The following is a 72,089-nucleotide window of genomic DNA, read 5'->3' on the forward strand; positions in this document are numbered from 1 at the left end:
ACTTGTTGCTGTCATTAGTTTATTTTAGCAACTTGAAGATGATTCCAGCATTAATTTCATTGTGCTTTTGCTCATTTTGAAGATTTTGACAGTTTTACCTGAAGTGTACAATCGGGCTGAAAATGCATTTTAAAGCAATACAAAGTTCATTTTGGCTCTCACACCTTAACTAAATATTGTAGACTCAAACTTTTTGCTGTCATTAGTGTATTTTAGCAACTTGAAGATGATTCCAGCATTAATTTCATTGTGCTTTTGCTCATTTTGAAGATTTTGACAGTTTCACCTGAAGTGTACAATCAGGTGCTGAAAATGCATTTAAAGCCATAAAAAGTTAATTTAGGCTCTCACACCTTAACTAAATGTTGTAGACTCAAACTTGTTGCTGTCATTAGTGTATTTTAGCAACTTGAAGATGATTCCAGCATTAATTTCATTGTGCTTTTGCTCATTTTGAAGATTTTGACAGTTTCACCTGAATTGTACAATCAAGGGCTGAAAACGCGTTTAAAGCAATGGAAAGTTCATTTAGGCTCTCACACCTTAACTAAATGTTGTAGACTCAAACTTTTTGCTGTCATTAGTGTATTTTAGCAACTTGAAGATGATTCCAGCATTAATTTCATTGTGCTTTTGCTCATTTTGAAGATTTTGACAGTTTCACCTGAAGTGTACTATCGGGCTGAAAATGCATTTAAAGCAATACAAAGTTAATTTTGGCTCTCACACCTTAACTAAATGTTGTAGACTCAAACTTTTTGCTGTCATTAGTGTATTTTAGCAACTTGAAGATGATTCCAGCATTAATTTCATTGTGCTTTTGCTAATTTTGTAGATTTTGACAGTTTCACCTGAAGTGTACAATCAGGTGCTGAAAACGCGTTTACAGCAATACAAAGTTCATTTTGGCTCTCACTCCTTAACTAAATGTTGTAGACTAAAACTTTTTGCTGTCATTAGTGTATTTTAGCAACCTGAAGATGATTCCAGCATTAATTTCATTGTGCTTTTGCTCATTTTGAAGATTTTGACAGTTTCACCTGAAGTGTACTATCGGGCTGAAAATGCATTTAAAGCAATACAAAGTTAATTTTTGCTCTCACACCTTAACTAAATGTTGTAGACTCAAACTTTTTGCTGTCATTAGTGTATTTTAGCAACTTGAAGATGATTCCAGCATTAATTTCATTGTGCTTTTGCTCATTTTGAAGATTTTGACAGTTTCACCTGAAGTGTACATTCAGGTGCTGAAAACGCGTTTACAGCAATAAAAAGTTCATTTTGGCTCTCACACCTTAACTAAATGTTGTAGACACAAACTTTTTGCTGTCATTAGTGTATTTTAGCAACTTGAAGATGATTCCAGCATTTATTTCATTGTGCTTTTGCTCATTTTGAAGATTTTGACAGTTTCACCTGAAGTGTACAATCAGGGGCTGAAAACGCGTTTACAGCAATACAAAGTTAATTTAGAATCTCACAACTTAACTAAATGTTGTAGACTCAAACTTGTTGCTGTCATTAGTGTATTTTAGCAACTTGAAGATGATTCCAGCATTAATTTCATTGTGCTTTTGCTCATTTTGAAGATTTTGACAGTTTCACCTGAAGTGTACTATCGGGCTGAAAATGCATTTAAAGCAATACAAAGTTAATTTTTGCTCTCACACCTTAACTAAATGTTGTAGACTCAAACTTTTTGCTGTCATTAGTGTATTTTAGCAACTTGAAGATGATTCCAGCATTAATTTCATTGTGCTTTTGCTCATTTTGAAGATTTTGACAGTTTCACCTGAAGTGTACATTCAGGTGCTGAAAACGCGTTTACAGCAATAAAAAGTTCCTTTTGGCTCTCACACCTTAACTAAATGTTGTAGACACAAACTTTTTGCTGTCATTAGTGTATTTTAGCAACTTGAAGATGATTCCAGCATTAATTTCATTGTGCTTTTGCTCATTTTGAAGATTTTGACAGTTTCACCTGAAGTGTACAATCAGGGGCTGAAAACGCGTTTACAGCAATACAAAGTTAATTTAGAATCTCTTACCTTAACTAAATGTTGTAGACCCAAACTTTTTGCTGTCATTAGTGTATTTTAGCAACTTGAAGATGATTCCAGCATTAATTTCATTGTGCTTTTGCTCATTTTGAAGATTTTGACAGTTTCACCTGAAGTGTACATTCAGGTGCTGAAAACGCGTTTACAGCAATAAAAAGTTCCTTTTGGCTCTCACACCTTAACTAAATGTTGTAGACACAAACTTTTTGCTGTCATTAGTGTATTTTAGCAACTTGAAGATGATTCCAGCATTAATTTCATTGTGCTTTTGCTCATTTTGAAGATTTTGACAGTTTTACCTGAAGTGTACAATCGGGCTGAAAATGCATTTAAAGCAATACAAAGTTCATTTAGGCTCTCACACCTTAACTAAATGTTGTAGACTCAAACTTGTTGCTGTCATTAGTGTATTTTAGCAACTTGAAGATGATTCCAGCATTAATTTCATTGTGCTTTTGCTCATTTTGAAGATTTTGACAGTTTTACCTGAAGTGTACAATCGGGCTGAAAATGCATTTAAAGCAATACAAAGTTCATTTAGGCTCTCACACCTCAACTAAATGTTGTAGACTCAAACTTTTTGCTGTCATTAGTGTATTTTAGCAACTTGAAGATGATTCCAGCATTCATTTCATTGTGCTTTTGCTCATTTTGAAGATTTTGACAGTTTCACCTGAAGTGTACAATCGGCCTGATAATGCATTTAAAGCAATACAAAGTTCATTTTGGCTCTCACACCTTAACTAAATGTTGTAGACTCAAACTTTTTGCTGTCATTATTGTATTTTAGCATATTGAAGATGATTCCAGCATTAATTTCATTGTGCTTTTTCTCATTTTGAAGATTTTGACACTTTCACCTGAAGTGTCCAATCGGGCTGAAAATGCATTTAAAGCAATACAAAGTTAATTTTGGCTCTCACACCTTAACTAAATGTTGTAGACTCAAACTTTTTGCTGTCATTAGTGTATTTTAGCAACTTGAAGATGATTCCAGCATTAATTTCATTGTGCTTTTGCTCATTTTGAAGATTTTGACAGTTTCACCTGAAGTGTACAATCAGGTGCTGAAAACGCGTTTACAGCAATACAAAGTTCATTTTGGCTCTCACACCTTAACTAAATGTTGTAGACTAAAACTTTTTGCTCTCATTAGTGTATTTTAGCAACCTGAAGATGATTCCAGCATTAATTTCATTGTGCTTTTGCTCATTTTGAAGATTTTGACAGTTTCACCTGAAGTGTACTATCGGGCTGAAAATGCATTTAAAGCAATACAAAGTTAATTTTGGCTCTCACACCTTAACTAAATGTTGTAGACTCAAACTTTTTGCTGTCATTAGTGTATTTTAGCAACTTGAAGATGATTCCAGCATTAATTTCATTGTGCTTTTGCTAATTTTGTAGATTTTGACAGTTTCACCTGAAGTGTACAATCAGGTGCTGAAAACGCGTTTACAGCAATACAAAGTTCATTTTGGCTCTCACTCCTTAACTAAATGTTGTAGACTAAAACTTTTTGCTGTCATTAGTGTATTTTAGCAACCTGAAGATGATTCCAGCATTAATTTCATTGTGCTTTTGCTCATTTTGAAGATTTTGACATTTTCACCTGAAGTGTACTATCGGGCTGAAAATGCATTTAAAGCAATACAAAGTTAATTTTTGCTCTCACACCTTAACTAAATGTTGTAGACTCAAACTTTTTGCTGTCATTAGTGTATTTTAGCAACTTGAAGATGATTCCAGCATTAATTTCATTGTGCTTTTGCTCATTTTGAAGATTTTGACAGTTTCACCTGAAGTGTACATTCAGGTGCTGAAAACGCGTTTACAGCAATAAAAAGTTCATTTTGGCTCTCACACCTTAACTAAATGTTGTAGACACAAACTTTTTGCTGTCATTAGTGTATTTTAGCAACTTGAAGATGATTCGTGCATTAATTTCATTGTGCTTTTGCTCATTTTGAAGATTTTGACAGTTTTACCTGAAGTGTACAATCGGGCTGAAAATGCATTTAAAGCAATACAAAGTTCATTTAGGCTCTCACACCTTAACTAAATGTTGTAGACTCAAACTTGTTGCTGTCATTAGTGTATTTTAGCAACTTGAAGATGATTCCAGCATTAATTTCATTGTGCTTTTGCTCATTTTGAAGATTTTGACAGTTTTACCTGAAGTGTACAATCGGGCTGAAAATGCATTTAAAGCAATACAAAGTTCATTTAGGCTCTCACACCTCAACTAAATGTTGTAGACTCAAACTTTTTGCTGTCATTAGTGTATTTTAGCAACTTGAAGATGATTCCAGCATTAATTTCATTGTGCTTTTGCTCATTTTGAAGATTTTGACAGTTTCACCTGAAGTGTACTATCGGGCTGAAAATGCATTTAAAGCAATACAAAGTTAATTTTTGCTCTCACACCTTAACTAAATGTTGTAGACTCAAACTTTTTGCTGTCATTAGTGTATTTTAGCAACTTGAAGATGATTCCAGCATTAATTTCATTGTGCTTTTGCTCATTTTGAAGATTTTGACAGTTTCACCTGAAGTGTACATTCAGGTGCTGAAAACGCGTTTACAGCAATAAAAAGTTCCTTTTGGCTCTCACACCTTAACTAAATGTTGTAGACACAAACTTTTTGCTGTCATTAGTGTATTTTAGCAACTTGAAGATGATTCCAGCATTAATTTCATTGTGCTTTTGCTCATTTTGAAGATTTTGACAGTTTCACCTGAAGTGTACAATCAGGGGCTGAAAACGCGTTTACAGCAATACAAAGTTAATTTAGAATCTCACACCTTAACTAAATGTTGTAGACTCAAACTTGTTGCTGTCATTAGTGTGTTTTAGCAACTTGAAGATGATTCCAGCATTAATTTCATTGTGCTTTTGCTCATTTTGAAGATTTTGACAGTTTCACCTGAAGTGTACTATCGGGCTGAAAATGCATTTAAAGCAATACAAAGTTAATTTTTGCTCTCACACCTTAACTAAATGTTGTAGACTCAAACTTTTTGCTGTCATTAGTGTATTTTAGCAACTTGAAGATGATTCCAGCATTAATTTCATTGTGCTTTTGCTCATTTTGAAGATTTTGACAGTTTCACCTGAAGTGTACATTCAGGTGCTGAAAACGCGTTTACAGCAATAAAAAGTTCCTTTTGGCTCTCACACCTTAACTAAATGTTGTAGACACAAACTTTTTGCTGTCATTAGTGTATTTTAGCAACTTGAAGATGATTCCAGCATTAATTTCATTGTGCTTTTGCTCATTTTGAAGATTTTGACAGTTTTACCTGAAGTGTACAATCGGGCTGAAAATGCATTTAAAGCAATACAAAGTTCATTTAGGCTCTCACACCTCAACTAAATGTTGTAGACTCAAACTTTTTGCTGTCATTAGTGTATTTTAGCAACTTGAAGATGATTCCAACATTAATTTCATTGTGCTTTTGCTCATTTTGAAGATTTTGACAGTTTCACCTGAAGTGTACAATCGGGCTGAAAATGAATTTTAAAGCAATACAAAGTTCATTTTGGCTCTCACACCTTAACTAAATATTGTAGACTCAAACTTTTTGCTCTCATTAGTGTATTTTAGCAACTTGAAGATGATTCCAGCATTAATGTCATTGTGCTTTTGCTCATTTTGAAGATTTTGACAGTTTCACCTGAAGTGTACAATCAGGTGCTGAAAATGCATTTAAAGCCATAAAAAGTTAATTTAGGCTCTCACACCTTAACTAAATATTGTAGACTCAAACTTGTTGCTGTCATTAGTGTATTTTAGCAACTTGAAGATGATTCCAGCATTAATTTCATTGTGCTTTTGCTCATTTTGAAGATTTTGACAGTTTCACCTGAATTGTACAATCAAGGGCTGAAAACGCGTTTAAAGCAATGAAAAGTTCATTTAGGCTCTCACACCTTTACTAAATGTTGTAGACTCAAACTTTTTGCTGTCATTAGTGTATTTTAGCAACTTGAAGATGATTCCAGCATTCATTTCATTGTGCTTTTGCTCATTTTGAAGATTTTGACAGTTTCACCTGAAGTGTACAATCGGCCTGATAATGCATTTAAAGCAATACAAAGTTCATTTTGGCTCTCACACCTTAACTAAATGTTGTAGACTCAAACTTTTTGCTGTCATTATTGTATTTTAGCATATTGAAGATGATTCCAGCATTAATTTCATTGTGCTTTTTCTCATTTTGAAGATTTTGACACTTTCACCTGAAGTGTCCAATCGGGCTGAAAATGCATTTAAAGCAATACAAAGTTAATTTTGGCTCTCACACCTTAACTAAATGTTGTAGACTCAAACTTTTTGCTGTCATTAGTGTATTTTAGCAACTTGAAGATGATTCCAGCATTAATTTCATTGTGCTTTTGCTAATTTTGAAGATTTTGACAGTTTCACCTGAAGTGTACAATCAGGTGCTGAAAACGCGTTTACAGCAATACAAAGTTCATTTTGGCTCTCACACCTTAACTAAATGTTGTAGACTAAAACTTTTTGCTGTCATTAGTGTATTTTAGCAACCTGAAGATGATTCCAGCATTAATTTCATTGTGCTTTTGCTCATTTTGAAGATTTTGACAGTTTCACCTGAAGTGTACTATCGGGCTGAAACTGCATTTAAAGCAATACAAAGTTAATTTTGGCTCTCACACCTTAACTAAATGTTGTAGACTCAAACTTTTTGCTGTCATTAGTGTATTTTAGCAACTTGAAGATGATTCCAGCATTAATTTCATTGTGCTTTTGCTAATTTTGTAGATTTTGACAGTTTCACCTGAAGTGTACAATCAGGTGCTGAAAACGCGTTTACAGCAATAAAAAGTTCATTTTGGCTCTCACACCTTAACTAAATGTTGTAGACACAAACTTTTTGCTGTCATTAGTGTATTTTAGCAACTTGAAGATGATTCCAGCATTTATTTCATTGTGCTTTTGCTCATTTTGAAGATTTTGACAGTTTTACCTGAAGTGTACAATCGGGCTGAAAATGAATTTTAAAGCAATACAAAGTTAATTTTGGCTCTCACACCTTAACTAAATGTTGTAGACTCAAACTTTTTACTGTCATTAGTGTATTTTAGCAACTTGAAGATGATTCCAGCATTAATTTCATTGTGCTTTTGCTCATTTTGATGATTTTGACAGTTTCACCTGAAGTGTACAATCAGGGGCTGAAAACGCGTTTACAGCAATACAAAGTTAATTTAGAATCTCACACCTTAACTAAATGTTGTAGACTCAAACTTGTTGCTGTCATTAGTGTATTTTAGCAACTTGAAGATGATTCCAGCATTAATTTCATTGTGCTTTTGCTCATTTTGAAGATTTTGACAGTTTCACCTGAATTGTACAATCAAGGGCTGAAAACGCGTTTAAAGCAATGAAAAGTTCATTTAGGCTCTCACACCTTAACTAAATGTTGTAGACTCAAACTTTTTGCTTTCATTAGTGTATTTTAGCAACTTGAAGATGATTCCAGCATTCATTTCATTGTGCTTTTGCTCATTTTGAAGATTTTGACAGTTTCACCTGAAGTGTACAATCGGGCTGAAAATGAATTTTAAAGCAATAAAAAAGTTAATTTTGGCTCTCACACCTTAACTAAATGTTGTAGACTCAAACTTTTTGCTGTCATTAGTGTATTTTAGCAACTTGAAGATGATTCCAGCATTAATTTCATTGTCCTTTTGCTCATTTTGAAGATTTTCCACATTTTCACCTGAAGTGTACAATCAGGTGCTGAAAACGTGTTTACAGCAATACAAAGTTCATTTTGGCTCTCACACCTTAACTAAATGTTGTAGACTAAAACTTTTTGCTGTCATTAGTGTATTTTAGCAACCTGAAGATGATTCCAGCATTAATTTCATTGTGCTTTTGCTCATTTTGAAGATTTTGACAGTTTCACCTGAAGTGTACTATCGGGCTGAAAATGCATTTAAAGCAATACAAAGTTAATTTTTGCTCTCACACCTTAACTAAATGTTGTAGACTCAAACCTTTTGCTGTCATTAGTGTATTTTAGCAACTTGAAGATGATTCCAGCATTAATTTCATTGTGCTTTTGCTCATTTTGAAGATTTTGACAGTTTCACCTGAAGTGTACATTCAGGTGCTGAAAACGCGTTTACAGCAATAAAAAGTTCATTTTGGCTCTCACACCTTAACTAAATGTTGTAGACACAAACTTTTTGCTGTCATTAGTGTATTTTAGCAACTTGAAGATGATTCCAGCATTAATTTCATTGTGCTTTTGCTCATTTTGAAGATTTTGACAGTTTCACCTGAAGTGTACAATCGGGCTGAAAATGAATTTTAAAGCAATACAAAGTTCATTTTGGCTCTCACACCTTAACTAAATATTGTAGACTCAAACTTTTTGCTGTCATTAGTGTATTTTAGCAACTTGAAGATGATTCCAGCATTAATTTCATTGTGCTTTTGCTCATTTTGAAGATTTTGACAGTTTCACCTGAAGTGTACAATCAGGTGCTGAAAATGCATTTAAAGCCATAAAAAGTTAATTTAGGCTCTCACACCTTAACTAAATGTTGTAGACTCAAACTTGTTGCTGTCATTAGTGTATTTTAGCAACTTGAAGATGATTCCAGCATTAATTTCATTGTGCTTTTGCTCATTTTGAAGATTTTGACAGTTTTACCTGAATTGTACAATCAAGGGCTGAAAACGCGTTTAAAGCAATGAAAAGTTCATTTAGGCTCTCACACCTTTACTAAATGTTGTAGACTCAAACTTTTTGCTGTCATTAGTGTATTTTAGCAACTTGAAGATGATTCCAGCATTCATTTCATTGTGCTTTTGCTCATTTTGAAGATTTTGACAGTTTCACCTGAAGTGTACAATCGGCCTGATAATGCATTTAAAGCAATACGAAGTTCATTTTGGCTCTCACACCTTAACTAAATGTTGTAGACTCAAACTTTTTGCTGTCATTATTGTATTTTAGCATATTGAAGATGATTCCAGCATTAATTTCATTGTGCTTTTTCTCATTTTGAAGATTTTGACACTTTCACCTGAAGTGTCCAATCGGGCTGAAAATGCATTTAAAGCAATACAAAGTTAATTTTGGCTCTCACACCTTAACTAAATGTTGTAGACTCAAACTTTTTGCTGTCATTAGTGTATTTTAGCAACTTGAAGATGATTCCAGCATTAATTTCATTGTGCTTTTGCTAATTTTGAAGATTTTGACAGTTTCACCTGAAGTGTACAATCAGGTGCTGAAAACGCGTTTACAGCAATACAAAGTTCATTTTGGCTCTCACACCTTAACTAAATGTTGTACACTAAAACTTTTTGCTGTCATTAGTGTATTTTAGCAACCTGAAGATGATTCCAGCATTAATTTCATTGTGCTTTTGCTCATTTTGAAGATTTTGACAGTTTCACCTGAAGTGTACTATCGGGCTGAAAATGCATTTAAAGCAATACAAAGTTAATTTTGGCTCTCACACCTTAACTAAATGTTGTAGACTCAAACTTTTTGCTGTCATTAGTGTATTTTAGCAACTTGAAGATGATTCCAGCATTAATTTCATTGTGCTTTTGCTAATTTTGTAGATTTTGACAGTTTCACCTGAAGTGTACAATCAGGTGCTGAAAACGCGTTTACAGCAATACAAAGTTCATTTTGGCTCTCACTCCTTAACTAAATGTTGTAGACTAAAACTTTTTGCTGTCATTAGTGTATTTTAGCAACCTGAAGATGATTCCAGCATTAATTTCATTGTGCTTTTGCTCATTTTGAAGATTTTGACAGTTTCACCTGAAGTGTACTATCGGGCTGAAAATGCATTTAAAGCAATACAAAGTTAATTTTTGCTCTCACACCTTAACTAAATGTTGTAGACTCAAACTTTTTGCTGTCATTAGTGTATTTTAGCAACTTGAAGATGATTCCAGCATTAATTTCATTGTGCTTTTGCTCATTTTGAAGATTTTGACAGTTTCACCTGAAGTGTACATTCAGGTGCTGAAAACGCGTTTACAGCAATAAAAAGTTCATTTTGGCTCTCACACCTTAACTAAATGTTGTAGACACAAACTTTTTGCTGTCATTAGTGTATTTTAGCAACTTGAAGATGATTCCAGCATTTATTTCATTGTGCTTTTGCTCATTTTGAAGATTTTGACAGTTTTACCTGAAGTGTACAATCGGGCTGAAAATGCATTTAAAGCAATACAAAGTTCATTTAGGCTCTCACACCTTAACTAAATGTTGTAGACTCAAACTTGTTGCTGTCATTAGTGTATTTTAGCAACTTGAAGATGATTCCAGCATTAATTTCATTGTGCTTTTGCTCATTTTGAAGATTTTGACAGTTTCACCTGAAGTGTACAATCAGGGGCTGAAAACGCGTTTACAGCAATACAAAGTTCATTTAGAATCTCACAACTTAACTAAATGTTGTAGACTCAAACTTGTTGCTGTCATTAGTGTATTTTAGCAACTTGAAGATGATTCCAGCATTAATTTCATTGTGCTTTTGCTCATTTTGAAGATTTTGACAGTTTCACCTGAAGTGTACTATCGGGCTGAAAATGCATTTAAAGCAATACAAAGTTAATTTTTGCTCTCACACCTTAACTAAATGTTGTAGACTCAAACTTTTTGCTGTCATTAGTGTATTTTAGCAACTTGAAGATGATTCCAGCATTAATTTCATTGTGCTTTTGCTCATTTTGAAGATTTTGACAGTTTCACCTGAAGTGTACATTCAGGTGCTGAAAACGCGTTTACAGCAATAAAAAGTTCCTTTTGGCTCTCACACCTTAACTAAATGTTGTAGACACAAACTTTTTGCTGTCATTAGTGTATTTTAGCAACTTGAAGATGATTCCAGCATTAATTTCATTGTGCTTTTGCTCATTTTGAAGATTTTGACAGTTTCACCTGAAGTGTACAATCAGGGGCTGAAAACGCGTTTACAGCAATACAAAGTTAATTTAGAATCTCTTACCTTAACTAAATGTTGTAGACTCAAACTTTTTGCTGTCATTAGTGTATTTTAGCAACTTGAAGATGATTCCAGCATTAATTTCATTGTGCTTTTGCTCATTTTGAAGATTTTGACAGTTTCACCTGAAGTGTACATTCAGGTACTGAAAACGCGTTTACAGCAATAAAAAGTTCCTTTTGGCTCTCACACCTTAACTAAATGTTGTAGACACAAACTTTTTGCTGTCATTAGTGTATTTTAGCAACTTGAAGATGATTCCAGCATTAATTTCATTGTGCTTTTGCTCATTTTGAAGATTTTGACAGTTTTACCTGAAGTGTACAATCGGGCTGAAAATGCATTTAAAGCAATACAAAGTTCATTTAGGCTCTCACACCTTAACTAAATGTTGTAGACTCAAACTTGTTGCTGTCATTAGTGTATTTTAGCAACTTGAAGATGATTCCAGCATTAATTTCATTGTGCTTTTGCTCATTTTGAAGATTTTGACAGTTTTACCTGAAGTGTACAATCGGGCTGAAAATGCATTTAAAGCAATACAAAGTTCATTTAGGCTCTCACACCTCAACTAAATGTTGTAGACTCAAACTTTTTGCTGTCATTAGTGTATTTTAGCAACTTGAAGATGATTCCAGCATTCATTTCATTGTGCTTTTGCTCATTTTGAAGATTTTGACAGTTTCACCTGAAGTGTACAATCGGCCTGATAATGCATTTAAAGCAATACAAAGTTCATTTTGGCTCTCACACCTTAACTAAATGTTGTAGACTCAAACTTTTTGCTGTCATTATTGTATTTTAGCATATTGAAGATGATTCCAGCATTAATTTCATTGTGCTTTTTCTCATTTTGAAGATTTTGACACTTTCACCTGAAGTGTCCAATCGGGCTGAAAATGCATTTAAAGCAATACAAAGTTAATTTTGGCTCTCACACCTTAACTAAATGTTGTAGACTCAAACTTTTTGCTGTCATTAGTGTATTTTAGCAACTTGAAGATGATTCCAGCATTAATTTCATTGTGCTTTTGCTAATTTTGAAGATTTTGACAGTTTCACCTGAAGTGTACAATCAGGTGCTGAAAACGCGTTTACAGCAATACAAAGTTCATTTTGGCTCTCACACCTTAACTAAATGTTGTAGACTAAAACTTTTTGCTGTCATTAGTGTATTTTAGCAACCTGAAGATGATTCCAGCATTAATTTCATTGTGCTTTTGCTCATTTTGAAGATTTTGACAGTTTCACCTGAAGTGTACTATCGGGCTGAAAATGCATTTAAAGCAATACAAAGTTAATTTTTGCTCTCACACCTTAACTAAATGTTGTAGACTCAAACTTTTTGCTGTCATTAGTGTATTTTAGCAACTTGAAGATGATTCCAGCATTAATTTCATTGTGCTTTTGCTCATTTTGAAGATTTTGACAGTTTCACCTGAAGTGTACATTCAGGTGCTGAAAACGCGTTTACAGCAATAAAAAGTTCCTTTTGGCTCTCACACCTTAACTAAATGTTGTAGACACAAACTTTTTGCTGTCATTAGTGTATTTTAGCAACTTGAAGATGATTCCAGCATTAATTTCATTGTGCTTTTGCTCATTTTGAAGATTTTGACAGTTTCACCTGAAGTGTACAATCAGGGGCTGAAAACGCGTTTACAGCAATACAAAGTTAATTTAGAATCTCTTACCTTAACTAAATGTTGTAGACCCAAACTTTTTGCTGTCATTAGTGTATTTTAGCAACTTGAAGATGATTCCAGCATTAATTTCATTGTGCTTTTGCTCATTTTGAAGATTTTGACAGTTTCACCTGAAGTGTACATTCAGGTGCTGAAAACGCGTTTACAGCAATAAAAAGTTCCTTTTGGCTCTCACACCTTAACTAAATGTTGTAGACACAAACTTTTTGCTGTCATTAGTGTATTTTAGCAACTTGAAGATGATTCCAGCATTAATTTCATTGTGCTTTTGCTCATTTTGAAGATTTTGACAGTTTTACCTGAAGTGTACAATCGGGCTGAAAATGCATTTAAAGCAATACAAAGTTCATTTAGGCTCTCACACCTTAACTAAATGTTGTAGACTCAAACTTGTTGCTGTCATTAGTTTATTTTAGCAACTTGAAGATGATTCCAGCATTAATTTCATTGTGCTTTTGCTCATTTTGAAGATTTTGACAGTTTTACCTGAAGTGTACAATCGGGCTGAAAATGCATTTTAAAGCAATACAAAGTTCATTTTGGCTCTCACACCTTAACTAAATATTGTAGACTCAAACTTTTTGCTGTCATTAGTGTATTTTAGCAACTTGAAGATGATTCCAGCATTAATTTCATTGTGCTTTTGCTCATTTTGAAGATTTTGACAGTTTCACCTGAAGTGTACAATCAGGTGCTGAAAATGCATTTAAAGCCATAAAAAGTTAATTTAGGCTCTCACACCTTAACTAAATGTTGTAGACTCAAACTTGTTGCTGTCATTAGTGTATTTTAGCAACTTGAAGATGATTCCAGCATTAATTTCATTGTGCTTTTGCTCATTTTGAAGATTTTGACAGTTTCACCTGAATTGTACAATCAAGGGCTGAAAACGCGTTTAAAGCAATGGAAAGTTCATTTAGGCTCTCACACCTTAACTAAATGTTGTAGACTCAAACTTTTTGCTGTCATTAGTGTATTTTAGCAACTTGAAGATGATTCCAGCATTAATTTCATTGTGCTTTTGCTCATTTTGAAGATTTTGACAGTTTCACCTGAAGTGTACTATCGGGCTGAAAATGCATTTAAAGCAATACAAAGTTAATTTTGGCTCTCACACCTTAACTAAATGTTGTAGACTCAAACTTTTTGCTGTCATTAGTGTATTTTAGCAACTTGAAGATGATTCCAGCATTAATTTCATTGTGCTTTTGCTAATTTTGTAGATTTTGACAGTTTCACCTGAAGTGTACAATCAGGTGCTGAAAACGCGTTTACAGCAATACAAAGTTCATTTTGGCTCTCACTCCTTAACTAAATGTTGTAGACTAAAACTTTTTGCTGTCATTAGTGTATTTTAGCAACCTGAAGATGATTCCAGCATTAATTTCATTGTGCTTTTGCTCATTTTGAAGATTTTGACAGTTTCACCTGAAGTGTACTATCGGGCTGAAAATGCATTTAAAGCAATACAAAGTTAATTTTTGCTCTCACACCTTAACTAAATGTTGTAGACTCAAACTTTTTGCTGTCATTAGTGTATTTTAGCAACTTGAAGATGATTCCAGCATTAATTTCATTGTGCTTTTGCTCATTTTGAAGATTTTGACAGTTTCACCTGAAGTGTACATTCAGGTGCTGAAAACGCGTTTACAGCAATAAAAAGTTCATTTTGGCTCTCACACCTTAACTAAATGTTGTAGACACAAACTTTTTGCTGTCATTAGTGTATTTTAGCAACTTGAAGATGATTCCAGCATTTATTTCATTGTGCTTTTGCTCATTTTGAAGATTTTGACAGTTTCACCTGAAGTGTACAATCAGGGGCTGAAAACGCGTTTACAGCAATACAAAGTTAATTTAGAATCTCACAACTTAACTAAATGTTGTAGACTCAAACTTGTTGCTGTCATTAGTGTATTTTAGCAACTTGAAGATGATTCCAGCATTAATTTCATTGTGCTTTTGCTCATTTTGAAGATTTTGACAGTTTCACCTGAAGTGTACTATCGGGCTGAAAATGCATTTAAAGCAATACAAAGTTAATTTTTGCTCTCACACCTTAACTAAATGTTGTAGACTCAAACTTTTTGCTGTCATTAGTGTATTTTAGCAACTTGAAGATGATTCCAGCATTAATTTCATTGTGCTTTTGCTCATTTTGAAGATTTTGACAGTTTCACCTGAAGTGTACATTCAGGTGCTGAAAACGCGTTTACAGCAATAAAAAGTTCCTTTTGGCTCTCACACCTTAACTAAATGTTGTAGACACAAACTTTTTGCTGTCATTAGTGTATTTTAGCAACTTGAAGATGATTCCAGCATTAATTTCATTGTGCTTTTGCTCATTTTGAAGATTTTGACAGTTTCACCTGAAGTGTACAATCAGGGGCTGAAAACGCGTTTACAGCAATACAAAGTTAATTTAGAATCTCTTACCTTAACTAAATGTTGTAGACCCAAACTTTTTGCTGTCATTAGTGTATTTTAGCAACTTGAAGATGATTCCAGCATTAATTTCATTGTGCTTTTGCTCATTTTGAAGATTTTGACAGTTTCACCTGAAGTGTACATTCAGGTGCTGAAAACGCGTTTACAGCAATAAAAAGTTCCTTTTGGCTCTCACACCTTAACTAAATGTTGTAGACACAAACTTTTTGCTGTCATTAGTGTATTTTAGCAACTTGAAGATGATTCCAGCATTAATTTCATTGTGCTTTTGCTCATTTTGAAGATTTTGACAGTTTTACCTGAAGTGTACAATCGGGCTGAAAATGCATTTAAAGCAATACAAAGTTCATTTAGGCTCTCACACCTTAACTAAATGTTGTAGACTCAAACTTGTTGCTGTCATTAGTGTATTTTAGCAACTTGAAGATGATTCCAGCATTAATTTCATTGTGCTTTTGCTCATTTTGAAGATTTTGACAGTTTTACCTGAAGTGTACAATCGGGCTGAAAATGCATTTAAAGCAATACAAAGTTCATTTAGGCTCTCACACCTCAACTAAATGTTGTAGACTCAAACTTTTTGCTGTCATTAGTGTATTTTAGCAACTTGAAGATGATTCCAGCATTCATTTCATTGTGCTTTTGCTCATTTTGAAGATTTTGACAGTTTCACCTGAAGTGTACAATCGGCCTGATAATGCATTTAAAGCAATACAAAGTTCATTTTGGCTCTCACACCTTAACTAAATGTTGTAGACTCAAACTTTTTGCTGTCATTATTGTATTTTAGCATATTGAAGATGATTCCAGCATTAATTTCATTGTGCTTTTTCTCATTTTGAAGATTTTGACACTTTCACCTGAAGTGTCCAATCGGGCTGAAAATGCATTTAAAGCAATACAAAGTTAATTTTGGCTCTCACACCTTAACTAAATGTTGTAGACTCAAACTTTTTGCTGTCATTAGTGTATTTTAGCAACTTGAAGATGATTCCAGCATTAATTTCATTGTGCTTTTGCTCATTTTGAAGATTTTGACAGTTTCACCTGAAGTGTACAATCAGGTGCTGAAAACGCGTTTACAGCAATACAAAGTTCATTTTGGCTCTCACACCTTAACTAAATGTTGTAGACTAAAACTTTTTGCTGTCATTAGTGTATTTTAGCAACCTGAAGATGATTCCAGCATTAATTTCATTGTGCTTTTGCTCATTTTGAAGATTTTGACAGTTTCACCTGAAGTGTACTATCGGGCTGAAAATGCATTTAAAGCAATACAAAGTTAATTTTGGCTCTCACACCTTAACTAAATGTTGTAGACTCAAACTTTTTGCTGTCATTAGTGTATTTTAGCAACTTGAAGATGATTCCAGCATTAATTTCATTGTGCTTTTGCTAATTTTGTAGATTTTGACAGTTTCACCTGAAGTGTACAATCAGGTGCTGAAAACGCGTTTACAGCAATACAAAGTTCATTTTGGCTCTCACTCCTTAACTAAATGTTGTAGACTAAAACTTTTTGCTGTCATTAGTGTATTTTAGCAACCTGAAGATGATTCCAGCATTAATTTCATTGTGCTTTTGCTCATTTTGAAGATTTTGACATTTTCACCTGAAGTGTACTATCGGGCTGAAAATGCATTTAAAGCAATACAAAGTTAATTTTTGCTCTCACACCTTAACTAAATGTTGTAGACTCAAACTTTTTGCTGTCATTAGTGTATTTTAGCAACTTGAAGATGATTCCAGCATTAATTTCATTGTGCTTTTGCTCATTTTGAAGATTTTGACAGTTTCACCTGAAGTGTACATTCAGGTGCTGAAAACGCGTTTACAGCAATAAAAAGTTCATTTTGGCTCTCACACCTTAACTAAATGTTGTAGACACAAACTTTTTGCTGTCATTAGTGTATTTTAGCAACTTGAAGATGATTCGTGCATTAATTTCATTGTGCTTTTGCTCATTTTGAAGATTTTGACAGTTTTACCTGAAGTGTACAATCGGGCTGAAAATGCATTTAAAGCAATACAAAGTTCATTTAGGCTCTCACACCTTAACTAAATGTTGTAGACTCAAACTTGTTGCTGTCATTAGTGTATTTTAGCAACTTGAAGATGATTCCAGCATTAATTTCATTGTGCTTTTGCTCATTTTGAAGATTTTGACAGTTTTACCTGAAGTGTACAATCGGGCTGAAAATGCATTTAAAGCAATACAAAGTTCATTTAGGCTCTCACACCTCAACTAAATGTTGTAGACTCAAACTTTTTGCTGTCATTAGTGTATTTTAGCAACTTGAAGATGATTCCAGCATTAATTTCATTGTGCTTTTGCTCATTTTGAAGATTTTGACAGTTTCACCTGAAGTGTACTATCGGGCTGAAAATGCATTTAAAGCAATACAAAGTTAATTTTTGCTCTCACACCTTAACTAAATGTTGTAGACTCAAACTTTTTGCTGTCATTAGTGTATTTTAGCAACTTGAAGATGATTCCAGCATTAATTTCATTGTGCTTTTGCTCATTTTGAAGATTTTGACAGTTTCACCTGAAGTGTACATTCAGGTGCTGAAAACGCGTTTACAGCAATAAAAAGTTCCTTTTGGCTCTCACACCTTAACTAAATGTTGTAGACACAAACTTTTTGCTGTCATTAGTGTATTTTAGCAACTTGAAGATGATTCCAGCATTAATTTCATTGTGCTTTTGCTCATTTTGAAGATTTTGACAGTTTCACCTGAAGTGTACAATCAGGGGCTGAAAACGCGTTTACAGCAATACAAAGTTAATTTAGAATCTCACACCTTAACTAAATGTTGTAGACTCAAACTTGTTGCTGTCATTAGTGTGTTTTAGCAACTTGAAGATGATTCCAGCATTAATTTCATTGTGCTTTTGCTCATTTTGAAGATTTTGACAGTTTCACCTGAAGTGTACTATCGGGCTGAAAATGCATTTAAAGCAATACAAAGTTAATTTTTGCTCTCACACCTTAACTAAATGTTGTAGACTCAAACTTTTTGCTGTCATTAGTGTATTTTAGCAACTTGAAGATGATTCCAGCATTAATTTCATTGTGCTTTTGCTCATTTTGAAGATTTTGACAGTTTCACCTGAAGTGTACATTCAGGTGCTGAAAACGCGTTTACAGCAATAAAAAGTTCCTTTTGGCTCTCACACCTTAACTAAATGTTGTAGACACAAACTTTTTGCTGTCATTAGTGTATTTTAGCAACTTGAAGATGATTCCAGCATTAATTTCATTGTGCTTTTGCTCATTTTGAAGATTTTGACAGTTTTACCTGAAGTGTACAATCGGGCTGAAAATGCATTTAAAGCAATACAAAGTTCATTTAGGCTCTCACACCTCAACTAAATGTTGTAGACTCAAACTTTTTGCTGTCATTAGTGTATTTTAGCAACTTGAAGATGATTCCAACATTAATTTCATTGTGCTTTTGCTCATTTTGAAGATTTTGACAGTTTCACCTGAAGTGTACAATCGGGCTGAAAATGAATTTTAAAGCAATACAAAGTTCATTTTGGCTCTCACACCTTAACTAAATATTGTAGACTCAAACTTTTTGCTCTCATTAGTGTATTTTAGCAACTTGAAGATGATTCCAGCATTAATGTCATTGTGCTTTTGCTCATTTTGAAGATTTTGACAGTTTCACCTGAAGTGTACAATCAGGTGCTGAAAATGCATTTAAAGCCATAAAAAGTTAATTTAGGCTCTCACACCTTAACTAAATATTGTAGACTCAAACTTGTTGCTGTCATTAGTGTATTTTAGCAACTTGAAGATGATTCCAGCATTAATTTCATTGTGCTTTTGCTCATTTTGAAGATTTTGACAGTTTCACCTGAATTGTACAATCAAGGGCTGAAAACGCGTTTAAAGCAATGAAAAGTTCATTTAGGCTCTCACACCTTTACTAAATGTTGTAGACTCAAACTTTTTGCTGTCATTAGTGTATTTTAGCAACTTGAAGATGATTCCAGCATTCATTTCATTGTGCTTTTGCTCATTTTGAAGATTTTGACAGTTTCACCTGAAGTGTACAATCGGCCTGATAATGCATTTAAAGCAATACAAAGTTCATTTTGGCTCTCACACCTTAACTAAATGTTGTAGACTCAAACTTTTTGCTGTCATTATTGTATTTTAGCATATTGAAGATGATTCCAGCATTAATTTCATTGTGCTTTTTCTCATTTTGAAGATTTTGACACTTTCACCTGAAGTGTCCAATCGGGCTGAAAATGCATTTAAAGCAATACAAAGTTAATTTTGGCTCTCACACCTTAACTAAATGTTGTAGACTCAAACTTTTTGCTGTCATTAGTGTATTTTAGCAACTTGAAGATGATTCCAGCATTAATTTCATTGTGCTTTTGCTAATTTTGAAGATTTTGACAGTTTCACCTGAAGTGTACAATCAGGTGCTGAAAACGCGTTTACAGCAATACAAAGTTCATTTTGGCTCTCACACCTTAACTAAATGTTGTAGACTAAAACTTTTTGCTGTCATTAGTGTATTTTAGCAACCTGAAGATGATTCCAGCATTAATTTCATTGTGCTTTTGCTCATTTTGAAGATTTTGACAGTTTCACCTGAAGTGTACTATCGGGCTGAAACTGCATTTAAAGCAATACAAAGTTAATTTTGGCTCTCACACCTTAACTAAATGTTGTAGACTCAAACTTTTTGCTGTCATTAGTGTATTTTAGCAACTTGAAGATGATTCCAGCATTAATTTCATTGTGCTTTTGCTAATTTTGTAGATTTTGACAGTTTCACCTGAAGTGTACAATCAGGTGCTGAAAACGCGTTTACAGCAATAAAAAGTTCATTTTGGCTCTCACACCTTAACTAAATGTTGTAGACACAAACTTTTTGCTGTCATTAGTGTATTTTAGCAACTTGAAGATGATTCCAGCATTTATTTCATTGTGCTTTTGCTCATTTTGAAGATTTTGACAGTTTTACCTGAAGTGTACAATCGGGCTGAAAATGAATTTTAAAGCAATACAAAGTTAATTTTGGCTCTCACACCTTAACTAAATGTTGTAGACTCAAACTTTTTACTGTCATTAGTGTATTTTAGCAACTTGAAGATGATTCCAGCATTAATTTCATTGTGCTTTTGCTCATTTTGATGATTTTGACAGTTTCACCTGAAGTGTACAATCAGGGGCTGAAAACGCGTTTACAGCAATACAAAGTTAATTTAGAATCTCACACCTTAACTAAATGTTGTAGACTCAAACTTGTTGCTGTCATTAGTGTATTTTAGCAACTTGAAGATGATTCCAGCATTAATTTCATTGTGCTTTTGCTCATTTTGAAGATTTTGACAGTTTCACCTGAATTGTACAATCAAGGGCTGAAAACGCGTTTAAAGCAATGAAAAGTTCATTTAGGCTCTCACACCTTAACTAAATGTTGTAGACTCAAACTTTTTGCTTTCATTAGTGTATTTTAGCAACTTGAAGATGATTCCAGCATTCATTTCATTGTGCTTTTGCTCATTTTGAAGATTTTGACAGTTTCACCTGAAGTGTACAATCGGGCTGAAAATGAATTTTAAAGCAATAAAAAAGTTAATTTTGGCTCTCACACCTTAACTAAATGTTGTAGACTCAAACTTTTTGCTGTCATTAGTGTATTTTAGCAACTTGAAGATGATTCCAGCATTAATTTCATTGTCCTTTTGCTCATTTTGAAGATTTTCCACATTTTCACCTGAAGTGTACAATCAGGTGCTGAAAACGTGTTTACAGCAATACAAAGTTCATTTTGGCTCTCACACCTTAACTAAATGTTGTAGACTAAAACTTTTTGCTGTCATTAGTGTATTTTAGCAACCTGAAGATGATTCCAGCATTAATTTCATTGTGCTTTTGCTCATTTTGAAGATTTTGACAGTTTCACCTGAAGTGTACTATCGGGCTGAAAATGCATTTAAAGCAATACAAAGTTAATTTTTGCTCTCACACCTTAACTAAATGTTGTAGACTCAAACCTTTTGCTGTCATTAGTGTATTTTAGCAACTTGAAGATGATTCCAGCATTAATTTCATTGTGCTTTTGCTCATTTTGAAGATTTTGACAGTTTCACCTGAAGTGTACATTCAGGTGCTGAAAACGCGTTTACAGCAATAAAAAGTTCATTTTGGCTCTCACACCTTAACTAAATGTTGTAGACACAAACTTTTTGCTGTCATTAGTGTATTTTAGCAACTTGAAGATGATTCCAGCATTAATTTCATTGTGCTTTTGCTCATTTTGAAGATTTTGACAGTTTCACCTGAAGTGTACAATCGGGCTGAAAATGAATTTTAAAGCAATACAAAGTTCATTTTGGCTCTCACACCTTAACTAAATATTGTAGACTCAAACTTTTTGCTGTCATTAGTGTATTTTAGCAACTTGAAGATGATTCCAGCATTAATTTCATTGTGCTTTTGCTCATTTTGAAGATTTTGACAGTTTCACCTGAAGTGTACAATCAGGTGCTGAAAATGCATTTAAAGCCATAAAAAGTTAATTTAGGCTCTCACACCTTAACTAAATGTTGTAGACTCAAACTTGTTGCTGTCATTAGTGTATTTTAGCAACTTGAAGATGATTCCAGCATTAATTTCATTGTGCTTTTGCTCATTTTGAAGATTTTGACAGTTTTACCTGAATTGTACAATCAAGGGCTGAAAACGCGTTTAAAGCAATGAAAAGTTCATTTAGGCTTTCACACCTTTACTAAATGTTGTAGACTCAAACTTTTTGCTGTCATTAGTGTATTTTAGCAACTTGAAGATGATTCCAGCATTCATTTCATTGTGCTTTTGCTCATTTTGAAGATTTTGACAGTTTCACCTGAAGTGTACAATCGGCCTGATAATGCATTTAAAGCAATACGAAGTTCATTTTGGCTCTCACACCTTAACTAAATGTTGTAGACTCAAACTTTTTGCTGTCATTATTGTATTTTAGCATATTGAAGATGATTCCAGCATTAATTTCATTGTGCTTTTTCTCATTTTGAAGATTTTGACACTTTCACCTGAAGTGTCCAATCGGGCTGAAAATGCATTTAAAGCAATACAAAGTTAATTTTGGCTCTCACACCTTAACTAAATGTTGTAGACTCAAACTTTTTGCTGTCATTAGTGTATTTTAGCAACTTGAAGATGATTCCAGCATTAATTTCATTGTGCTTTTGCTAATTTTGAAGATTTTGACAGTTTCACCTGAAGTGTACAATCAGGTGCTGAAAACGCGTTTACAGCAATACAAAGTTCATTTTGGCTCTCACACCTTAACTAAATGTTGTACACTAAAACTTTTTGCTGTCATTAGTGTATTTTAGCAACCTGAAGATGATTCCAGCATTAATTTCATTGTGCTTTTGCTCATTTTGAAGATTTTGACAGTTTCACCTGAAGTGTACTATCGGGCTGAAAATGCATTTAAAGCAATACAAAGTTAATTTTGGCTCTCACACCTTAACTAAATGTTGTAGACTCAAACTTTTTGCTGTCATTAGTGTATTTTAGCAACTTGAAGATGATTCCAGCATTAATTTCATTGTGCTTTTGCTAATTTTGTAGATTTTGACAGTTTCACCTGAAGTGTACAATCAGGTGCTGAAAACGCGTTTACAGCAATACAAAGTTCATTTTGGCTCTCACTCCTTAACTAAATGTTGTAGACTAAAACTTTTTGCTGTCATTAGTGTATTTTAGCAACCTGAAGATGATTCCAGCATTAATTTCATTGTGCTTTTGCTCATTTTGAAGATTTTGACAGTTTCACCTGAAGTGTACTATCGGGCTGAAAATGCATTTAAAGCAATACAAAGTTAATTTTTGCTCTCACACCTTAACTAAATGTTGTAGACTCAAACTTTTTGCTGTCATTAGTGTATTTTAGCAACTTGAAGATGATTCCAGCATTAATTTCATTGTGCTTTTGCTCATTTTGAAGATTTTGACAGTTTCACCTGAAGTGTACATTCAGGTGCTGAAAACGCGTTTACAGCAATAAAAAGTTCATTTTGGCTCTCACACCTTAACTAAATGTTGTAGACACAAACTTTTTGCTGTCATTAGTGTATTTTAGCAACTTGAAGATGATTCCAGCATTTATTTCATTGTGCTTTTGCTCATTTTGAAGATTTTGACAGTTTTACCTGAAGTGTACAATCGGGCTGAAAATGCATTTAAAGCAATACAAAGTTCATTTAGGCTCTCACACCTTAACTAAATGTTGTAGACTCAAACTTGTTGCTGTCATTAGTGTATTTTAGCAACTTGAAGATGATTCCAGCATTAATTTCATTGTGCTTTTGCTCATTTTGAAGATTTTGACAGTTTCACCTGAAGTGTACAATCAGGGGCTGAAAACGCGTTTACAGCAATACAAAGTTCATTTAGAATCTCACAACTTAACTAAATGTTGTAGACTCAAACTTGTTGCTGTCATTAGTGTATTTTAGCAACTTGAAGATGATTCCAGCATTAATTTCATTGTGCTTTTGCTCATTTTGAAGATTTTGACAGTTTCACCTGAAGTGTACTATCGGGCTGAAAATGCATTTAAAGCAATACAAAGTTAATTTTTGCTCTCACACCTTAACTAAATGTTGTAGACTCAAACTTTTTGCTGTCATTAGTGTATTTTAGCAACTTGAAGATGATTCCAGCATTAATTTCATTGTGCTTTTGCTCATTTTGAAGATTTTGACAGTTTCACCTGAAGTGTACATTCAGGTGCTGAAAACGCGTTTACAGCAATAAAAAGTTCCTTTTGGCTCTCACACCTTAACTAAATGTTGTAGACACAAACTTTTTGCTGTCATTAGTGTATTTTAGCAACTTGAAGATGATTCCAGCATTAATTTCATTGTGCTTTTGCTCATTTTGAAGATTTTGACAGTTTCACCTGAAGTGTACAATCAGGGGCTGAAAACGCGTTTACAGCAATACAAAGTTAATTTAGAATCTCTTACCTTAACTAAATGTTGTAGACTCAAACTTTTTGCTGTCATTAGTGTATTTTAGCAACTTGAAGATGATTCCAGCATTAATTTCATTGTGCTTTTGCTCATTTTGAAGATTTTGACAGTTTCACCTGAAGTGTACATTCAGGTACTGAAAACGCGTTTACAGCAATAAAAAGTTCCTTTTGGCTCTCACACCTTAACTAAATGTTGTAGACACAAACTTTTTGCTGTCATTAGTGTATTTTAGCAACTTGAAGATGATTCCAGCATTAATTTCATTGTGCTTTTGCTCATTTTGAAGATTTTGACAGTTTTACCTGAAGTGTACAATCGGGCTGAAAATGCATTTAAAGCAATACAAAGTTCATTTAGGCTCTCACACCTTAACTAAATGTTGTAGACTCAAACTTGTTGCTGTCATTAGTGTATTTTAGCAACTTGAAGATGATTCCAGCATTAATTTCATTGTGCTTTTGCTCATTTTGAAGATTTTGACAGTTTTACCTGAAGTGTACAATCGGGCTGAAAATGCATTTAAAGCAATACAAAGTTCATTTAGGCTCTCACACCTCAACTAAATGTTGTAGACTCAAACTTTTTGCTGTCATTAGTGTATTTTAGCAACTTGAAGATGATTCCAGCATTCATTTCATTGTGCTTTTGCTCATTTTGAAGATTTTGACAGTTTCACCTGAAGTGTACAATCGGCCTGATAATGCATTTAAAGCAATACAAAGTTCATTTTGGCTCTCACACCTTAACTAAATGTTGTAGACTCAAACTTTTTGCTGTCATTATTGTATTTTAGCATATTGAAGATGATTCCAGCATTAATTTCATTGTGCTTTTTCTCATTTTGAAGATTTTGACACTTTCACCTGAAGTGTCCAATCGGGCTGAAAATGCATTTAAAGCAATACAAAGTTAATTTTGGCTCTCACACCTTAACTAAATGTTGTAGACTCAAACTTTTTGCTGTCATTAGTGTATTTTAGCAACTTGAAGATGATTCCAGCATTAATTTCATTGTGCTTTTGCTAATTTTGAAGATTTTGACAGTTTCACCTGAAGTGTACAATCAGGTGCTGAAAACGCGTTTACAGCAATACAAAGTTCATTTTGGCTCTCACACCTTAACTAAATGTTGTAGACTAAAACTTTTTGCTGTCATTAGTGTATTTTAGCAACCTGAAGATGATTCCAGCATTAATTTCATTGTGCTTTTGCTCATTTTGAAGATTTTGACAGTTTCACCTGAAGTGTACTATCGGGCTGAAAATGCATTTAAAGCAATACAAAGTTAATTTTTGCTCTCACAACTTAACTAAATGTTGTAGACTCAAACTTTTTGCTGTCATTAGTGTATTTTAGCAACTTGAAGATGATTCCAGCATTAATTTCATTGTGCTTTTGCTCATTTTGAAGATTTTGACAGTTTCACCTGAAGTGTACATTCAGGTGCTGAAAACGCGTTTACAGCAATAAAAAGTTCCTTTTGGCTCTCACACCTTAACTAAATGTTGTAGACACAAACTTTTTGCTGTCATTAGTGTATTTTAGCAACTTGAAGATGATTCCAGCATTAATTTCATTGTGCTTTTGCTCATTTTGAAGATTTTGACAGTTTTACCTGAAGTGTACAATCGGGCTGAAAATGCATTTAAAGCAATACAAAGTTCATTTAGGCTCTCACACCTTAACTAAATGTTGTAGACTCAAACTTGTTAATGTCATTAGTGTATTTTAGCAACTTGAAGATGATTCCAGCATTAATTTCATTGTGCTTTTGCTCATTTTGAAGATTTTGACAGTTTCACCTGAAGTGTACTATCGGGCTGAAAATGCATTTAAAGCAATACAAAGTTAATTTTTGCTCTCACACCTTAACTAAATGTTGTAGACTCAAACTTTTTGCTGTCATTAGTGTATTTTAGCAACTTGAAGATGATTCCAGCATTAATTTCATTGTGCTTTTGCTCATTTTGAAGATTTTGACAGTTTCACCTGAAGTGTACATTCAGGTGCTGAAAACGCGTTTACAGCAATAAAAAGTTCCTTTTGGCTCTCACACCTTAACTAAATGTTGTAGACACAAACTTTTTGCTGTCATTAGTGTATTTTAGCAACTTGAAGATGATTCCAGCATTAATTTCATTGTGCTTTTGCTCATTTTGAAGATTTTGACAGTTTTACCTGAAGTGTACAATCGGGCTGAAAATGCATTTAAAGCAATACAAAGTTCATTTAGGCTCTCACACCTTAACTAAATGTTGTAGACTCAAACTTGTTGCTGTCATTAGTGTATTTTAGCAACTTGAAGATGATTCCAGCATTAATTTCATTGTGCTTTTGCTCATTTTGAAGATTTTGACAGTTTTACCTGAAGTGTACAATCGGGCTGAAAATGCATTTAAAGCAATACAAAGTTCATTTAGGCTCTCACACCTCAACTAAATGTTGTAGACTCAAACTTTTTGCTGTCATTAGTGTATTTTAGCAACTTGAAGATGATTCCAACATTAATTTCATTGTGCTTTTGCTCATTTTGAAGATTTTGACAGTTTCACCTGAAGTGTACAATCGGGCTGAAAATGAATTTTAAAGCAATACAAAGTTCATTTTGGCTCTCACACCTTAACTAAATATTGTAGACTCAAACTTTTTGCTGTCATTAGTGTATTTTAGCAACTTGAAGATGATTCCAGCATTAATTTCATTGTGCTTTTGCTCATTTTGAAGATTTTGACAGTTTCACCTGAAGTGTACAATCAGGTGCTGAAAATGCATTTAAAGCCATAAAAAGTTAATTTAGGCTCTCACACCTTAACTAAATGTTGTAGACTCAAACTTGTTGCTGTCATTAGTGTATTTTAGCAACTTGAAGATGATTCCAGCATTAATTTCATTGTGCTTTTGCTCATTTTGAAGATTTTGACAGTTTCACCTGAATTGTACAATCAAGGGCTGAAAACGCGTTTAAAGCAATGAAAAGTTCATTTAGGCTCTCACACCTTTACTAAATGTTGTAGACTCAAACTTTTTGCTGTCATTAGTGTATTTTAGCAACTTGAAGATGATTCCAGCATTCATTTCATTGTGCTTTTGCTCATTTTGAAGATTTTGACAGTTTCACCTGAAGTGTACAATCGGCCTGATAATGCATTTAAAGCAATACAAAGTTCATTTTGGCTCTCACACCTTAACTAAATGTTGTAGACTCAAACTTTTTGCTGTCATTATTGTATTTTAGCATATTGAAGATGATTCCAGCATTAATTTCATTGTGCTTTTTCTCATTTTGAAGATTTTGACACTTTCACCTGAAGTGTCCAATCGGGCTGAAAATGCATTTAAAGCAATACAAAGTTAATTTTGGCTCTCATACCTTAACTAAATGTTGTAGACTCAAACTTTTTGCTGTCATTAGTGTATTTTAGCAACTTGAAGATGATTCCAGCATTAATTTCATTGTGCTTTTGCTAATTTTGAAGATTTTGACAGTTTCACCTGAAGTGTACAATCAGGTGCTGAAAACGCGTTTACAGCAATACAAAGTTCATTTTGGCTCTCACACCTTAACTAAATGTTGTAGACTAAAACTTTTTGCTGTCATTAGTGTATTTTAGCAACCTGAAGATGATTCCAGCATTAATTTCATTGTGCTTTTGCTCATTTTGAAGATTTTGACAGTTTCACCTGAAGTGTACTATCGGGCTGAAAATGCATTTAAAGCAATACAAAGTTAATTTTTGCTCTCACACCTTAACTAAATGTTGTAGACTCAAACTTTTTGCTGTCATTAGTGTATTTTAGCAACTTGAAGATGATTCCAGCATTAATTTCATTGTGCTTTTGCTCATTTTGAAGATTTTGACAGTTTCAGCTGAAGTGTACATTCAGGTGCTGAAAACGCGTTTACAGCAATAAAAAGTTCATTTTGGCTCTCACACCTTAACTAAATGTTGTAGACACAAACTTTTTGCTGTCATTAATGTATTTTAGCAACTTGAAGATGATTCCAGCATTAATTTCATTGTGCTTTTGCTCATTTTGAAGATTTTGACAGTTTCACCTGAAGTGTACTATCGGGCTGAAAATGCATTTAAAGCAATACAAAGTTAATTTTTGCTCTCACACCTTAACTAAATGTTGTAGACTCAAACTTTTTGCTGTCATTAGTGTATTTTAGCAACTTGAAGATGATTCCAGCATTAATTTCATTGTGCTTTTGCTCATTTTGAAGATTTTGACAGTTTCACCTGAAGTGTACATTCAGGTGCTGAAAACGCGTTTACAGCAATAAAAAGTTCATTTTGGCTCTCACACCTTAACTAAATGTTGTAGACACAAACTTTTTGCTGTCATTAGTGTATTTTAGCAACTTGAAGATGATTCCAGCATTTATATCATTGTGCTTTTGCTCATTTTGAAGATTTTGACAGTTTTACCTGAAGTGTACAATCGGGCTGAAAACGCGTTTAAAGCAATGAAAAGTGCATTTAGGCTCTCACACCTTAACTAAATGTTGTAGACTCAAACCTTTTGCTGTCATTAGTGTATTTTAGCAACTTGAAGATGATTCCAGCGTTCATTTCATTGTGCGTTTGCTCATTTTGAAGATTTTGACAGTTTCACCTGAAGTGTACAATCGGGCTGAAAATGAATTTTAAAGCAATACAAAGATAATTTTCGCTCTCACACCTTAACTAAATGTTGTAGACTCAAACTTTTTACTGTCATTAGTGTATTTTAGCAACTTGAAGATGATTCCAGCATTAATTTCATTGTGCTTTTGCTCATTTTGATGATTTTGACAGTTTCACCTGAAGTGTACAATCAGGGGCTGAAAACGCGTTTACAGCAATACAAAGTTAATTTAGAATCTCACACCTTAACTAAATGTTGTAGACTCAAACTTGTTGCTGTCATTAGTGTATTTTAGCAACTTGAAGATGATTCCAGCATTAATTTCATTGTGCTTTTGCTAATTTTGAAGATTTTGACAGTTTCACCTGAAGTGTACAATCAGGTGCTGAAAACGCGTTTACAGCAATACAAAGTTCATTTTGGCTCTCACACCTTAACTAAATGTTGTAGACTAAAACTTTTTGCTGTCATTAGTGTATTTTAGCAACCTGAAGATGATTCCAGCATTAATTTCATTGTGCTTTTGCTCATTTTGAAGATTTTGACAGTTTCACCTGAAGTGTACTATCGGGCTGAAAATGCATTTAAAGCAATACAAAGTTAATTTTGGCTCTCACACCTTAACTAAATGTTGTAGACTCAAACTTTTTGCTGTCATTAGTGTATTTTAGCAACTTGAAGATGATTCCAGCATTAATTTCATTGTGCTTTTGCTAATTTTGTAGATTTTGACAGTTTCACCTGAAGTGTACAATCAGGTGCTGAAAACGCGTTTACAGCAATACAAAGTTCATTTTGGCTCTCACTCCTTAACTAAATGTTGTAGACTAAAACTTTTTGCTGTCATTAGTGTATTTTAGCAACCTGAAGATGATTCCAGCCTTAATTTCATTGTGCTTTTGCTCATTTTGAAGATTTTGACAGTTTCACCTGAAGTGTACTATCGGGCTGAAAATGCATTTAAAGCAATACAAAGTTAATTTTTGCTCTCACACCTTAACTAAATGTTGTAGACTCAAACTTTTTGCTGTCATTAGTGTATTTTAGCAACTTGAAGATGATTCCAGCATTAATTTCATTGTGCTTTTGCTCATTTTGAAGATTTTGACAGTTTCACCTGAAGTGTACATTCAGGTGCTGAAAACGCGTTTACAGCAATAAAAAGTTCATTTTGGCTCTCACACCTTAACTAAATGTTGTAGACACAAACTTTTTGCTGTCATTAGTGTATTTTAGCAACTTGAAGATGATTCCAGCATTTATTTCATTGTGCTTTTGCTCATTTTGAAGATTTTGACAGTTTTACCTGAAGTGTACAATGGGGCTGAAAACGCGTTTAAAGCAATGAAAAGTTCATTTAGGCTCTCACACCTTAACTAAATGTTGTAGACTCAAACCTTTTGCTGTCATTAGTGTATTTTAGCAACTTGAAGATGATTCCAGCGTTCATTTCATTGTGCTTTTGCTCATTTTGAAGATTTTGACAGTTTCACCTGAAGTGTACAATCGGGCTGAAAATGAATTTTAAAGCAATACAAAGTTAATTTTCGCTCTCACACCTTAACTAAATGTTGTAGACTCAAACTTTTTACTGTCATTAGTGTATTTTAGCAACTTGAAGATGATTCCAGCATTAATTTCATTGTGCTTTTGCTCATTTTGAAGATTTTCCACATTTTCACCTGAAGTGTACAATCAGGTGCTGAAAACGTGTTTACAGCAATACAAAGTTCATTTTGGCTCTCACACCTTAACTAAATGTTGTAGACTAAAACTTTTTGCTGTCATTAGTGTATTTTAGCAACCTGAAGATGATTCCAGCATTAATTTCATTGTGCTTTTGCTCATTTTGAAGATTTTGACAGTTTCACCTGAAGTGTACAATCGGGCTGAAAACGCGTTTAAAGCAATGAAAAGTTCATTTAGGCTCTCACACCTTAACTAAATGTTGTAGACTCAAACTTTTTGCTGTCATTAGTGTATTTTAGCAACTTGAAGATGATTCCAGCGTTCATTTCATTGTGCTTTTGCTCATTTTGAAGATTTTGACAGTTTCACCTGAAGTGTACAATCGGGCTGAAAATGAATTTTAAAGCAATACAAAGTTAATTTTGGCTCTCACACCTTAACTAAATGTTGTAGACTCAAACTTTTTGCTGTCATTAGTGTATTTTAGCAACCTGAAGATGATTCCAGCATTAATTTCATTGTGCTTTTGCTCATTTTGAAGATTTTGACAGTTTCACCTGAAGTGTATAATCAGGTGCTGAAAACGCGTTTACAGCAATACAAAGTTCATTTAGGCTCTCACACCTTAACTAAATGTTGTAGACTCAAACTTTTTGCTGTCATTAGTGTATTTTAGCAACTTGAAGATGATTCCAGCCTTAATTTCATTGTGCTTTTGCTCATTTTGAAGATTTTGACAGTTTCACCTGAAGTGTACATTCGGGCTGAAAGTGCATTTAAAGCAATACAAAGTTCATTTTGGCTCTCACACCTTAACTAAATGTTGTACACTCAAACTTTTTACTGTCATTAGTGTATTTTAACAACTTGAAGATGATTCCAGCATTAATTTCATTGTGCTTTTGCTCATTTTGAAGATTTTGACAGTTTCACCTGAAGTGTACAATCAGGGGCTGAAAACGCGTTTACAGCAATACAAAGTTAATTTAGAATCTCACACCTTAACTAAATGTTGTAGACTCAAACTTGTTGCTGTCATTAGTGTATTTTAGCAACTTGAAGATGATTCCAGCATTAATTTCATTGTGCTTTTGCTCATTTTGAAGATTTTGACAGTTTCACCTGAATTGTACAATCAAGGGCTGAAAACGCGTTTAAAGCAATGAAAAGTTCATTTAGGCTCTCACACCTTAACTAAATGTTGTAGACTCAAACTTTTTGCTGTCATTAGTGTATTTTAGCAACTTGAAGATGATTCCAGCATTAATTTCATTGTGCTTTTGCTCATTTTGAAGATTTTGACAGTTTTACCTGAAGTGTACAATCGGGCTGAAAACGCGTTTAAAGCAATGAAAAGTTCATTTAGGCTCTCACACCTTAACTAAATGTTGTAGACTCAAACTTTTTGCTGTCATTAGTGTATTTTAGCAACTTGAAGATGATTCGAGCATTCATTTCATTGTGCTTTTGCTCATTTTGAAGATTTTGACAGTTTCACCTGAAGTGTACAATCGGGCTGAAAATGAATTTTAAAGCAATACAAAGTTAATTTTGGCTCTCACACCTTAACTAAATGTTGTAGACTCAAACTTTTTGCTGTCATTAGTGTATTTTAGCAACCTGAAGATTATTCCAGCATTAATTTCATTGTGCTTTTGCTCATTTTGAAGATTTTGACAGTTTCACCTGAAGTGTACAATCAGGTGCTGAAAACGCGTTTACAGCAATACAAAGTTCATTTAGGCTCTCACACCTTAACTAAATGTTGTAGACTCAAACTTTTTGCTGTCATTAGTGTATTTTAGCAACTTGAAGATGATTCCAGCCTTAATTTCATTGTGCTTTTGCTCATTTTGAAGATTTTGACAGTTTCACCTGAAGTGTACATTCGGGCTGAAAGTGCATTTAAAGCAATACAAAGTTCATTTAGGCTCTCACACCTTAACTAAATGTTGTAGACTCAAACTTTTTGCTGTCATTAGTGTATTTTAGCAACTTGAAGATGATTCCAGCATTAATTTCATTGTGCTTTTGCTCATTTTGAAGATTTTGACAGTTTCACCTGAATTGTACAATCAAGGGCTGAAAACGCGTTTAAAGCAATGAAAAGTTCATTTAGGCTCTCACACCTTAACTAAATGTTGTAGACTCAAACTTTTTGCTGTCATTAGTGTATTTTAGCAACTTGAAGATGATTCCAGCATTCATTTCATTGTGCTTTTGCTCATTTTGAAGATTTTGACAGTTTCACCTGAAGTGTACAATCGGCCTGATAATGCATTTAAAGCAATACAAAGTTCATTTTGGCTCTCACACCTTAACTAAATGTTGTAGACTCAAACTTTTTGCTGTCATTAGTGTATTTTAGCAACTTGAAGATGATTCCAGCATTAATTTCATTGTGCTTTTGCTCATTTTGAAGATTTTGACAGTTTCACCTGAAGTGTACATTCAGGTGCTGAAAACGCGTTTACAGCAATAAAAAGTTCATTTTGGCTCTCACACCTTAACTAAATGTTGTAGACACAAACTTTTTGCTGTCATTAGTGTATTTTAGCAACTTGAAGATGATTCCAGCATTTATATCATTGTGCTTTTGCTCATTTTGAAGATTTTGACAGTTTTACCTGAAGTGTACAATCGGGCTGAAAACGCGTTTAAAGCAATGAAAAGTGCATTTAGGCTCTCACACCTTAACTAAATGTTGTAGACTCAAACCTTTTGCTGTCATTAGTGTATTTTAGCAACTTGAAGATGATTCCAGCGTTCATTTCATTGTGCGTTTGCTCATTTTGAAGATTTTGACAGTTTCACCTGAAGTGTACAATCGGGCTGAAAATGAATTTTAAAGCAATACAAAGATAATTTTCGCTCTCACACCTTAACTAAATGTTGTAGACTCAAACTTTTTACTGTCATTAGTGTATTTTAGCAACTTGAAGATGATTCCAGCATTAATTTCATTGTGCTTTTGCTCATTTTGATGATTTTGACAGTTTCACCTGAAGTGTACAATCAGGGGCTGAAAACGCGTTTACAGCAATACAAAGTTAATTTAGAATCTCACACCTTAACTAAATGTTGTAGACTCAAACTTGTTGCTGTCATTAGTGTATTTTAGCAACTTGAAGATGATTCCAGCATTAATTTCATTGTGCTTTTGCTAATTTTGAAGATTTTGACAGTTTCACCTGAAGTGTACAATCAGGTGCTGAAAACGCGTTTACAGCAATACAAAGTTCATTTTGGCTCTCACACCTTAACTAAATGTTGTAGACTAAAACTTTTTGCTGTCATTAGTGTATTTTAGCAACCTGAAGATGATTCCAGCATTAATTTCATTGTGCTTTTGCTCATTTTGAAGATTTTGACAGTTTCACCTGAAGTGTACTATCGGGCTGAAAATGCATTTAAAGCAATACAAAGTTAATTTTGGCTCTCACACCTTAACTAAATGTTGTAGACTCAAACTTTTTGCTGTCATTAGTGTATTTTAGCAACTTGAAGATGATTCCAGCATTAATTTCATTGTGCTTTTGCTAATTTTGTAGATTTTGACAGTTTCACCTGAAGTGTACAATCAGGTGCTGAAAACGCGTTTACAGCAATACAAAGTTCATTTTGGCTCTCACTCCTTAACTAAATGTTGTAGACTAAAACTTTTTGCTGTCATTAGTGTATTTTAGCAACCTGAAGATGATTCCAGCCTTAATTTCATTGTGCTTTTGCTCATTTTGAAGATTTTGACAGTTTCACCTGAAGTGTACTATCGGGCTGAAAATGCATTTAAAGCAATACAAAGTTAATTTTTGCTCTCACACCTTAACTAAATGTTGTAGACTCAAACTTTTTGCTGTCATTAGTGTATTTTAGCAACTTGAAGATGATTCCAGCATTAATTTCATTGTGCTTTTGCTCATTTTGAAGATTTTGACAGTTTCACCTGAAGTGTACATTCAGGTGCTGAAAACGCGTTTACAGCAATAAAAAGTTCATTTTGGCTCTCACACCTTAACTAAATGTTGTAGACACAAACTTTTTGCTGTCATTAGTGTATTTTAGCAACTTGAAGATGATTCCAGCATTTATTTCATTGTGCTTTTGCTCATTTTGAAGATTTTGACAGTTTTACCTGAAGTGTACAATGGGGCTGAAAACGCGTTTAAAGCAATGAAAAGTTCATTTAGGCTCTCACACCTTAACTAAATGTTGTAGACTCAAACCTTTTGCTGTCATTAGTGTATTTTAGCAACTTGAAGATGATTCCAGCGTTCATTTCATTGTGCTTTTGCTCATTTTGAAGATTTTGACAGTTTCACCTGAAGTGTACAATCGGGCTGAAAATGAATTTTAAAGCAATACAAAGTTAATTTTCGCTCTCACACCTTAACTAAATGTTGTAGACTCAAACTTTTTACTGTCATTAGTGTATTTTAGCAACTTGAAGATGATTCCAGCATTAATTTCATTGTGCTTTTGCTCATTTTGAAGATTTTCCACATTTTCACCTGAAGTGTACAATCAGGTGCTGAAAACGTGTTTACAGCAATACAAAGTTCATTTTGGCTCTCACACCTTAACTAAATGTTGTAGACTAAAACTTTTTGCTGTCATTAGTGTATTTTAGCAACCTGAAGATGATTCCAGCATTAATTTCATTGTGCTTTTGCTCATTTTGAAGATTTTGACAGTTTCACCTGAAGTGTACAATCGGGCTGAAAACGCGTTTAAAGCAATGAAAAGTTCATTTAGGCTCTCACACCTTAACTAAATGTTGTAGACTCAAACTTTTTGCTGTCATTAGTGTATTTTAGCAACTTGAAGATGATTCCAGCGTTCATTTCATTGTGCTTTTGCTCATTTTGAAGATTTTGACAGTTTCACCTGAAGTGTACAATCGGGCTGAAAATGAATTTTAAAGCAATACAAAGTTAATTTTGGCTCTCACACCTTAACTAAATGTTGTAGACTCAAACTTTTTGCTGTCATTAGTGTATTTTAGCAACCTGAAGATGATTCCAGCATTAATTTCATTGTGCTTTTGCTCATTTTGAAGATTTTGACAGTTTCACCTGAAGTGTATAATCAGGTGCTGAAAACGCGTTTACAGCAATACAAAGTTCATTTAGGCTCTCACACCTTAACTAAATGTTGTAGACTCAAACTTTTTGCTGTCATTAGTGTATTTTAGCAACTTGAAGATGATTCCAGCCTTAATTTCATTGTGCTTTTGCTCATTTTGAAGATTTTGACAGTTTCACCTGAAGTGTACATTCGGGCTGAAAGTGCATTTAAAGCAATACAAAGTTCATTTTGGCTCTCACACCTTAACTAAATGTTGTACACTCAAACTTTTTACTGTCATTAGTGTATTTTAACAACTTGAAGATGATTCCAGCATTAATTTCATTGTGCTTTTGCTCATTTTGAAGATTTTGACAGTTTCACCTGAAGTGTACAATCAGGGGCTGAAAACGCGTTTACAGCAATACAAAGTTAATTTAGAATCTCACACCTTAACTAAATGTTGTAGACTCAAACTTGTTGCTGTCATTAGTGTATTTTAGCAACTTGAAGATGATTCCAGCATTAATTTCATTGTGCTTTTGCTCATTTTGAAGATTTTGACAGTTTCACCTGAATTGTACAATCAAGGGCTGAAAACGCGTTTAAAGCAATGAAAAGTTCATTTAGGCTCTCACACCTTAACTAAATGTTGTAGACTCAAACTTTTTGCTGTCATTAGTGTATTTTAGCAACTTGAAGATGATTCCAGCATTAATTTCATTGTGCTTTTGCTCATTTTGAAGATTTTGACAGTTTTACCTGAAGTGTACAATCGGGCTGAAAACGCGTTTAAAGCAATGAAAAGTTCATTTAGGCTCTCACACCTTAACTAAATGTTGTAGACTCAAACTTTTTGCTGTCATTAGTGTATTTTAGCAACTTGAAGATGATTCGAGCATTCATTTCATTGTGCTTTTGCTCATTTTGAAGATTTTGACAGTTTCACCTGAAGTGTACAATCGGGCTGAAAATGAATTTTAAAGCAATACAAAGTTAATTTTGGCTCTCACACCTTAACTAAATGTTGTAGACTCAAACTTTTTGCTGTCATTAGTGTATTTTAGCAACCTGAAGATTATTCCAGCATTAATTTCATTGTGCTTTTGCTCATTTTGAAGATTTTGACAGTTTCACCTGAAGTGTACAATCAGGTGCTGAAAACGCGTTTACAGCAATACAAAGTTCATTTAGGCTCTCACACCTTAACTAAATGTTGTAGACTCAAACTTTTTGCTGTCATTAGTGTATTTTAGCAACTTGAAGATGATTCCAGCCTTAATTTCATTGTGCTTTTGCTCATTTTGAAGATTTTGACAGTTTCACCTGAAGTGTACATTCGGGCTGAAAGTGCATTTAAAGCAATACAAAGTTCATTTAGGCTCTCACACCTTAACTAAATGTTGTAGACTCAAACTTTTTGCTGTCATTAGTGTATTTTAGCAACTTGAAGATGATTCCAGCATTAATTTCATTGTGCTTTTGCTCATTTTGAAGATTTTGACAGTTTCACCTGAATTGTACAATCAAGGGCTGAAAACGCGTTTAAAGCAATGAAAAGTTCATTTAGGCTCTCACACCTTAACTAAATGTTGTAGACTCAAACTTTTTGCTGTCATTAGTGTATTTTAGCAACTTGAAGATGATTCCAGCATTCATTTCATTGTGCTTTTGCTCATTTTGAAGATTTTGACAGTTTCACCTGAAGTGTACAATCGGCCTGATAATGCATTTAAAGCAATACAAAGTTCATTTTGGCTCTCACACCTTAACTAAATGTTGTAGACTCAAACTTTTTGCTGTCATTAGTGTATTTTAGCATATTGAAGATGATTCCAGCATTAATTTCATTGTGCTTTTTCTCATTTTGAAGATTTTGACACTTTCACCTGAAGTGTCCAATCGGGCTGAAAATGCATTTAAAGCAATACAAAGTTAATTTTGGCTCTCACACCTTAACTAAATGTTGTAGACTCAAACTTTTTGCTGTCATTAGTGTATTTTAGCAACTTGAAGATGATTCCAGCATTAATTTCATTGTGCTTTTGCTCATTTTGAAGATTTTGACAGTTTCACCTGAAGTGTACAATCAGGTGCTGAAAACGCGTTTACAGCAATACAAAGTTCATTTTGGCTCTCACACCTTAACTAAATGTTGTAGACTAAAACTTTTTGCTGTCATTAGTGTATTTTAGCAACCTGAAGATGATTCCAGCATTAATTTCATTGTGCTTTTGCTCATTTTGAAGATTTTGACAGTTTCACCTGAAGTGTACTATCGGGCTGAAAATGCATTTAAAGCAATACAAAGTTAATTTTTGCTCTCACACCTTAACTAAATGTTGTAGACTCAAACTTTTTGCTGTCATTAGTGTATTTTAGCAACTTGAAGATGATTCCAGCATTAATTTCATTGTGCTTTTGCTCATTTTGAAGATTTTGACAGTTTCACCTGAAGTGTACATTCAGGTGCTGAAAACGCGTTTACAGCAATAAAAAGTTCATTTTGGCTCTCACACCTTAACTAAATGTTGTAGACACAAACTTTTTGCTGTCATTAGTGTATTTTAGCAACTTGAAGATGATTCCAGCATTAATTTCATTGTGCTTTTGCTAATTTTGTAGATTTTGACAGTTTCACCTGAAGTGTACAATCAGGTGCTGAAAACGCGTTTACAGCAATACAAAGTTCATTTTGGCTCTCACTCCTTAACTAAATGTTGTAGACTAAAACTTTTTGCTGTCATTAGTGTATTTTAGCAACCTGAAGATGATTCCAGCCTTAATTTCATTGTGCTTTTGCTCATTTTGAAGATTTTGACAGTTTCACCTGAAGTGTACTATCGGGCTGAAAATGCATTTAAAGCAATACAAAGTTAATTTTTGCTCTCACACCTTAACTAAATGTTGTAGACTCAAACTTTTTGCTGTCATTAGTGTATTTTAGCAACTTGAAGATGATTCCAGCATTAATTTCATTGTGCTTTTGCTCATTTTGAAGATTTTGACAGTTTCACCTGAAGTGTACATTCAGGTGCTGAAAACGCGTTTACAGCAATAAAAAGTTCATTTTGGCTCTCACACCTTAACTAAATGTTGTAGACACAAACTTTTTGCTGTCATTAGTGTATTTTAGCAACTTGAAGATGATTCCAGCATTTATTTCATTGTGCTTTTGCTCATTTTGAAGATTTTGACAGTTTTACCTGAAGTGTACAATCGGGCTGAAAACGCGTTTAAAGCAATGAAAAGTTCATTTAGGCTCTCACACCTTAACTAAATGTTGTAGACTCAAACCTTTTGCTGTCATTAGTGTATTTTAGCAACTTGAAGATGATTCCAGCATTTATTTCATTGTGCTTTTGCTCATTTTGAAGATTTTGACAGTTTTACCTGAAGTGTACAATCGGGCTGAAAACGCGTTTAAAGCAATGAAAAGTTCATTTAGGCTCTCACACCTTAACTAAATGTTGTAGACACAAACTTTTTGCTGTCATTAGTGTATTTTAGCAACTTGAAGATGATTCCAGCATTAATTTCATTGTGCTTTTGCTCATTTTGAAGATTTTGACAGTTTTACCTGAAGTGTACAATCGGGCTGAAAATGCATTTAAAGCAATACAAAGTTCATTTAGGCTCTCACACCTCAACTAAATGTTGTAGACTCAAACTTTTTGCTGTCATTAGTGTATTTTAGCAACTTGAAGATGATTCCAACATTAATTTCATTGTGCTTTTGCTCATTTTGAAGATTTTGACAGTTTCACCTGAAGTGTACAATCGGGCTGAAAATGAATTTTAAAGCAATACAAAGTTCATTTTGGCTCTCACACCTTAACTAAATATTGTAGACTCAAACTTTTTGCTGTCATTAGTGTATTTTAGCAACTTGAAGATGATTCCAGCATTAATTTCATTGTGCTTTTGCTCATTTTGAAGATTTTGACAGTTTCACCTGAAGTGTACAATCAGGTGCTGAAAATGCATTTAAAGCCATAAAAAGTTAATTTAGGCTCTCACACCTTAACTAAATGTTGTAGACTCAAACTTGTTGCTGTCATTAGTGTATTTTAGCAACTTGAAGATGATTCCAGCATTAATTTCATTGTGCTTTTGCTCATTTTGAAGATTTTGACAGTTTCACCTGAATTGTACAATCAAGGGCTGAAAACGCGTTTAAAGCAATGAAAAGTTCATTTAGGCTCTCACACCTTTACTAAATGTTGTAGACTCAAACTTTTTGCTGTCATTAGTGTATTTTAGCAACTTGAAGATGATTCCAGCATTCATTTCATTGTGCTTTTGCTCATTTTGAAGATTTTGACAGTTTCACCTGAAGTGTACAATCGGCCTGATAATGCATTTAAAGCAATACAAAGTTCATTTTGGCTCTCACACCTTAACTAAATGTTGTAGACTCAAACTTTTTTGCTGTCATTATTGTATTTTAGCATATTGAAGATGATTCCAGCATTAATTTCATTGTGCTTTTTCTCATTTTGAAGATTTTGACACTTTCACCTGAAGTGTCCAATCGGGCTGAAAATGCATTTAAAGCAATACAAAGTTAATTTTGGCTCTCATACCTTAACTAAATGTTGTAGACTCAAACTTTTTGCTGTCATTAGTGTATTTTAGCAACTTGAAGATGATTCCAGCATTAATTTCATTGTGCTTTTGCTAATTTTGAAGATTTTGACAGTTTCACCTGAAGTGTACAATCAGGTGCTGAAAACGCGTTTACAGCAATACAAAGTTCATTTTGGCTCTCACACCTTAACTAAATGTTGTAGACTAAAACTTTTTGCTGTCATTAGTGTATTTTAGCAACCTGAAGATGATTCCAGCATTAATTTCATTGTGCTTTTGCTCATTTTGAAGATTTTGACAGTTTCACCTGAAGTGTACTATCGGGCTGAAAATGCATTTAAAGCAATACAAAGTTAATTTTTGCTCTCACACCTTAACTAAATGTTGTAGACTCAAACTTTTTGCTGTCATTAGTGTATTTTAGCAACTTGAAGATGATTCCAGCATTAATTTCATTGTGCTTTTGCTCATTTTGAAGATTTTGACAGTTTCAGCTGAAGTGTACATTCAGGTGCTGAAAACGCGTTTACAGCAATAAAAAGTTCATTTTGGCTCTCACACCTTAACTAAATGTTGTAGACACAAACTTTTTGCTGTCATTAATGTATTTTAGCAACTTGAAGATGATTCCAGCATTAATTTCATTGTGCTTTTGCTCATTTTGAAGATTTTGACAGTTTCACCTGAAGTGTACTATCGGGCTGAAAATGCATTTAAAGCAATACAAAGTTAATTTTTGCTCTCACACCTTAACTAAATGTTGTAGACTCAAACTTTTTGCTGTCATTAGTGTATTTTAGCAACTTGAAGATGATTCCAGCATTAATTTCATTGTGCTTTTGCTCATTTTGAAGATTTTGACAGTTTCACCTGAAGTGTACATTCAGGTGCTGAAAACGCGTTTACAGCAATAAAAAGTTCATTTTGGCTCTCACACCTTAACTAAATGTTGTAGACACAAACTTTTTGCTGTCATTAGTGTATTTTAGCAACTTGAAGATGATTCCAGCATTTATATCATTGTGCTTTTGCTCATTTTGAAGATTTTGACAGTTTTACCTGAAGTGTACAATCGGGCTGAAAACGCGTTTAAAGCAATGAAAAGTGCATTTAGGCTCTCACACCTTAACTAAATGTTGTAGACTCAAACCTTTTGCTGTCATTAGTGTATTTTAGCAACTTGAAGATGATTCCAGCGTTCATTTCATTGTGCGTTTGCTCATTTTGAAGATTTTGACAGTTTCACCTGAAGTGTACAATCGGGCTGAAAATGAATTTTAAAGCAATACAAAGATAATTTTCGCTCTCACACCTTAACTAAATGTTGTAGACTCAAACTTTTTACTGTCATTAGTGTATTTTAGCAACTTGAAGATGATTCCAGCATTAATTTCATTGTGCTTTTGCTCATTTTGATGATTTTGACAGTTTCACCTGAAGTGTACAATCAGGGGCTGAAAACGCGTTTACAGCAATACAAAGTTAATTTAGAATCTCACACCTTAACTAAATGTTGTAGACTCAAACTTGTTGCTGTCATTAGTGTATTTTAGCAACTTGAAGATGATTCCAGCATTAATTTCATTGTGCTTTTGCTAATTTTGAAGATTTTGACAGTTTCACCTGAAGTGTACAATCAGGTGCTGAAAACGCGTTTACAGCAATACAAAGTTCATTTTGGCTCTCACACCTTAACTAAATGTTGTAGACTAAAACTTTTTGCTGTCATTAGTGTATTTTAGCAACCTGAAGATGATTCCAGCATTAATTTCATTGTGCTTTTGCTCATTTTGAAGATTTTGACAGTTTCACCTGAAGTGTACTATCGGGCTGAAAATGCATTTAAAGCAATACAAAGTTAATTTTGGCTCTCACACCTTAACTAAATGTTGTAGACTCAAACTTTTTGCTGTCATTAGTGTATTTTAGCAACTTGAAGATGATTCCAGCATTAATTTCATTGTGCTTTTGCTAATTTTGTAGATTTTGACAGTTTCACCTGAAGTGTACAATCAGGTGCTGAAAACGCGTTTACAGCAATACAAAGTTCATTTTGGCTCTCACTCCTTAACTAAATGTTGTAGACTAAAACTTTTTGCTGTCATTAGTGTATTTTAGCAACCTGAAGATGATTCCAGCCTTAATTTCATTGTGCTTTTGCTCATTTTGAAGATTTTGACAGTTTCACCTGAAGTGTACTATCGGGCTGAAAATGCATTTAAAGCAATACAAAGTTAATTTTTGCTCTCACACCTTAACTAAATGTTGTAGACTCAAACTTTTTGCTGTCATTAGTGTATTTTAGCAACTTGAAGATGATTCCAGCATTAATTTCATTGTGCTTTTGCTCATTTTGAAGATTTTGACAGTTTCACCTGAAGTGTACATTCAGGTGCTGAAAACGCGTTTACAGCAATAAAAAGTTCATTTTGGCTCTCACACCTTAACTAAATGTTGTAGACACAAACTTTTTGCTGTCATTAGTGTATTTTAGCAACTTGAAGATGATTCCAGCATTTATTTCATTGTGCTTTTGCTCATTTTGAAGATTTTGACAGTTTTACCTGAAGTGTACAATGGGGCTGAAAACGCGTTTAAAGCAATGAAAAGTTCATTTAGGCTCTCACACCTTAACTAAATGTTGTAGACTCAAACCTTTTGCTGTCATTAGTGTATTTTAGCAACTTGAAGATGATTCCAGCGTTCATTTCATTGTGCTTTTGCTCATTTTGAAGATTTTGACAGTTTCACCTGAAGTGTACAATCGGGCTGAAAATGAATTTTAAAGCAATACAAAGTTAATTTTCGCTCTCACACCTTAACTAAATGTTGTAGACTCAAACTTTTTACTGTCATTAGTGTATTTTAGCAACTTGAAGATGATTCCAGCATTAATTTCATTGTGCTTTTGCTCATTTTGAAGATTTTCCACATTTTCACCTGAAGTGTACAATCAGGTGCTGAAAACGTGTTTACAGCAATACAAAGTTCATTTTGGCTCTCACACCTTAACTAAATGTTGTAGACTAAAACTTTTTGCTGTCATTAGTGTATTTTAGCAACCTGAAGATGATTCCAGCATTAATTTCATTGTGCTTTTGCTCATTTTGAAGATTTTGACAGTTTCACCTGAAGTGTACAATCGGGCTGAAAACGCGTTTAAAGCAATGAAAAGTTCATTTAGGCTCTCACACCTTAACTAAATGTTGTAGACTCAAACTTTTTGCTGTCATTAGTGTATTTTAGCAACTTGAAGATGATTCCAGCGTTCATTTCATTGTGCTTTTGCTCATTTTGAAGATTTTGACAGTTTCACCTGAAGTGTACAATCGGGCTGAAAATGAATTTTAAAGCAATACAAAGTTAATTTTGGCTCTCACACCTTAACTAAATGTTGTAGACTCAAACTTTTTGCTGTCATTAGTGTATTTTAGCAACCTGAAGATGATTCCAGCATTAATTTCATTGTGCTTTTGCTCATTTTGAAGATTTTGACAGTTTCACCTGAAGTGTATAATCAGGTGCTGAAAACGCGTTTACAGCAATACAAAGTTCATTTAGGCTCTCACACCTTAACTAAATGTTGTAGACTCAAACTTTTTGCTGTCATTAGTGTATTTTAGCAACTTGAAGATGATTCCAGCCTTAATTTCATTGTGCTTTTGCTCATTTTGAAGATTTTGACAGTTTCACCTGAAGTGTACATTCGGGCTGAAAGTGCATTTAAAGCAATACAAAGTTCATTTTGGCTCTCACACCTTAACTAAATGTTGTACACTCAAACTTTTTACTGTCATTAGTGTATTTTAACAACTTGAAGATGATTCCAGCATTAATTTCATTGTGCTTTTGCTCATTTTGAAGATTTTGACAGTTTCACCTGAAGTGTACAATCAGGGGCTGAAAACGCGTTTACAGCAATACAAAGTTAATTTAGAATCTCACACCTTAACTAAATGTTGTAGACTCAAACTTGTTGCTGTCATTAGTGTATTTTAGCAACTTGAAGATGATTCCAGCATTAATTTCATTGTGCTTTTGCTCATTTTGAAGATTTTGACAGTTTCACCTGAATTGTACAATCAAGGGCTGAAAACGCGTTTAAAGCAATGAAAAGTTCATTTAGGCTCTCACACCTTAACTAAATGTTGTAGACTCAAACTTTTTGCTGTCATTAGTGTATTTTAGCAACTTGAAGATGATTCCAGCATTAATTTCATTGTGCTTTTGCTCATTTTGAAGATTTTGACAGTTTTACCTGAAGTGTACAATCGGGCTGAAAACGCGTTTAAAGCAATGAAAAGTTCATTTAGGCTCTCACACCTTAACTAAATGTTGTAGACTCAAACTTTTTGCTGTCATTAGTGTATTTTAGCAACTTGAAGATGATTCGAGCATTCATTTCATTGTGCTTTTGCTCATTTTGAAGATTTTGACAGTTTCACCTGAAGTGTACAATCGGGCTGAAAATGAATTTTAAAGCAATACAAAGTTAATTTTGGCTCTCACACCTTAACTAAATGTTGTAGACTCAAACTTTTTGCTGTCATTAGTGTATTTTAGCAACCTGAAGATTATTCCAGCATTAATTTCATTGTGCTTTTGCTCATTTTGAAGATTTTGACAGTTTCACCTGAAGTGTACAATCAGGTGCTGAAAACGCGTTTACAGCAATACAAAGTTCATTTAGGCTCTCACACCTTAACTAAATGTTGTAGACTCAAACTTTTTGCTGTCATTAGTGTATTTTAGCAACTTGAAGATGATTCCAGCCTTAATTTCATTGTGCTGTTGCTCATTTTGAAGATTTTGACAGTTTCACCTGAAGTGTACATTCGGGCTGAAAGTGCATTTAAAGCAATACAAAGTTCATTTAGGCTCTCACACCTTAACTAAATGTTGTAGACTCAAACTTTTTGCTGTCATTAGTGTATTTTAGCAACTTGAAGATGATTCCAGCATTAATTTCATTGTGCTTTTGCTCATTTTGAAGATTTTGACAGTTTCACCTGAATTGTACAATCAAGGGCTGAAAACGCGTTTAAAGCAATGAAAAGTTCATTTAGGCTCTCACACCTTAACTAAATGTTGTAGACTCAAACTTTTTGCTGTCATTAGTGTATTTTAGCAACTTGAAGATGATTCCAGCATTCATTTCATTGTGCTTTTGCTCATTTTGAAGATTTTGACAGTTTCACCTGAAGTGTACAATCGGCCTGATAATGCATTTAAAGCAATACAAAGTTCATTTTGGCTCTCACACCTTAACTAAATGTTGTAGACTCAAACTTTTTGCTGTCATTAGTGTATTTTAGCATATTGAAGATGATTCCAGCATTAATTTCATTGTGCTTTTTCTCATTTTGAAGATTTTGACACTTTCACCTGAAGTGTCCAATCGGGCTGAAAATGCATTTAAAGCAATACAAAGTTAATTTTGGCTCTCACACCTTAACTAAATGTTGTAGACTCAAACTTTTTGCTGTCATTAGTGTATTTTAGCAACTTGAAGATGATTCCAGCATTAATTTCATTGTGCTTTTGCTCATTTTGAAGATTTTGACAGTTTCACCTGAAGTGTACAATCAGGTGCTGAAAACGCGTTTACAGCAATACAAAGTTCATTTTGGCTCTCACACCTTAACTAAATGTTGTAGACTAAAACTTTTTGCTGTCATTAGTGTATTTTAGCAACCTGAAGATGATTCCAGCATTAATTTCATTGTGCTTTTGCTCATTTTGAAGATTTTGACAGTTTCACCTGAAGTGTACTATCGGGCTGAAAATGCATTTAAAGCAATACAAAGTTAATTTTTGCTCTCACACCTTAACTAAATGTTGTAGACTCAAACTTTTTGCTGTCATTAGTGTATTTTAGCAACTTGAAGATGATTCCAGCATTAATTTCATTGTGCTTTTGCTCATTTTGAAGATTTTGACAGTTTCACCTGAAGTGTACATTCAGGTGCTGAAAACGCGTTTACAGCAATAAAAAGTTCATTTTGGCTCTCACACCTTAACTAAATGTTGTAGACACAAACTTTTTGCTGTCATTAGTGTATTTTAGCAACTTGAAGATGATTCCAGCATTAATTTCATTGTGCTTTTGCTAATTTTGTAGATTTTGACAGTTTCACCTGAAGTGTACAATCAGGTGCTGAAAACGCGTTTACAGCAATACAAAGTTCATTTTGGCTCTCACTCCTTAACTAAATGTTGTAGACTAAAACTTTTTGCTGTCATTAGTGTATTTTAGCAACCTGAAGATGATTCCAGCCTTAATTTCATTGTGCTTTTGCTCATTTTGAAGATTTTGACAGTTTCACCTGAAGTGTACTATCGGGCTGAAAATGCATTTAAAGCAATACAAAGTTAATTTTTGCTCTCACACCTTAACTAAATGTTGTAGACTCAAACTTTTTGCTGTCATTAGTGTATTTTAGCAACTTGAAGATGATTCCAGCATTAATTTCATTGTGCTTTTGCTCATTTTGAAGATTTTGACAGTTTCACCTGAAGTGTACATTCAGGTGCTGAAAACGCGTTTACAGCAATAAAAAGTTCATTTTGGCTCTCACACCTTAACTAAATGTTGTAGACACAAACTTTTTGCTGTCATTAGTGTATTTTAGCAACTTGAAGATGATTCCAGCATTTATTTCATTGTGCTTTTGCTCATTTTGAAGATTTTGACAGTTTTACCTGAAGTGTACAATCGGGCTGAAAACGCGTTTAAAGCAATGAAAAGTTCATTTAGGCTCTCACACCTTAACTAAATGTTGTAGACTCAAACCTTTTGCTGTCATTAGTGTATTTTAGCAACTTGAAGATGATTCCAGCATTTATTTCATTGTGCTTTTGCTCATTTTGAAGATTTTGACAGTTTTACCTGAAGTGTACAATCGGGCTGAAAACGCGTTTAAAGCAATGAAAAGTTCATTTAGGCTCTCACACCTTAACTAAATGTTGTAGACACAAACTTTTTGCTGTCATTAGTGTATTTTAGCAACTTGAAGATGATTCCAGCATTTATTTCATTGTGCTTTTGCTCATTTTGAAGATTTTGACAGTTTTACCTGAAGTGTACAATCGGGCTGAAAACGCGTTTAAAGCAATGAAAAGTTCATTTAGGCTCTCACACCTTAACTAAATGTTGTAGACTCAAACTTTTTGCTGTCATTAGTGTATTTTAGCAACTTGAAGATGATTCCAGCGTTCATTTCATTGTGCTTTTGCTCATTTTGAAGATTTTGACAGTTTCACCTGAAGTGTACAGTCGGGCTGAAAATGAATTTTAAAGCAATACAAAGTTAATTTTGGCTCTCACACCTTAACTAAATGTTGTAGACTCAAACTTTTTGCTGTCATTAGTGTATTTTAGCAACCTGAAGATGATTCCAGCATTAATTTCATTGTGCTTTTGCTCATTTTGAAGATTTTGACAGTTTCACCTGAAGTGTACAATCAGGGGCTGAAAACGCGTTTACAGCAATACAAAGTTAATTTAGAATCTCACACCTTAACTAAATGTTGTAGACTCAAACTTGTTGCTGTCATTAGTGTATTTTAGCAACTTGAAGATGATTCCAGCATTAATTTCATTGTGCTTTTGCTCATTTTGAAGATTTTGACAGTTTCACCTGAAGTGTACTATCGGGCTGAAAATGCATTTAAAGCAATACAAAGTTAATTTTTGCTCTCACACCTTAACTAAATGTTGTAGACTCAAACTTTTTGCTGTCATTAGTGTATTTTAGCAACTTGAAGATTATTCCAGCATTAATTTCATTGTGCTTTTGCTCATTTTGAAGATTTTGACAGTTTCACCTGAAGTGTACATTCAGGTGCTGAAAACGCGTTTACAGCAATAAAAAGTTCATTTAGGCTCTCACACCTTAACTAAATGTTGTAGACTCAAACTTGTTGCTGTCATTAGTGTATTTTAGCAACTTGAAGATGATTCCAGCATTAATTTCATTGTGCTTTTGCTCATTTTGAAGATTTTGACAGTTTCACCTGAAGTGTACAATCAGAGGCTGAAAACGCGTTTACAGCAATACAAAGTTAATTTAGAATCTCACACCTTAACTAAATGTTGTAGACTCAAACTTGTTGCTGTCATTAGTGTATTTTAGCAACTTGAAGATGATTCCAGCATTAATTTCATTGTGCTTTTGCTCATTTTGAAGATTTTGACAGTTTCACCTGAATTGTACAATCAAGGGCTGAAAACGCGTTTAAAGCAATGAAAAGTTCATTTAGGCTCTCACACCTTTACTAAATGTTGTAGACTCAAACTTTTTGCTGTCATTAGTGTATTTTAGCAACTTGAAGATGATTCCAGCATTAATTTCATTGTGCTTTTTCTCATTTTGAAGATTTTGACACTTTCACCTGAAGTGTCCAATCGGGCTGAAAATGCATTTAAAGCAATACAAAGTTAATTTTGGCTCTCACACCTTAACTAAATGTTGTAGACTCAAACTTTTTGCTGTCATTAGTGTATTTTAGCAACTTGAAGATGATTCCAGCATTAATTTCATTGTGCTTTTGCTAATTTTGAAGATTTTGACAGTTTCACCTGAAGTGTACAATCAGGGGCTGAAAACGCGTTTACAGCAATACAAAGTTAATTTAGAATCTCACACCTTAACTAAATGTTGTAGACTCAAACTTGTTGCTGTCATTAGTGTATTTTAGCAACTTGAAGATGATTCCAGCATTAATTTCATTGTGCTTTTGCTCATTTTGAAGATTTTGACAGTTTCACCTGAAGTGTACTATCGGGCTGAAAATGCATTTAAAGCAATACAAAGTTAATTTTTGCTCTCACACCTTAACTAAATGTTGTAGACTCAAACTTTTTGCTGTCATTAGTGTATTTTAGCAACTTGAAGATGATTCCAGCATTAATTTCATTGTGCTTTTGCTCATTTTGAAGATTTTGACAGTTTCACCTGAAGTGTACATTCAGGTGCTGAAAACGCGTTTACAGCAATAAAAAGTTCCTTTTGGCTCTCACACCTTAACTAAATGTTGTAGACACAAACTTTTTGCTGTCATTAGTGTATTTTAGCAACTTGAAGATGATTCCAGCATTAATTTCATTGTGCTTTTGCTCATTTTGAAGATTTTGACAGTTTTACCTGAAGTGTACAATCGGGCTGAAAATGCATTTAAAGCAATACAAAGTTCATTTAGGCTCTCACACCTCAACTAAATGTTGTAGACTCAAACTTTTTGCTGTCATTAGTGTATTTTAGCAACTTGAAGATGATTCCAACATTAATTTCATTGTGCTTTTGCTCATTTTGAAGATTTTGACAGTTTCACCTGAAGTGTACAATCGGGCTGAAAATGAATTTTAAAGCAATACAAAGTTCATTTTGGCTCTCACACCTTAACTAAATATTGTAGACTCAAACTTTTTGCTGTCATTAGTGTATTTTAGCAACTTGAAGATGATTCCAGCATTAATTTCATTGTGCTTTTGCTCATTTTGAAGATTTTGACAGTTTCACCTGAATTGTACAATCAAGGGCTGAAAACGCGTTTAAAGCAATGGAAAGTTCATTTAGGCTCTCACACCTTAACTAAATGTTGTAGACTCAAACTTTTTGCTGTCATTAGTGTATTTTAGCAACTTGAAGATGATTCCAGCATTAATTTCATTGTGCTTTTGCTCATTTTGAAGATTTTGACAGTTTCACCTGAAGTGTACTATCGGGCTGAAAATGCATTTAAAGCAATACAAAGTTCATTTTGGCTCTCACACCTTAACTAAATGTTGTAGACTCAAACTTTTTGCTGTCATTAGTGTATTTTAGCAACTTGAAGATGATTCCAGCATTAATTTCATTGTGCTTTTGCTAATTTTGTAGATTTTGACAGTTTCACCTGAAGTGTACAATCAGGTGCTGAAAACGCGTTTACAGCAATACAAAGTTCATTTTGGCTCTCACTCCTTAACTAAATGTTGTAGACTCAAACTTGTTGCTGTCATTAGTGTATTTTAGCAACTTGAAGATGATTCCAGCATTAATTTCATTGTGCTTTTGCTCATTTTGAAGATTTTGACAGTTTCACCTGAAGTGTACAATCAGGGGCTGAAAACGCGTTTACAGCAATACAAAGTTAATTTAGAATCTCACAACTTAACTAAATGTTGTAGACTCAAACTTGTTGCTGTCATTAGTGTATTTTAGCAACTTGAAGATGATTCCAGCATTAATTTCATTGTGCTTTTGCTCATTTTGAAGATTTTGACAGTTTCACCTGAAGTGTACTATCGGGCTGAAAATGCATTTAAAGCAATACAAAGTTAATTTTTGCTCTCACACCTTAACTAAATGTTGTAGACTCAAACTTTTTGCTGTCATTAGTGTATTTTAGCAACTTGAAGATGATTCCAGCATTAATTTCATTGTGCTTTTGCTCATTTTGAAGATTTTGACAGTTTCACCTGAAGTGTACATTCAGGTGCTGAAAACGCGTTTACAGCAATAAAAAGTTCCTTTTGGCTCTCACACCTTAACTAAATGTTGTAGACACAAACTTTTTGCTGTCATTAGTGTATTTTAGCAACTTGAAGATGATTCCAGCATTAATTTCATTGTGCTTTTGCTCATTTTGAAGATTTTGACAGTTTCACCTGAAGTGTACAATCAGGGGCTGAAAACGCGTTTACAGCAATACAAAGTTAATTTAGAATCTCTTACCTTAACTAAATGTTGTAGACTCAAACTTTTTGCTGTCATTAGTGTATTTTAGCAACTTGAAGATGATTCCAGCATTAATTTCATTGTGCTTTTGCTCATTTTGAAGATTTTGACAGTTTCACCTGAAGTGTACATTCAGGTGCTGAAAACGCGTTTACAGCAATAAAAAGTTCCTTTTGGCTCTCACACCTTAACTAAATGTTGTAGACACAAACTTTTTGCTGTCATTAGTGTATTTTAGCAACTTGAAGATGATTCCAGCATTAATTTCATTGTGCTTTTGCTCATTTTGAAGATTTTGACAGTTTTACCTGAAGTGTACAATCGGGCTGAAAATGCATTTAAAGCAATACAAAGTTCATTTAGGCTCTCACACCTTAACTAAATGTTGTAGACTCAAACTTGTTGCTGTCATTAGTGTATTTTAGCAACTTGAAGATGATTCCAGCATTAATTTCATTGTGCTTTTGCTCATTTTGAAGATTTTGACAGTTTTACCTGAAGTGTACAATCGGGCTGAAAATGCATTTAAAGCAATACAAAGTTCATTTAGGCTCTCACACCTCAACTAAATGTTGTAGACTCAAACTTTTTGCTGTCATTAGTGTATTTTAGCAACTTGAAGATGATTCCAGCATTCATTTCATTGTGCTTTTGCTCATTTTGAAGATTTTGACAGTTTCACCTGAAGTGTACAATCGGCCTGATAATGCATTTAAAGCAATACAAAGTTCATTTTGGCTCTCACACCTTAACTAAATGTTGTAGACTCAAACTTTTTGCTGTCATTATTGTATTTTAGCATATTGAAGATGATTCCAGCATTAATTTCATTGTGCTTTTTCTCATTTTGAAGATTTTGACACTTTCACCTGAAGTGTCCAATCGGGCTGAAAATGCATTTAAAGCAATACAAAGTTAATTTTGGCTCTCACACCTTAACTAAATGTTGTAGACTCAAACTTTTTGCTGTCATTAGTGTATTTTAGCAACTTGAAGATGATTCCAGCATTAATTTCATTGTGCTTTTGCTAATTTTGAAGATTTTGACAGTTTCACCTGAAGTGTACAATCAGGTGCTGAAAACGCGTTTACAGCAATACAAAGTTCATTTTGGCTCTCACACCTTAACTAAATGTTGTAGACTAAAACTTTTTGCTGTCATTAGTGTATTTTAGCAACCTGAAGATGATTCCAGCATTAATTTCATTGTGCTTTTGCTCATTTTGAAGATTTTGACAGTTTCACCTGAAGTGTACTATCGGGCTGAAAATGCATTTAAAGCAATACAAAGTTAATTTTGGCTCTCACACCTTAACTAAATGTTGTAGACTCAAACTTTTTGCTGTCATTAGTGTATTTTAGCAACTTGAAGATGATTCCAGCATTAATTTCATTGTGCTTTTGCTAATTTTGTAGATTTTGACAGTTTCACCTGAAGTGTACAATCAGGTGCTGAAAACGCGTTTACAGCAATACAAAGTTCATTTTGGCTCTCACTCCTTAACTAAATGTTGTAGACTAAAACTTTTTGCTGTCATTAGTGTATTTTAGCAACCTGAAGATGATTCCAGCATTAATTTCATTGTGCTTTTGCTCATTTTGAAGATTTTGACAGTTTCACCTGAAGTGTACTATCGGGCTGAAAATGCATTTAAAGCAATACAAAGTTAATTTTTGCTCTCACACCTTAACTAAATGTTGTAGACTCAAACTTTTTGCTGTCATTAGTGTATTTTAGCAACTTGAAGATGATTCCAGCATTAATTTCATTGTGCTTTTGCTCATTTTGAAGATTTTGACAGTTTCACCTGAAGTGTACATTCAGGTGCTGAAAACGCGTTTACAGCAATAAAAAGTTCATTTTGGCTCTCACACCTTAACTAAATGTTGTAGACACAAACTTTTTGCTGTCATTAGTGTATTTTAGCAACTTGAAGATGATTCCAGCATTAATTTCATTGTGCTTTTGCTCATTTTGAAGATTTTGACAGTTTTACCTGAAGTGTACAATCGGGCTGAAAATGCATTTAAAGCAATACAAAGTTCATTTAGGCTCTCACACCTTAACTAAATGTTGTAGACTCAAACTTGTTGCTGTCATTAGTGTATTTTAGCAACTTGAAGATGATTCCAGCATTAATTTCATTGTGCTTTTGCTCATTTTGAAGATTTTGACAGTTTTACCTGAAGTGTACAATCGGGCTGAAAATGCATTTAAAGCAATACAAAGTTAATTTTTGCTCTCACACCTTAACTAAATGTTGTAGACTCAAACTTTTTGCTGTCATTAGTGTATTTTAGCAACTTGAAGATGATTCCAGCATTAATTTCATTGTGCTTTTGCTCATTTTGAAGATTTTGACAGTTTCACCTGAAGTGTACATTCAGGTGCTGAAAACGCGTTTACAGCAATAAAAAGTTCCTTTTGGCTCTCACACCTTAACTAAATGTTGTAGACACAAACTTTTTGCTGTCATTAGTGTATTTTAGCAACTTGAAGATGATTCCAGCATTAATTTCATTGTGCTTTTGCTCATTTTGAAGATTTTGACAGTTTCACCTGAAGTGTACAATCAGGGGCTGAAAACGCGTTTACAGCAATACAAAGTTAATTTAGAATCTCACACCTTAACTAAATGTTGTAGACTCAAACTTGTTGCTGTCATTAGTGTGTTTTAGCAACTTGAAGATGATTCCAGCATTAATTTCATTGTGCTTTTGCTCATTTTGAAGATTTTGACAGTTTCACCTGAAGTGTACTATCGGGCTGAAAATGCATTTAAAGCAATACAAAGTTAATTTTTGCTCTCACACCTTAACTAAATGTTGTAGACTCAAACTTTTTGCTGTCATTAGTGTATTTTAGCAACTTGAAGATGATTCCAGCATTAATTTCATTGTGCTTTTGCTCATTTTGAAGATTTTGACAGTTTCACCTGAAGTGTACATTCAGGTGCTGAAAACGCGTTTACAGCAATAAAAAGTTCATTTTGGCTCTCACACCTTAACTAAATGTTGTAGACACAAACTTTTTGCTGTCATTAGTGTATTTTAGCAACTTGAAGATGATTCCAGCATTTATTTCATTGTGCTTTTGCTCATTTTGAAGATTTTGACAGTTTTACCTGAAGTGTACAATGGGGCTGAAAACGCGTTTAAAGCAATGAAAAGTTCATTTAGGCTCTCACACCTTAACTAAATGTTGTAGACTCAAACCTTTTGCTGTCATTAGTGTATTTTAGCAACTTGAAGATGATTCCAGCGTTCATTTCATTGTGCTTTTGCTCATTTTGAAGATTTTGACAGTTTCACCTGAAGTGTACAATCGGGCTGAAAATGAATTTTAAAGCAATACAAAGTTAATTTTCGCTCTCACACCTTAACTAAATGTTGTAGACTCAAACTTTTTACTGTCATTAGTGTATTTTAGCAACTTGAAGATGATTCCAGCATTAATTTCATTGTGCTTTTGCTCATTTTGAAGATTTTCCACATTTTCACCTGAAGTGTACAATCAGGTGCTGAAAACGTGTTTACAGCAATACAAAGTTCATTTTGGCTCTCACACCTTAACTAAATGTTGTAGACTAAAACTTTTTGCTGTCATTAGTGTATTTTAGCAACCTGAAGATGATTCCAGCATTAATTTCATTGTGCTTTTGCTCATTTTGAAGATTTTGACAGTTTCACCTGAAGTGTACAATCGGGCTGAAAACGCGTTTAAAGCAATGAAAAGTTCATTTAGGCTCTCACACCTTAACTAAATGTTGTAGACTCAAACTTTTTGCTGTCATTAGTGTATTTTAGCAACTTGAAGATGATTCCAGCGTTCATTTCATTGTGCTTTTGCTCATTTTGAAGATTTTGACAGTTTCACCTGAAGTGTACAATCGGGCTGAAAATGAATTTTAAAGCAATACAAAGTTAATTTTGGCTCTCACACCTTAACTAAATGTTGTAGACTCAAACTTTTTGCTGTCATTAGTGTATTTTAGCAACCTGAAGATGATTCCAGCATTAATTTCATTGTGCTTTTGCTCATTTTGAAGATTTTGACAGTTTCACCTGAAGTGTATAATCAGGTGCTGAAAACGCGTTTACAGCAATACAAAGTTCATTTAGGCTCTCACACCTTAACTAAATGTTGTAGACTCAAACTTTTTGCTGTCATTAGTGTATTTTAGCAACTTGAAGATGATTCCAGCCTTAATTTCATTGTGCTTTTGCTCATTTTGAAGATTTTGACAGTTTCACCTGAAGTGTACATTCGGGCTGAAAGTGCATTTAAAGCAATACAAAGTTCATTTTGGCTCTCACACCTTAACTAAATGTTGTACACTCAAACTTTTTACTGTCATTAGTGTATTTTAACAACTTGAAGATGATTCCAGCATTAATTTCATTGTGCTTTTGCTCATTTTGAAGATTTTGACAGTTTCACCTGAAGTGTACAATCAGGGGCTGAAAACGCGTTTACAGCAATACAAAGTTAATTTAGAATCTCACACCTTAACTAAATGTTGTAGACTCAAACTTGTTGCTGTCATTAGTGTATTTTAGCAACTTGAAGATGATTCCAGCATTAATTTCATTGTGCTTTTGCTCATTTTGAAGATTTTGACAGTTTCACCTGAATTGTACAATCAAGGGCTGAAAACGCGTTTAAAGCAATGAAAAGTTCATTTAGGCTCTCACACCTTAACTAAATGTTGTAGACTCAAACTTTTTGCTGTCATTAGTGTATTTTAGCAACTTGAAGATGATTCCAGCATTAATTTCATTGTGCTTTTGCTCATTTTGAAGATTTTGACAGTTTTACCTGAAGTGTACAATCGGGCTGAAAACGCGTTTAAAGCAATGAAAAGTTCATTTAGGCTCTCACACCTTAACTAAATGTTGTAGACTCAAACTTTTTGCTGTCATTAGTGTATTTTAGCAACTTGAAGATGATTCGAGCATTCATTTCATTGTGCTTTTGCTCATTTTGAAGATTTTGACAGTTTCACCTGAAGTGTACAATCGGGCTGAAAATGAATTTTAAAGCAATACAAAGTTAATTTTGGCTCTCACACCTTAACTAAATGTTGTAGACTCAAACTTTTTGCTGTCATTAGTGTATTTTAGCAACCTGAAGATTATTCCAGCATTAATTTCATTGTGCTTTTGCTCATTTTGAAGATTTTGACAGTTTCACCTGAAGTGTACAATCAGGTGCTGAAAACGCGTTTACAGCAATACAAAGTTCATTTAGGCTCTCACACCTTAACTAAATGTTGTAGACTCAAACTTTTTGCTGTCATTAGTGTATTTTAGCAACTTGAAGATGATTCCAGCCTTAATTTCATTGTGCTTTTGCTCATTTTGAAGATTTTGACAGTTTCACCTGAAGTGTACATTCGGGCTGAAAGTGCATTTAAAGCAATACAAAGTTCATTTAGGCTCTCACACCTTAACTAAATGTTGTAGACTCAAACTTTTTGCTGTCATTAGTGTATTTTAGCAACTTGAAGATGATTCCAGCATTAATTTCATTGTGCTTTTGCTCATTTTGAAGATTTTGACAGTTTCACCTGAATTGTACAATCAAGGGCTGAAAACGCGTTTAAAGCAATGAAAAGTTCATTTAGGCTCTCACACCTTAACTAAATGTTGTAGACTCAAACTTTTTGCTGTCATTAGTGTATTTTAGCAACTTGAAGATGATTCCAGCATTCATTTCATTGTGCTTTTGCTCATTTTGAAGATTTTGACAGTTTCACCTGAAGTGTACAATCGGCCTGATAATGCATTTAAAGCAATACAAAGTTCATTTTGGCTCTCACACCTTAACTAAATGTTGTAGACTCAAACTTTTTGCTGTCATTAGTGTATTTTAGCATATTGAAGATGATTCCAGCATTAATTTCATTGTGCTTTTTCTCATTTTGAAGATTTTGACACTTTCACCTGAAGTGTCCAATCGGGCTGAAAATGCATTTAAAGCAATACAAAGTTAATTTTGGCTCTCACACCTTAACTAAATGTTGTAGACTCAAACTTTTTGCTGTCATTAGTGTATTTTAGCAACTTGAAGATGATTCCAGCATTAATTTCATTGTGCTTTTGCTCATTTTGAAGATTTTGACAGTTTCACCTGAAGTGTACAATCAGGTGCTGAAAACGCGTTTACAGCAATACAAAGTTCATTTTGGCTCTCACACCTTAACTAAATGTTGTAGACTAAAACTTTTTGCTGTCATTAGTGTATTTTAGCAACCTGAAGATGATTCCAGCATTAATTTCATTGTGCTTTTGCTCATTTTGAAGATTTTGACAGTTTCACCTGAAGTGTACTATCGGGCTGAAAATGCATTTAAAGCAATACAAAGTTAATTTTTGCTCTCACACCTTAACTAAATGTTGTAGACTCAAACTTTTTGCTGTCATTAGTGTATTTTAGCAACTTGAAGATGATTCCAGCATTAATTTCATTGTGCTTTTGCTCATTTTGAAGATTTTGACAGTTTCACCTGAAGTGTACATTCAGGTGCTGAAAACGCGTTTACAGCAATAAAAAGTTCATTTTGGCTCTCACACCTTAACTAAATGTTGTAGACACAAACTTTTTGCTGTCATTAGTGTATTTTAGCAACTTGAAGATGATTCCAGCATTAATTTCATTGTGCTTTTGCTAATTTTGTAGATTTTGACAGTTTCACCTGAAGTGTACAATCAGGTGCTGAAAACGCGTTTACAGCAATACAAAGTTCATTTTGGCTCTCACTCCTTAACTAAATGTTGTAGACTAAAACTTTTTGCTGTCATTAGTGTATTTTAGCAACCTGAAGATGATTCCAGCCTTAATTTCATTGTGCTTTTGCTCATTTTGAAGATTTTGACAGTTTCACCTGAAGTGTACTATCGGGCTGAAAATGCATTTAAAGCAATACAAAGTTAATTTTTGCTCTCACACCTTAACTAAATGTTGTAGACTCAAACTTTTTGCTGTCATTAGTGTATTTTAGCAACTTGAAGATGATTCCAGCATTAATTTCATTGTGCTTTTGCTCATTTTGAAGATTTTGACAGTTTCACCTGAAGTGTACATTCAGGTGCTGAAAACGCGTTTACAGCAATAAAAAGTTCATTTTGGCTCTCACACCTTAACTAAATGTTGTAGACACAAACTTTTTGCTGTCATTAGTGTATTTTAGCAACTTGAAGATGATTCCAGCATTTATTTCATTGTGCTTTTGCTCATTTTGAAGATTTTGACAGTTTTACCTGAAGTGTACAATCGGGCTGAAAACGCGTTTAAAGCAATGAAAAGTTCATTTAGGCTCTCACACCTTAACTAAATGTTGTAGACTCAAACCTTTTGCTGTCATTAGTGTATTTTAGCAACTTGAAGATGATTCCAGCATTTATTTCATTGTGCTTTTGCTCATTTTGAAGATTTTGACAGTTTTACCTGAAGTGTACAATCGGGCTGAAAACGCGTTTAAAGCAATGAAAAGTTCATTTAGGCTCTCACACCTTAACTAAATGTTGTAGACACAAACTTTTTGCTGTCATTAGTGTATTTTAGCAACTTGAAGATGATTCCAGCATTTATTTCATTGTGCTTTTGCTCATTTTGAAGATTTTGACAGTTTTACCTGAAGTGTACAATCGGGCTGAAAACGCGTTTAAAGCAATGAAAAGTTCATTTAGGCTCTCACACCTTAACTAAATGTTGTAGACTCAAACTTTTTGCTGTCATTAGTGTATTTTAGCAACTTGAAGATGATTCCAGCGTTCATTTCATTGTGCTTTTGCTCATTTTGAAGATTTTGACAGTTTCACCTGAAGTGTACAGTCGGGCTGAAAATGAATTTTAAAGCAATACAAAGTTAATTTTGGCTCTCACACCTTAACTAAATGTTGTAGACTCAAACTTTTTGCTGTCATTAGTGTATTTTAGCAACCTGAAGATGATTCCAGCATTAATTTCATTGTGCTTTTGCTCATTTTGAAGATTTTGACAGTTTCACCTGAAGTGTACAATCAGGGGCTGAAAACGCGTTTACAGCAATACAAAGTTAATTTAGAATCTCACACCTTAACTAAATGTTGTAGACTCAAACTTGTTGCTGTCATTAGTGTATTTTAGCAACTTGAAGATGATTCCAGCATTAATTTCATTGTGCTTTTGCTCATTTTGAAGATTTTGACAGTTTCACCTGAAGTGTACTATCGGGCTGAAAATGCATTTAAAGCAATACAAAGTTAATTTTTGCTCTCACACCTTAACTAAATGTTGTAGACTCAAACTTTTTGCTGTCATTAGTGTATTTTAGCAACTTGAAGATTATTCCAGCATTAATTTCATTGTGCTTTTGCTCATTTTGAAGATTTTGACAGTTTCACCTGAAGTGTACATTCAGGTGCTGAAAACGCGTTTACAGCAATAAAAAGTTCATTTAGGCTCTCACACCTTAACTAAATGTTGTAGACTCAAACTTGTTGCTGTCATTAGTGTATTTTAGCAACTTGAAGATGATTCCAGCATTAATTTCATTGTGCTTTTGCTCATTTTGAAGATTTTGACAGTTTCACCTGAAGTGTACAATCAGAGGCTGAAAACGCGTTTACAGCAATACAAAGTTAATTTAGAATCTCACACCTTAACTAAATGTTGTAGACTCAAACTTGTTGCTGTCATTAGTGTATTTTAGCAACTTGAAGATGATTCCAGCATTAATTTCATTGTGCTTTTGCTCATTTTGAAGATTTTGACAGTTTCACCTGAATTGTACAATCAAGGGCTGAAAACGCGTTTAAAGCAATGAAAAGTTCATTTAGGCTCTCACACCTTTACTAAATGTTGTAGACTCAAACTTTTTGCTGTCATTAGTGTATTTTAGCAACTTGAAGATGATTCCAGCATTAATTTCATTGTGCTTTTTCTCATTTTGAAGATTTTGACACTTTCACCTGAAGTGTCCAATCGGGCTGAAAATGCATTTAAAGCAATACAAAGTTAATTTTGGCTCTCACACCTTAACTAAATGTTGTAGACTCAAACTTTTTGCTGTCATTAGTGTATTTTAGCAACTTGAAGATGATTCCAGCATTAATTTCATTGTGCTTTTGCTAATTTTGAAGATTTTGACAGTTTCACCTGAAGTGTACAATCAGGGGCTGAAAACGCGTTTACAGCAATACAAAGTTAATTTAGAATCTCACACCTTAACTAAATGTTGTAGACTCAAACTTGTTGCTGTCATTAGTGTATTTTAGCAACTTGAAGATGATTCCAGCATTAATTTCATTGTGCTTTTGCTCATTTTGAAGATTTTGACAGTTTCACCTGAAGTGTACTATCGGGCTGAAAATGCATTTAAAGCAATACAAAGTTAATTTTTGCTCTCACACCTTAACTAAATGTTGTAGACTCAAACTTTTTGCTGTCATTAGTGTATTTTAGCAACTTGAAGATGATTCCAGCATTAATTTCATTGTGCTTTTGCTCATTTTGAAGATTTTGACAGTTTCACCTGAAGTGTACATTCAGGTGCTGAAAACGCGTTTACAGCAATAAAAAGTTCCTTTTGGCTCTCACACCTTAACTAAATGTTGTAGACACAAACTTTTTGCTGTCATTAGTGTATTTTAGCAACTTGAAGATGATTCCAGCATTAATTTCATTGTGCTTTTGCTCATTTTGAAGATTTTGACAGTTTTACCTGAAGTGTACAATCGGGCTGAAAATGCATTTAAAGCAATACAAAGTTCATTTAGGCTCTCACACCTCAACTAAATGTTGTAGACTCAAACTTTTTGCTGTCATTAGTGTATTTTAGCAACTTGAAGATGATTCCAACATTAATTTCATTGTGCTTTTGCTCATTTTGAAGATTTTGACAGTTTCACCTGAAGTGTACAATCGGGCTGAAAATGAATTTTAAAGCAATACAAAGTTCATTTTGGCTCTCACACCTTAACTAAATATTGTAGACTCAAACTTTTTGCTGTCATTAGTGTATTTTAGCAACTTGAAGATGATTCCAGCATTAATTTCATTGTGCTTTTGCTCATTTTGAAGATTTTGACAGTTTCACCTGAATTGTACAATCAAGGGCTGAAAACGCGTTTAAAGCAATGGAAAGTTCATTTAGGCTCTCACACCTTAACTAAATGTTGTAGACTCAAACTTTTTGCTGTCATTAGTGTATTTTAGCAACTTGAAGATGATTCCAGCATTAATTTCATTGTGCTTTTGCTCATTTTGAAGATTTTGACAGTTTCACCTGAAGTGTACTATCGGGCTGAAAATGCATTTAAAGCAATACAAAGTTCATTTTGGCTCTCACACCTTAACTAAATGTTGTAGACTCAAACTTTTTGCTGTCATTAGTGTATTTTAGCAACTTGAAGATGATTCCAGCATTAATTTCATTGTGCTTTTGCTAATTTTGTAGATTTTGACAGTTTCACCTGAAGTGTACAATCAGGTGCTGAAAACGCGTTTACAGCAATACAAAGTTCATTTTGGCTCTCACTCCTTAACTAAATGTTGTAGACTAAAACTTTTTGCTGTCATTAGTGTATTTTAGCAACCTGAAGATGATTCCAGCATTAATTTCATTGTGCTTTTGCTCATTTTGAAGATTTTGACAGTTTCACCTGAAGTGTACTATCGGGCTGAAAATGCATTTAAAGCAATACAAAGTTAATTTTTGCTCTCACACCTTAACTAAATGTTGTAGACTCAAACTTTTTGCTGTCATTAGTGTATTTTAGCAACTTGAAGATGATTCCAGCATTAATTTCATTGTGCTTTTGCTCATTTTGAAGATTTTGACAGTTTCACCTGAAGTGTACATTCAGGTGCTGAAAACGCGTTTACAGCAATAAAAAGTTCATTTTGGCTCTCACACCTTAACTAAATGTTGTAGACACAAACTTTTTGCTGTCATTAGTGTATTTTAGCAACTTGAAGATGATTCCAGCATTTATTTCATTGTGCTTTTGCTCATTTTGAAGATTTTGACAGTTTTACCTGAAGTGTACAATCGGGCTGAAAATGCATTTAAAGCAATACAAAGTTCATTTAGGCTCTCACACCTTAACTAAATGTTGTAGACTCAAACTTGTTGCTGTCATTAGTGTATTTTAGCAACTTGAAGATGATTCCAGCATTAATTTCATTGTGCTTTTGCTCATTTTGAAGATTTTGACAGTTTCACCTGAAGTGTACAATCAGGGGCTGAAAACGCGTTTACAGCAATACAAAGTTAATTTAGAATCTCACAACTTAACTAAATGTTGTAGACTCAAACTTGTTGCTGTCATTAGTGTATTTTAGCAACTTGAAGATGATTCCAGCATTAATTTCATTGTGCTTTTGCTCATTTTGAAGATTTTGACAGTTTCACCTGAAGTGTACTATCGGGCTGAAAATGCATTTAAAGCAATACAAAGTTAATTTTTGCTCTCACACCTTAACTAAATGTTGTAGACTCAAACTTTTTGCTGTCATTAGTGTATTTTAGCAACTTGAAGATGATTCCAGCATTAATTTCATTGTGCTTTTGCTCATTTTGAAGATTTTGACAGTTTCACCTGAAGTGTACATTCAGGTGCTGAAAACGCGTTTACAGCAATAAAAAGTTCCTTTTGGCTCTCACACCTTAACTAAATGTTGTAGACACAAACTTTTTGCTGTCATTAGTGTATTTTAGCAACTTGAAGATGATTCCAGCATTAATTTCATTGTGCTTTTGCTCATTTTGAAGATTTTGACAGTTTCACCTGAAGTGTACAATCAGGGGCTGAAAACGCGTTTACAGCAATACAAAGTTAATTTAGAATCTCTTACCTTAACTAAATGTTGTAGACTCAAACTTTTTGCTGTCATTAGTGTATTTTAGCAACTTGAAGATGATTCCAGCATTAATTTCATTGTGCTTTTGCTCATTTTGAAGATTTTGACAGTTTCACCTGAAGTGTACATTCAGGTGCTGAAAACGCGTTTACAGCAATAAAAAGTTCCTTTTGGCTCTCACACCTTAACTAAATGTTGTAGACACAAACTTTTTGCTGTCATTAGTGTATTTTAGCAACTTGAAGATGATTCCAGCATTAATTTCATTGTGCTTTTGCTCATTTTGAAGATTTTGACAGTTTTACCTGAAGTGTACAATCGGGCTGAAAATGCATTTAAAGCAATACAAAGTTCATTTAGGCTCTCACACCTTAACTAAATGTTGTAGACTCAAACTTGTTGCTGTCATTAGTGTATTTTAGCAACTTGAAGATGATTCCAGCATTAATTTCATTGTGCTTTTGCTCATTTTGAAGATTTTGACAGTTTTACCTGAAGTGTACAATCGGGCTGAAAATGCATTTAAAGCAATACAAAGTTCATTTAGGCTCTCACACCTCAACTAAATGTTGTAGACTCAAACTTTTTGCTGTCATTAGTGTATTTTAGCAACTTGAAGATGATTCCAGCATTCATTTCATTGTGCTTTTGCTCATTTTGAAGATTTTGACAGTTTCACCTGAAGTGTACAATCGGCCTGATAATGCATTTAAAGCAATACAAAGTTCATTTTGGCTCTCACACCTTAACTAAATGTTGTAGACTCAAACTTTTTGCTGTCATTATTGTATTTTAGCATATTGAAGATGATTCCAGCATTAATTTCATTGTGCTTTTTCTCATTTTGAAGATTTTGACACTTTCACCTGAAGTGTCCAATCGGGCTGAAAATGCATTTAAAGCAATACAAAGTTAATTTTGGCTCTCACACCTTAACTAAATGTTGTAGACTCAAACTTTTTGCTGTCATTAGTGTATTTTAGCAACTTGAAGATGATTCCAGCATTAATTTCATTGTGCTTTTGCTAATTTTGAAGATTTTGACAGTTTCACCTGAAGTGTACAATCAGGTGCTGAAAACGCGTTTACAGCAATACAAAGTTCATTTTGGCTCTCACACCTTAACTAAATGTTGTAGACTAAAACTTTTTGCTGTCATTAGTGTATTTTAGCAACCTGAAGATGATTCCAGCATTAATTTCATTGTGCTTTTGCTCATTTTGAAGATTTTGACAGTTTCACCTGAAGTGTACTATCGGGCTGAAAATGCATTTAAAGCAATACAAAGTTAATTTTGGCTCTCACACCTTAACTAAATGTTGTAGACTCAAACTTTTTGCTGTCATTAGTGTATTTTAGCAACTTGAAGATGATTCCAGCATTAATTTCATTGTGCTTTTGCTAATTTTGTAGATTTTGACAGTTTCACCTGAAGTGTACAATCAGGTGCTGAAAACGCGTTTACAGCAATACAAAGTTCATTTTGGCTCTCACTCCTTAACTAAATGTTGTAGACTAAAACTTTTTGCTGTCATTAGTGTATTTTAGCAACCTGAAGATGATTCCAGCATTAATTTCATTGTGCTTTTGCTCATTTTGAAGATTTTGACAGTTTCACCTGAAGTGTACTATCGGGCTGAAAATGCATTTAAAGCAATACAAAGTTAATTTTTGCTCTCACACCTTAACTAAATGTTGTAGACTCAAACTTTTTGCTGTCATTAGTGTATTTTAGCAACTTGAAGATGATTCCAGCATTAATTTCATTGTGCTTTTGCTCATTTTGAAGATTTTGACAGTTTCACCTGAAGTGTACATTCAGGTGCTGAAAACGCGTTTACAGCAATAAAAAGTTCATTTTGGCTCTCACACCTTAACTAAATGTTGTAGACACAAACTTTTTGCTGTCATTAGTGTATTTTAGCAACTTGAAGATGATTCCAGCATTAATTTCATTGTGCTTTTGCTCATTTTGAAGATTTTGACAGTTTTACCTGAAGTGTACAATCGGGCTGAAAATGCATTTAAAGCAATACAAAGTTCATTTAGGCTCTCACACCTTAACTAAATGTTGTAGACTCAAACTTGTTGCTGTCATTAGTGTATTTTAGCAACTTGAAGATGATTCCAGCATTAATTTCATTGTGCTTTTGCTCATTTTGAAGATTTTGACAGTTTTACCTGAAGTGTACAATCGGGCTGAAAATGCATTTAAAGCAATACAAAGTTAATTTTTGCTCTCACACCTTAACTAAATGTTGTAGACTCAAACTTTTTGCTGTCATTAGTGTATTTTAGCAACTTGAAGATGATTCCAGCATTAATTTCATTGTGCTTTTGCTCATTTTGAAGATTTTGACAGTTTCACCTGAAGTGTACATTCAGGTGCTGAAAACGCGTTTACAGCAATAAAAAGTTCCTTTTGGCTCTCACACCTTAACTAAATGTTGTAGACACAAACTTTTTCCTGTCATTAGTGTATTTTAGCAACTTGAAGATGATTCCAGCATTAATTTCATTGTGCTTTTGCTCATTTTGAAGATTTTGACAGTTTCACCTGAAGTGTACAATCAGGGGCTGAAAACGCGTTTACAGCAATACAAAGTTAATTTAGAATCTCACACCTTAACTAAATGTTGTAGACTCAAACTTGTTGCTGTCATTAGTGTGTTTTAGCAACTTGAAGATGATTCCAGCATTAATTTCATTGTGCTTTTGCTCATTTTGAAGATTTTGACAGTTTCACCTGAAGTGTACTATCGGGCTGAAAATGCATTTAAAGCAATACAAAGTTAATTTTTGCTCTCACACCTTAACTAAATGTTGTAGACTCAAACTTTTTGCTGTCATTAGTGTATTTTAGCAACTTGAAGATGATTCCAGCATTAATTTCATTGTGCTTTTGCTCATTTTGAAGATTTTGACAGTTTCACCTGAAGTGTACATTCAGGTGCTGAAAACGCGTTTACAGCAATAAAAAGTTCCTTTTGGCTCTCACACCTTAACTAAATGTTGTAGACACAAACTTTTTGCTGTCATTAGTGTATTTTAGCAACTTGAAGATGATTCCAGCATTAATTTCATTGTGCTTTTGCTCATTTTGAAGATTTTGACAGTTTTACCTGAAGTGTACAATCGGGCTGAAAATGCATTTAAAGCAATACAAAGTTCATTTAGGCTCTCACACCTCAACTAAATGTTGTAGACTCAAACTTTTTGCTGTCATTAGTGTATTTTAGCAACTTGAAGATGATTCCAACATTAATTTCATTGTGCTTTTGCTCATTTTGAAGATTTTGACAGTTTCACCTGAAGTGTACAATCGGGCTGAAAATGAATTTTAAAGCAATACGAAGTTCATTTTGGCTCTCACACCTTAACTAAATATTGTAGACTCAAACTTTTTGCTCTCATTAGTGTATTTTAGCAACTTGAAGATGATTCCAGCATTAATGTCATTGTGCTTTTGCTCATTTTGAAGATTTTGACAGTTTCACCTGAAGTGTACAATCAGGTGCTGAAAATTCATTTAAAGCCATAAAAAGTTAATTTTAGCTCTCACACCTTAACTAAATATTGTAGATTCAAACTTGTTGCTGTCATTAGTGTATTTTAGCAACTTGAAGATGATTCCAGCATTCATTTTATTGTGCTTTTGCTCATTTTGAAGATTTTGACAGTTTCACCTGAAGTGTACAATCGGCCTGATAATGCATTTAAAGCAATACAAAGTTCATTTTGGCTCTCACACCTTAACTAAATGTTGTAGACTCAAACTTTTTGCTGTCATTATTGTATTTTAGCATATTGAAGATGATTCCAGCATTAATTTCATTGTGCTTTTTCTCATTTTGAAGATTTTGACACTTTCACCTGAAGTGTCCAATCGGGCTGAAAATGCATTTAAAGCAATACAAAGTTAATTTTGGCTCTCACACCTTAACTAAATGTTGTAGACTCAAACTTTTTGCTGTCATTAGTGTATTTTAGCAACTTGAAGATGATTCCAGCATTAATTTCATTGTGCTTTTGCTAATTTTGAAGATTTTGACAGTTTCACCTGAAGTGTACAATCAGGTGCTGAAAACGCGTTTACAGCAATACAAAGTTCATTTTGGCTCTCACACCTTAACTAAATGTTGTAGACTAAAACTTTTTGCTGTCATTAGTGTATTTTAGCAACCTGAAGATGATTCCAGCATTAATTTCATTGTGCTTTTGCTCATTTTGAAGATTTTGACAGTTTCACCTGAAGTGTACTATCGGGCTGAAACTGCATTTAAAGCAATACAAAGTTAATTTTGGCTCTCACACCTTAACTAAATGTTGTAGACTCAAACTTTTTGCTGTCATTAGTGTATTTTAGCAACTTGAAGATGATTCCAGCATTAATTTCATTGTGCTTTTGCTAATTTTGTAGATTTTGACAGTTTCACCTGAAGTGTACATTCAGGTGCTGAAAACGCGTTTACAGCAATAAAAAGTTCATTTTGGCTCTCACACCTTAACTAAATGTTGTAGACACAAACTTTTTGCTGTCATTAGTGTATTTTAGCAACTTGAAGATGATTCCAGCATTTATTTCATTGTGCTTTTGCTCATTTTGAAGATTTTGACAGTTTTACCTGAAGTGTACAATCGGGCTGAAAATGAATTTTAAAGCAATACAAAGTTAATTTTGGCTCTCACACCTTAACTAAATGTTGTAGACTCAAACTTTTTACTGTCATTAGTGTATTTTAGCAACTTGAAGATGATTCCAGCATTAATTTCATTGTGCTTTTGCTCATTTTGATGATTTTGACAGTTTCACCTGAAGTGTACAATCAGGGGCTGAAAACGCGTTTACAGCAATACAAAGTTAATTTAGAATCTCACACCTTAACTAAATGTTGTAGACTCAAACTTGTTGCTGTCATTAGTGTATTTTAGCAACTTGAAGATGATTCCAGCATTAATTTCATTGTGCTTTTGCTCATTTTGAAGATTTTGACAGTTTCACCTGAATTGTACAATCAAGGGCTGAAAACGCGTTTAAAGCAATGAAAAGTTCATTTAGGCTCCCACACCTTAACTAAATGTTGTAGACTCAAACTTTTTGCTTTCATTAGTGTATTTTAGCAACTTGAAGATGATTCCAGCATTCATTTCATTGTGCTTTTGCTCATTTTGAAGATTTTGACAGTTTCACCTGAAGTGTACAATCGGGCTGAAAATGAATTTTAAAGCAATAAAAAAGTTAATTTTGGCTCTCACACCTTAACTAAATGTTGTAGACTCAAACTTTTTGCTGTCATTAGTGTATTTTAGCAACTTGAAGATGATTCCAGCATTAATTTCATTGTCCTTTTGCTCATTTTGAAGATTTTCCACATTTTCACCTGAAGTGTACAATCAGGTGCTGAAAACGTGTTTACAGCAATACAAAGTTCATTTTGGCTCTCACACCTTAACTAAATGTTGTAGACTAAAACTTTTTGCTGTCATTAGTGTATTTTAGCAACCTGAAGATGATTCCAGCATTAATTTCATTGTGCTTTTGCTCATTTTGAAGATTTTGACAGTTTCACCTGAAGTGTACTATCGGGCTGAAAATGCATTTAAAGCAATACAAAGTTAATTTTTGCTCTCACACCTTAACTAAATGTTGTAGACTCAAACCTTTTGCTGTCATTAGTGTATTTTAGCAACTTGAAGATGATTCCAGCATTAATTTCATTGTGCTTTTGCTCATTTTGAAGATTTTGACAGTTTCACCTGAAGTGTACATTCAGGTGCTGAAAACGCGTTTACAGCAATAAAAAGTTCATTTTGGCTCTCACACCTTAACTAAATGTTGTAGACACAAACTTTTTGCTGTCATTAGTGTATTTTAGCAACTTGAAGATGATTCCAGCATTAATTTCATTGTGCTTTTGCTCATTTTGAAGATTTTGACAGTTTTACCTGAAGTGTACAATCGGGCTGAAAATGCATTTAAAGCAATACAAAGTTCATTTAGGCTCTCACACCTTAACTAAATGTTGTAGACTCAAACTTGTTAATGTCATTAGTGTATTTTAGCAACTTGAAGATGATTCCAGCATTAATTTCATTGTGCTTTTGCTAATTTTGAAGATTTTGACAGTTTCACCTGAAGTGTACTATCGGGCTGAAAATGCATTTAAAGCAATACAAAGTTAATTTTTGCTCTCACACCTTAACTAAATGTTGTAGACTCAAACTTTTTGATGTCATTAGTGTATTTTAGCAACTTGAAGATGATTCCAGCATTAATTTCATTGTGCTTTTGCTCATTTTGAAGATTTTGACAGTTTCACCTGAAGTGTACATTCAGGTGCTGAAAACGCGTTTACAGCAATAAAAAGTTCCTTTTGGCTCTCACACCTTAACTAAATGTTGTAGACACAAACTTTTTGCTGTCATTAGTGTATTTTAGCAACTTGAAGATGATTCCAGCATTAATTTCATTGTGCTTTTGCTCATTTTGAAGATTTTGACAGTTTTACCTGAAGTGTACAATCGGGCTGAAAATGCATTTAAAGCAATACAAAGTTCATTTAGGCTCTCACACCTTAACTAAATTATGTAGACTCAAACTTGTTGCTGTCATTAGTGTATTTTAGCAACTTGAAGATGATTCCAGCATTAATTTCATTGTGCTTTTGCTCATTTTGAAGATTTTGACAGTTTTACCTGAAGTGTACAATCGGGCTGAAAATGCATTTAAAGCAATACAAAGTTCATTTAGGCTCTCACACCTCAACTAAATGTTGTAGACTCAAACTTTTTGCTGTCATTAGTGTATTTTAGCAACTTGAAGATGATTCCAACATTAATTTCATTGTGCTTTTGCTCATTTTGAAGATTTTGACAGTTTCACCTGAAGTGTACAATCGGGCTGAAAATGAATTTTAAAGCAATACAAAGTTCATTTTGGCTCTCACACCTTAACTAAATATTGTAGACTCAAACTTTTTGCTGTCATTAGTGTATTTTAGCAACTTGAAGATGATTCCAGCATTAATTTCATTGTGCTTTTGCTCATTTTGAAGATTTTGACAGTTTCACCTGAAGTGTACAATCAGGTGCTGAAAATGCATTTAAAGCCATAAAAAGTTAATTTAGGCTCTCACACCTTAACTAAATGTTGTAGACTCAAACTTGTTGCTGTCATTAGTGTATTTTAGCAACTTGAAGATGATTCCAGCATTAATTTCATTGTGCTTTTGCTCATTTTGAAGATTTTGACAGTTTCACCTGAATTGTACAATCAAGGGCTGAAAACGCGTTTAAAGCAATGAAAAGTTCATTTAGGCTCTCACACCTTTACTAAATGTTGTAGACTCAAACTTTTTGCTGTCATTAGTGTATTTTAGCAACTTGAAGATGATTCCAGCATTCATTTCATTGTGCTTTTGCTCATTTTGAAGATTTTGACAGTTTCACCTGAAGTGTACAATCGGCCTGATAATGCATTTAAAGCAATACAAAGTTCATTTTGGCTCTCACACCTTAACTAAATGTTGTAGACTCAAACTTTTTGCTGTCATTATTGTATTTTAGCATATTGAAGATGATTCCAGCATTAATTTCATTGTGCTTTTTCTCATTTTGAAGATTTTGACACTTTCACCTGAAGTGTCCAATCGGGCTGAAAATGCATTTAAAGCAATACAAAGTTAATTTTGGCTCTCATACCTTAACTAAATGTTGTAGACTCAAACTTTTTGCTGTCATTAGTGTATTTTAGCAACTTGAAGATGATTCCAGCATTAATTTCATTGTGCTTTTGCTAATTTTGAAGATTTTGACAGTTTCACCTGAAGTGTACAATCAGGTGCTGAAAACGCGTTTACAGCAATACAAAGTTCATTTTGGCTCTCACACCTTAACTAAATGTTGTAGACTAAAACTTTTTGCTGTCATTAGTGTATTTTAGCAACCTGAAGATGATTCCAGCATTAATTTCATTGTGCTTTTGCTCATTTTGAAGATTTTGACAGTTTCACCTGAAGTGTACTATCGGGCTGAAAATGCATTTAAAGCAATACAAAGTTAATTTTTGCTCTCACACCTTAACTAAATGTTGTAGACTCAAACTTTTTGCTGTCATTAGTGTATTTTAGCAACTTGAAGATGATTCCAGCATTAATTTCATTGTGCTTTTGCTCATTTTGAAGATTTTGACAGTTTCAGCTGAAGTGTACATTCAGGTGCTGAAAACGCGTTTACAGCAATAAAAAGTTCATTTTGGCTCTCACACCTTAACTAAATGTTGTAGACACAAACTTTTTGCTGTCATTAGTGTATTTTAGCAACTTGAAGATGATTCCAGCATTAATTTCATTGTGCTTTTGCTCATTTTGAAGATTTTGACAGTTTCACCTGAAGTGTACTATCGGGCTGAAAATGCATTTAAAGCAATACAAAGTTAATTTTTGCTCTCACACCTTAACTAAATGTTGTAGACTCAAACTTTTTGCTGTCATTAGTGTATTTTAGCAACTTGAAGATGATTCCAGCATTAATTTCATTGTGCTTTTGCTCATTTTGAAGATTTTGACAGTTTCACCTGAAGTGTACATTCAGGTGCTGAAAACGCGTTTACAGCAATAAAAAGTTCATTTTGGCTCTCACACCTTAACTAAATGTTGTAGACACAAACTTTTTGCTGTCATTAGTGTATTTTAGCAACTTGAAGATGATTCCAGCATTTATTTCATTGTGCTTTTGCTCATTTTGAAGATTTTGACAGTTTTACCTGAAGTGTACAATCGGGCTGAAAACGCGTTTAAAGCAATGAAAAGTGCATTTAGGCTCTCACACCTTAACTAAATGTTGTAGACTCAAACCTTTTGCTGTCATTAGTGTATTTTAGCAACTTGAAGATGATTCCAGCGTTCATTTCATTGTGCGTTTGCTCATTTTGAAGATTTTGACAGTTTCACCTGAAGTGTACAATCGGGCTGAAAATGAATTTTAAAGCAATACAAAGATAATTTTCGCTCTCACACCTTAACTAAATGTTGTAGACTCAAACTTTTTACTGTCATTAGTGTATTTTAGCAACTTGAAGATGATTCCAGCATTAATTTCATTGTGCTTTTGCTCATTTTGATGATTTTGACAGTTTCACCTGAAGTGTACAATCAGGGGCTGAAAACGCGTTTACAGCAATACAAAGTTAATTTAGAATCTCACACCTTAACTAAATGTTGTAGACTCAAACTTGTTGCTGTCATTAGTGTATTTTAGCAACTTGAAGATGATTCCAGCATTAATTTCATTGT

This window comes from Leptonotus elevatus, chromosome 2 (assembly GCF_054856555.1).
Source record: "Leptonotus elevatus isolate MCC_2025b chromosome 2, RoL_Lele_1.0, whole genome shotgun sequence".
In the NCBI taxonomy this organism is placed as follows: domain Eukaryota; kingdom Metazoa; phylum Chordata; class Actinopteri; order Syngnathiformes; family Syngnathidae; genus Leptonotus; species Leptonotus elevatus.